Source organism: Hibiscus syriacus, unplaced genomic scaffold (assembly GCF_006381635.1).
Source record: "Hibiscus syriacus cultivar Baekdansim isolate YM2019G1 unplaced genomic scaffold, ASM638163v2 tig00110450_pilon, whole genome shotgun sequence".
Taxonomy (NCBI): Eukaryota; Viridiplantae; Streptophyta; class Magnoliopsida; order Malvales; family Malvaceae; genus Hibiscus; species Hibiscus syriacus.
This window is the reverse complement of record NW_024062743.1, coordinates 9,263,847-9,335,935: the sequence shown is the minus strand read 5'-3', so window position 1 is coordinate 9,335,935 and position 72,089 is coordinate 9,263,847. Positions and strand designations below refer to the sequence as shown.

Below are 72,089 nucleotides of genomic sequence, written 5' to 3'. Positions count from 1 at the left end.
ATTTTATTTTATTTTGGCTAAGAAAATTGCATTTAATTTTTATTTTTATTTTTCAGGAACCAAATGTTTTTAACTCAAGCTTAAACGATGAAGATTCACGAAATTTATATTCGAACAATGCCCAGTTCGAAACCAAGAAGCAGTAGCAATCGCACAGTAAAGTGAAAAAATTATTTCATCCAGTGTGCACCGTTTCATTAAACGGTGCACGTTAGTAAATCCCTTTGGAGGCCGACGCATTTTAGCAAAACCCAAATCACCTTCTGCCCCCCTTTTTTCAGCATGTCTGCCGCCGCTCACCAAACATTTTTCCCTTCTCTCTTCTTTGACTTGGGCCCCCATCTCTTCCTTATATTCACTTTTTGAATTTAAAACCCTTTTTCATTTCTTTTCATTAAAACACCTACATGTTTTTTATTTTAAAAACCCAAAACACACCAAAACAAAATTAAAACCAAACACATTCATCTTACCCAAACTATTACCCCCCGAAAACCCATTCATTATTTTTTTCCTCTCTGACGTGATCACTATAGCCGGCCTTACTGCAACATTCCACTCACGTCGATGTGATTTACCTGTCTGTTGCTGCTCACGATGGTTCGTGCAAGGAACCAATAAAACACTGCACCACTAACCCACCAACCGTCCTCGGTGGGCGTCGCTGGGTCAATGCTCCTACTTCCATTAAAGTGCCCAGCGATTCTAAACCGCAACTATCGTAACCTACTCCTCGCCTGGTGTGAACCCAAGGTCACGCACCCAACTCTCCATCGACACCGTATCACACGGCGTTCGCTCCACTGCCTCTCTTCGTACTATACTGAGCATTGTTCGTCATCCATCTCCGTCGCACTCTCCATGAACATATTTCCATTCCATTCCAACTATGGCCACTTCTTTCTCTCATCCACGACAGTCGACCTTCCCATTGCGTTCCATGCGTTCGGCAACATCAAACAATACTCCAGAGGTAAATTTTGATCATATTTTCATTCATTTAGTACTATTGTACTATCTCATTTATGGTTTTATAGAAGATTTAGATGTCAGTTTTCCATCGATGACACCACCTGACCATGCTTTTAGTTCACGACCAACTTTTTTTATCTCAACGCCTCCTGTCATGGCCGTTACCGTGGTTGACAATAAATTCAAGGAGTTTTTTTTTCTTCTTTCGTACTTTAATTTTTATGTTTAGGGACAAAATGCTTAAAATGAGGGGGAGTAGAGTCTAGGTTGAATTTCCTTTTACCTATCTCAATGTTTTGATGCTAGTATGTATTAATTGGATTTGTGGAAAGTTTCATTGAATTTTTTGTCTTGTTGAATATTTTTGTTATGCCAAGCTTGTTTGGGAACACATAATTGTTTAGGTTAAGATATTCTTGATAGAGGATAGCATGAATTGAGATACAGTTGGATTTATTGTGATATTCCATGATTTTGTTGGTTGCAATGTGCTTAGCTCAATGCATGAAAACAATTTGGTGAGATTTGGCCTTTACAAGCATATCATCTTGCTCTCATTTTGTTGGATTGAGTGTGTCAAATTTGACATTGGTATTCTAGAACCTGCATTTTAAATATTATCGAGATTACACATGAACATGATGCTTAAAAATGATTTGGACACTTTAGGATTAACCACTCCGTTTTACCCACTAAATTGCCTACCCATGCATTTTCCCCCTACTTAACCACTCTTGAGCCTATTCCCATTCTTTGTTTTCAACACATTCATAAACCCGAGCCTTTTTATTTTATCCCTGTTTTCTACCCTTTTTCAGGACAAGTGAACAATTTATCCGATGTATGCTCCATGAACAGAAGAATGTTTTGTATGGTGTGATGTGCAAAAGAGAGAAAAAATAAAAGAAATGTTCTTCTTTCATTTTAAAAAAATAAAATAAAAGAAAAAACAAAAAACAACTATTCTAAAAGAAAAAGAAAAGAAAAAAGAAAGAGACATGAGAAAGAATGGAAAAATAAAACAACAACACAAGTACGGAAAAATCAAATTCAATTCGAAATGATAGGTGTTGTTTGATGGTATTGTGTCTTTTGTCTTTCTGTACTTAGTCAATTAATGGAATATTACTTATTATTTCTAGTTCTTTATCTTGAATTTTAGCCTTATTCCCACCTTTACCTAAGCCCTGTTACAACCAATAAAAGACCCTTTGATTTATGCATCTTGTTCTAATTAATAGTAGAGATTTGATTTACTTACAGGCCTATGGTAATATCGTGACGTTTTTGACATTGAACGTTTCTATACCCCAAACACATTGAGTGCTTTGAGTAAATCCTGGTAAGGTTTTGAGTTATGAGCATTGAGATTGATGAATGAATGGATGTTACAATTGCATTTAACTTGTTCCAATTGAGGATATTCAATTGATTGCTGTCTTAACTTGGATAATTATTGTGGCCTCTGTGAGACTTGAAAAAGAAAGGTAAATGTAATTTTTGGCTGATTTGATTATATCATACTTGAGAACAAGTAGGAGATAAGTGAGGGAGAATTTGATGAGTATTCTAAATTGTTATTATTTGCTTGTTAAATCTTCTATCTTATGGATTTATTACTGTTGATTTGGTTGTGTTATGTTTATTTTCCTACAGGATCTTATTTTGCAGGATTAACAGTAAAAAGGTCGCATTTTTCATTTTTTTTATTATTTGGTCATGATTGGAGACATGAGAATGACTCTGGGCATGACACGGTCTCACGTAGCAGTTTCTAGAAGGTTCAGTCAGCAGCAGTTTTCTAGAAGATCTAGTCAGCGCCTTCTGGAAGGTGGACGGGCAAAAATATCTTAGGAGATTTATTCTTAAATTTTAAAGTTTGAATTTAGAAAACATTTGGAATTATCTTTAGGATTATTTTTATTTTAATTTCTATGCTTATCTCTAAGGTTTTAGAGGCTATAAATACTCTCTTGGGGCAAGCCTAAACACACAACTCAGATTTCAATCTTCGTCTTACTTATAGTTTTATAAAATTCTTTCTTTTCTTCTATTTACAAGTTTTCATTTTAATTTTATTTTATGTTTTATTTTTTAAAATGCTAAGTATGATTTCTATCATACTTAGCTAAGTTTTCCATAGCCAAAGGCTAAAGCGATGACTCAATTCTGAATCGTGAAAATTGAAAGGCACCTCATACCCTTTTATTTTAAATTCTCAATTTTTTGGAAACTATATTGGAGGATAGTCTTCCTTAAAATCAAAACGCTTTCACTTCAAAAATAGATTTTGGCTTCGATGATGTTATGGTATACTTTTGGGATTATAGAATCGATTGATTCAAAATCCCTTGAACACAGTTAGTGAATAGTAAGCTAAGGGAAATTGGGATCGAGTTTGACTTTCATAGAGAAAGCATAATTCGAGTCGGATTTTTCCAAGTGCTTTTAAACTGTTTTGAGTTAACAACGATAGTCGAAGTTAATCTGAAAAAGGATTGTGATTCCTAAAATAGATTTGGGAAAGTCAATCACCAAAAAGGAAAATGAGCTACAAGGATTGAACCTTGCAAACTTAAACCGACATTTAACTGGAGGAAAAGTCTTATTCAATGATCGACTGGAATTTGAGGAACGCGAAAGCCTAAGGCTAATTTCATCATATTGATTTTTAATTTTACTTTCTTCAATTCTTTATCTTCCTTTGAATCATTTTTGCTTATTCACTTTCTTAATAAATCCCTTTTTACTTTACATGTATTTTTTTCCCGCCTAGATCAAAGATCAAGAACAATCGTTTCAGTATCTTCCTTAGTCCCTGTGGATAGACCCTTACTCTCTCTATACTATTATATTTATTTTTAATGGGATTAAGGATAAATTTATTTGACAGTGAAAATGATATGTGTCGAAGGTAACTCACTCTTGACTCAACTATACCATTTGTAAGTAATTTAAATGAAATGTAGTAGGTTGCATGAGCTTGAAGCATTTCCATGGTAGATTTAATATTTTAGAGTTATAACTATGTTTAAAGCCCTATTTATGTTGTTTTATATCTATATAAAACATTGAAAATGTTTTAGGACCTCACTAATGTCTTTGGGATAGAAGAATAAGAGATTTCGTACTTATTTTATGCTTTATGCAGGTTGATTTTTTATACTAGGGGGATAGTATCAAAATTTGTTCTTCTTCGAGGGGATAGTATCGAAGCTTGTATAAAATATCAAAACTTTTGTAGGAGTATCGATGCTCTTGGGCTATAATCAATACTTTCAGTCTGTTTTGACAAAAAGGACCAATTTTTAAGGAAATTAAACTCGAGGTACCCCAACACTTCATTATATCATCAAATAAAACTTCAAGCAAGAACAATAATTAATATCATAATAGTATAAATAGAAATAGCTAGGTTTACAAAAAAACTAGCCTTGTTTAACACTTGAGAAATAATTAGGGCACCCGAGTTCCTTTTAGAAAAAATACGATAGTCAGTGGATCCAAGTCAGTTCCACGACATTTCAGCATCCGAATGGACGCCAGATACCCCAAGACTCGATTAAGTATGTCGGTGGGCGTACGTTTCGATGCAGAATTTCGGATCTCACCCAAGAGTACCTGATGGTGCTCCGGCAGTGCTAGAGGGGTGCATGAACTTCGAGATGCAGAACCCCTCAGCCGCACCATGATGTCATCCGCATATTAGCAGTCCACTAGTTGTACACTTAGACATGTGCCACATGTCATTTCATTAGTGAATACATATAGTATAGTACAGTTTTTAGTGAGGCACTAAGCTTTTGTTCGGAATGTGTTTCCGTGTGCAGGTTCTAGGAAGCAGATTGTGGGGAGCTATCATCATCAAATATTCCAGTGTAGCAGATTCAAATTTCCAGAGACCTTTCAGAGTACGTATTGAGTCATCATTAGAGGGCACGTACTGTTATGCACCTTGTTATATATTCAGTCATAACTATTTTGAAACTCAATATTTTGTATTATTTTATGGATGTATTTTGGGAACTCCCCTTTATTTGTTAACCCAATTTTTTATTATGTTTTTATATTAGATTATGAATGTCTAAATTTAAAATATTTATAGGCAGTTTTAAAAGAAAATTTTGAGTCACTATTTCGATAGTCCCGTGTAACATTTTAATATATGGATCTTTTGGTCTAACTAGATTAGGGTGTTATATTTAGTGGTTTCAGAACATCCAAGTTTAGTCGGTTTTAGGATCTGTGGGTTAGAGTCAGTCAGTGTTTGTATATGTACATGCCTTTAAAGAGTCCAGAGTACTTAAATAATTGGAATATCAATAATAACCCATTTCCTTTTTAATTTCAGAAATTGACTCTATGGAAGATGATCCAACCCATAGTCATGATGACAGAGATGAGAGTCATGCCTCAATAGTCTCAGATACAAGAGATGGGTTCGTTCTAGACACCTCTTATCAGGAGGCTCTGGTAGATGCAGGGGTATAGGAGGAGGCCTTTTTCAGGGACCTCACATTTGTACTTAAGCAGATAGTCAGGTCTCTTCATACTTCTACAGCTGCACCACCTTCCCCACTAGCACCCCCAGCTCAGCCAGTAGCATTTCCCTAGGAGTCCCCTGTAGAGCGGCTCCGTAGATATAAAACCACTGAGTTATTCGGTTCATAGGATGATGATCTTATCGCAGTGTACTAGTGGCTTAGAGAGATACTATGTACCATTCGACAGCTGTATCTCACCCCATCGGGTAACTTGGAGTGCGTTAAATCCTTGCTTAAGGGTGACACAATATAGAAGTGAGAGATAATAGAGTTGGGGATGGAGCCAGAAAAGCCTACTTGGGAGTTGTTCCTCACCCAGTTCAGATAGAAGTACATCAGACAGATCCACACTAATGATTTGATAGAGCAATTCCTACATCTGAATCAGGATGACCGCTCAGTGATGGAGTATGAACTTGATTTTCTCAAGCTCAGTAAGTATATGGTAGAGCTGATTTCAACTGAGAAGCATCGTTATTATCGTTTTAAAGAGGGCCTTCGTGGTGACATTTTGACTAATCTTGCAGTAGATCCTCCCAGAGTTTTTGCTCAGATGTCTCATCAGGCGAAGTCAGTTGAGAGAGCATTAGATAGACAGACTAGTGGGGGACTACAAGATAGTCATGAGAACCACTGAGTCAGTGAGGTCATTTCAGACTTCAACTAAGAGAGCCAAAGATAATCAGGGTTCTTCAAGTCCCCCAATAGTGCAGTCCCGAAAGATCAAGCAGAGTTCAAGTCGTGGAAGAAGGTTCGACACAAGGAGAAGGCCATTAAACTTAGCTTCTAGGAGTGTTACTAATGAGCTGACTAGAGGGTTTACCTTTTCTCCATGTCCTAGGTGCAAGAAGAGACACCAGGGGATATGCCAGTTGGGGTATGAAGGTTGCTACAGTTTTGGCTCTATGGGTCATTTCGCTAGAAACTTCCCATGAGCTCACGCGTAGTATCAACAGTGATGCATCAATCAACACCATCAATGAAAAGAGGTCAGGGGCCAACTAGAGGAGGTAGCGTTGCATCTGGGAAGTAGAGTCGTGGGATAACTAGACATGAGAGTAGGGCTGAGCTGAGAGTGGCCTCCTGATAATATACAGTGCGTTCCAGGGAGGATTATGATACGACATATGATATATCAAGTACCTTTACGGTCTTTTCTTTAGTAGTTATCACATTGATAGACCCTGGTTCTACCCATTTTTACATCTTCTCCGACTTAGTTCAAGAAATAGAAATCCCAGAAGAGAACCTAGAGATAGGTGTTCGAGTTTCTATCCCACTGGGTTTAGACATCCCGGTGGACAAAATTTTCAGACGTTGCCTAGTGAGGATTCAGGATCAAACCTTTCCAACAGACTTGATGGAGTTACCCATCAGGGAGTTTGACTTAATACTAGTGAGAGATCCTATCAGACGAGGATTATATTAGTTATGGAAGCCCAAATGATGATTGATAGTGGGTGTGAGGCCTTTTTGGCTCACGTAGTCGACACCTAAATATCAATACCCACACTAGATGATATCCGAGTAATGTGAGATTTCCCCGATGTGTTCCCAGAAGAGTTATCGGGTTTGCAACCCAAGCGTGAATTGGAGTTCAACATTGAAGTAATACCATGTTCAGCCCCAGTATCCATTGCTCCCTATCGCATGACACCAACTGAACTAAAGGAGTTAAAAGCTCAGATTCAAGAGTTACTAGAGAATGTTTTCATCCGATTGAGCATCTCTCCTTGGGGAGTACCAGTCTTATTTGTTAAGAAGAAAGATGGGTCGATGAGGTTGTGCATTGACTACCGGTAGTTAAATAAGTTAACCATCTAGAATCGTTACCCACTCTCCAGGATAGAAGACCTCTTTGACCTGCTTAGAGGAGTGCGCGTCTTCACAAAGATTGATTTGCAATCAGGCTACTATCAGTTTAAAGTCAAGGATTAGGATGTAGCGAAGATAACTTTCTGAATAAGGTATGGTCATTTTGAGTTCCTAGTTGTTCCGTTTGGACTCTCCAATTCCCCAGCGTCATTCATGGACCTAATAAATCGCTTTTTCACCATTACTTAGACCAGTTTGTGGTGGTGTTTATAGACAATATCATAGTGTACTCCAGATCGAAGGATGAGCATGATCAGTATCTCCGTATTGTTCTCTAGACCCTCAGATATAGACAGTTGTATGAAACTTTTAGGAAGTACGAGTTTTGGCTATTGAAGGTGGCATTCTTGGGTCATGTCATTTCATCCAATGATATCAGATTCAACCCTTAGAAAATTCTGGCTATAGTTGAGTGGGAGCCCCCTAAGAATGTGTCAGATGTGCGTAGTTTCCTCGAGTTAGTCAGGTACTATCGTTGGTTTGTTTAGGGTTTCTCGATGATAGAAACCCCATTAACCAAATTTCTTCAGAAGAGAGTTCCTTTGTTTGGGATGAAAGACGATGAGAGAGGTTCGAGCAGTTAAAGATCATCTTGACCCAACGTTGACCCAACTAAAGTCTGGTAAGGACTTCACAGTTTTTAGTGATGCTTCTTTGAATGGACTTGGATGCGTCTTGATGCAAGAGGTTAAAGTTGTAGCTTACACGTCCAATCAGCTTAAGCCTCGTGAGCATAATTACCCTACCCATGACCTTGAGCTAGCAGCAGTAGTGTTCACTTTGAAGATTTGGAGACACTATCTTTTTAGTAAGAAGTGTCATATCTTCACCTATTACAATAAAGTATCTTTTCACTCAGAAGGCGTTGAACCTCGAACATCACAGATAGGTTGAGTTATTTAAAGACTATGACTGCGTGATAGAATATCATCAGGGAAAGACGAATGTGGTGACAGACGCCTTTAGCATAAAATCATTGACTGAGTTGCAAGCCCTTCTAGTACGTTTAAGTTTATTCAATGATGATGGTTTGCTAGCTGAGTTACGAGTCGAGCCAGAGTTGGTAGGTGAAGTCAAGAGGTTACAAAGTTCAGATGATCAGTTATGAATTCAAATCAAGCAGGTTAGCCATGGTGAGGCCTCAGGTTTATAGCTTCGAGATGGAGATGTGTTATACTTCAGGTGTTGGTTGTGCTACCCCCAGACTCTCAATTACGTAGTAAAATTCTCCACGAAGCACATTGCAATCCACTCTCTGTACACTTAGGGAGTAACAAGATGTACCAGGAGCTTCGTAGATTGTTCTATAGGTCGAGCATGAAAAAAGAAGTATTGGAGTTTGTCGCTAAATGTCTTGTGTGTCAGCAGGTTAAGAAGAAAAACTAGTTTCCCTTAGGTTTGATTCAAACCATTCAGATTCCTTAATAGAAATGGAACAGGTGACCATGGACTTTATGACTAGGTTACCAATGACCAGACAGAGACATGATGTATTTTGGGTCATAGTAGACCACCTAACCAAATCAGTTCACTTCCTCCCAGTTAGGATGGACTATACCTTAGAGAGGTTAGCTCAGTTGTATATATGTGATATAGTGAGGTTTCATAGTGTACCGACTTCTATCATTTCAGAAAAGGATCCTCGTTTCACTTCTCACTTCTGGTAAGCTCTTCATAAGCCCCTAGGTGCTCGACTACACTTCAACATAACTTTTCATCCTCATACAGATGACCAGTCAGAACAAGTTATCCAGATTCTCGATGACATACTCAGGTGTACTATCATTGATCTAGAGGGTAGTTGGGAGGACCATTTTCCATTAGAGGAGTTTGTCTACAACAACAGTTTCCAGTCGAGTATTTATATTGCTCCGTATGAGGCCCTATATAGGCGTAAGTGTAAGACTACGATTTGTTAGACTGAGCTCAGTAAGGGTAATATTGTAGGTCCAAACTTAATCAAAAAGACTGAGGAGAAGGATCAATTGATTCAGAACCAACTCAAGGAGGCTTCAGACAGACAGAGATCTTATGTATATTTGAAGAATAAGGACATCAAGTTTACAGTTGGAGACAAGGTATTCCTCAAGCTTTTCCCTTGGAAGAAGGTGCTCCACTTTGGGAACAAGGTCAAGTTGATTCCTTATTTCATTGGACCTCACGAGGTGCTTGAGAGAACTGGACCAGTGGTTTACAGACTAGTTTTACCACAAGAGTTAGAGCGCATTCACATTATATTCCATGTATCTATGCTTAAGAGATACTACTATGATTATTGGTATATCATACCTTTAGAAGAGATTGAGGTTATCTTAGACATGACCTATTCAGAGGAACCAGACAGAATTTTGGCGAGCGAAGTGAATGAGGTAAGGAACAAGATGATTCCTTTGGTGAAAGTGCTATGGAGGAACCATGGCATTGAAAAAGCGACGTGGGAAACAGAGAAGGACATGAAGCTTCAGTATCCTCACATATTCTACTTAGGTAAATTTTAAGGATAAAATTTTATTTAGGATAGAGAGTTGTAACTCCTCGAATCCCAGGTTAGAAGTTTTGGACTAACCCGAGGTCCGTCTTAGTAATTTCTAACATGTAAAAGGTTTTGACCCAAATTAAAGTGGATTGGGCTTGAGGTAAGCCCAATAAGGAGTTAAAAAGAGCATTTTTAATCTACAACCATAATTAGATAGACCAAGGTAACAATTATACCTTTTAAAATTTCAAAAGGCTAAAATCTTTTATTACTTGGTGAGATCATGTCTGAAACTCTCTTTTTTCTCAACTCTTCCTTATCTCTTCTTCCTCTCCAAATATTCATCTTCTTTCTTTTTATCCTCTAAGTTAAGCATGTTAAAGGTTATAACTTTGGAACCTGGCAACCCTAGTTTAGCAATACCAAGGTAAGAAGTGAATTCAACATCTTTAGAGCTTTCTTTTGAACCCTCAACTTCACCATTTCACCGAGGGAGTCAAGAAAGGGTTTTTGTGGGGTTTAATAGTTTTCAAGCCTGTTTTCAGTAATCTATAGGTTTAAGAAGTGTTTTTATTACCTTTTTAACCATTTTTCTCATCTAATAATCTATCATTTGATGTTTATCTAGTGAGAGATATTGGAGAAAGCTTCAAAGCTAAAGGGAATAAGAAACTTACCCTTGGTTGAGCACTGAGTGTTTTCAATAGTTTAGTATCAAAGGAAATTCACTCTTGACTCAACTATATTGTTTGTAAGTCATTTAGATGAAATGTAGTAGGCTGCATGAGCTTGAAGCATTTCTATGGTAGATTTCATGTTTAAGAATTATAAACATGTTTAAAACCTTGTTTATGCTTTTTTGTATCTACATAAAACATTGATAATGCTTGGGAACCTCACTATTGTCTTTGCAATAGAAGAATAGGAGTTTTCATACCTATTTTATGCTCTTTGCATGTTGAGTTTCTATAATAGGGGATAGTATCGAAACTTGTTATTCTTATTGGGCAAACTCGTGAGTTTTTGGCCAAGAGTATCGATACTCTTGAAAGTGTATCGATACTTTGGGTCATAGTTTAAAAACTCCCAGAAAGTATCGAAACTAGGTAGTCCAGAATGCTTAAAAGTATCAATACTTGTATAAAGTATCGAAACGTTTTCAAGAGTATCGATACTCTTAGGTTAACATCGATTCTTTCAGTCTTTTTGGACAAAAAACCAGTTTTTAAGGGAATTAGACTTGAGGTACCCTAACACTTCAATATATCCTCAAATAAGACTTCAAGTGAGAAAAATAATTAATATCAGAATAGTAGAACAAAAATAAGTATGTTTACATAAAACTAGGCTTGTATGACGCTCAGGAAACAATCAGGACATCTGAGTTCCTTTTAGCAGAAATACGACAGTCAGTGGATCCAAGTCAGTACCACGACACTTCAGCAGCCGATTGGGTGCCAGATGACCCAAGACTCGACGGAGTAAGTTAGTGGGTGTACATTTCATTGCAAAATTTCAACCAAGAGTACCCGATGGTGCTTCAACAGTGCTAGAGGGGTGTGTGAGCTCCGACATGTAAAATCTCTTAGTCGCACCATGATGTAAGCCATTGATTAACAGTCTAATAGTTGTACACTCAGACCTGTGCCACTCTCAATTTCATTAGTGAATGCATATAGTATATTACAGTTTTAGTGAGGCATAGAGCTCGTAAGATCAGAGTTCGAAATGTGTTTTCGTGCGCAGGTGCTTAAGAAGCATATCGTGGGGAGCTATCATCATAAGATATTCCAGTACAGCATATTCATATTTCCAGAGACCTTTCAGAGTATGTCTTAAGTTATCTTTAGAGGGCATGTATTGTTATAGACATTGTTATGTATTCAATCGTAACAATTTTGAAACTCAGTATTTTGTATTATTTTGCATATGTATTTTGAGAGCTTCCCATTATTTGTAAACCCAATTTATTATTATTCTTTTATATCACTTTATGAATGTCTAAATTTTAGAGATTTACAAGCAGTTTTAAAAGAAATTTTTGGGTCACCATATTGGTAGTCCCGTGTAACATTGTAATCCATGGATATTTAGGTCTAACTGGATTAGGCGTTAGACGGAGTTTAAGGGAATCAAGTGACCCAAGCTTATTTCAGTGAATTTAAGTTATTAGAGTGTTCTTAACTTTAATCTAAGCCCCTAAAGAGGTTAATAACTCATTTTCTTGCTTTAAATTAGAGAGGGAAGTGGAGGAAACTCTAAAATTTAGATGAAGGATAAATTGACCATTGGTTGATTTCGGGAGAAATTTCAACAACTAGAACACAAGATAACACATTCATAACTTCTTCAAATCAATTGTAGGTCACTAGAAATGTATTATAGCTTAAGAGTTGAGATTGAAGCGTGTTAAGTAAATTTCCATGGTAGATTTTATGAAATGGTGTTTTAGTATGTTTCAAAGCCTTATTATGACCCCCTTTTTATCACATAAGACTTAAATGCAAATAGGGAACCTTAAGATTACAATTTAGGGGAGTTTGAGTGGACAATTCATGCTACGTAGGGTAATTTTTTAGGGTGAGTATCGATACTGTAATAACATATTTTTGAAGGGAGTATCAATACTCATTATAAGAGTATCAATACTCATGGTTTGATTTCGAGACCAGCCAGCTGGGTATCGAAACCATTTTTCGGTGTTCATTGTTGGTATCGATACTCAATGGAGTATCAATACCCAAGGTAGAGTATCAATACTCCCCATAATAGTATCGATACTACTCTTATTTTATCCTTTAATAGAATCTAGCAGTGAGTATCAATACCCTGAAAAGGGGTATCGATGCCCTGAAAAGAAACATCGATACTGAGATGCTTGGTACCGATACCTAAGTACATTTTTTGGTATGAAAGTTTAGGGCATTTAAAAGATATGAGGTTTCCCAAAGCTCTATAATTCCTCTCAAATAAGACTACAAGTGAGAACAAGAATAATGTTAATTACAATTAAAAAGGAGATAAATCAATGCTATATAAAATTATCCTTGATTGAATACATGGGAAAGGATCAGGACACCCAGGTTACTTTAGTAAGTGATAATAGTATCAAAGATTAGAATCAGTATGGATTCCTTAGGTAGTGCGTAAGATACTTTAAAATGACTAACTAGGGCCAAGACCTAACACTCACAAAGGGTGGGTTAGTCGAGGGTGTTGTGTCTGATATAGAGTTTTGGGCCTCATCCTCCATAGACTAGAGGGCTGCTTGAGCTCCGATATGTAGATCCCTCAGTCGCATAATGATGTCTACCATAGAGTAGAGAGTGGGTATACGAGTATAGTCACTGATGCATTATACTTAATAGATTGAGCATTTATTGAACACTTTTAATATGATTTAGTTGTTAGTGTGGCATTGGACTAGTGAGCTCAATGTTTGGAATTTGTTTCTTTACACATATTAATAAGAGGAGCATTTGAGGAGCCTTGAGTATCCGAGATCCAGACCGAGTTCAGAGTAGAGTACATATCGAGTATTTATTTAGAAGGCATGTCTATTTATATACCCTATTTGTATTTTTGAGTCGTAAGTTATTTGAAAAGTTGGTATGTATATTTTGATATATTTATTTTGGGAATTCCCCGATGTAAAAAATTTATTTTTACTTTATGGATTCTCTATTTGAAATGGTCATTTCATAAAGAATTTAAGAAATGAAAAAAAATTGGTTAGCCACTCCGGTAATTCCATGTGACATTCTAATCGGTCGAATGTGTGTCGTACTAGTTTAGGGTGTTACACAACCCGACCCGAATTGAGTCTAAAACTAAAATGAACCAAAACTGAAATGACTCAAATCGAACCCAATCTGGATGATCCGTTTACCACCTCTATCTAAAACTTAGTTGATTTTCCCTTTTTTGACTTAGGAAATGGAAAGTGTAGTTCCTCTTTAATTAGTTCAATAAAAGCTCTATTTTTGTTATGAAGATAAAATATCCATTATTACAATGAAAGTTTATAAGTATAATCATAAACTAAACATATAATTAGAATATTTTATATAATTGACACAAAAAGTAACCACTTAAGATCATACTAAGAACCATAAAAGAAAAATGTTAAAACCCCAATAAAAAACTCAAATAAAAGATAGATACTAACAAATTGATTGCACTAACAAACAAATCAAAAAAATGGATCAAACTATTAAAAGACCACAGAAAAATAATAAGTCAGAGTTGAACGACATAAGAAAACTATCTACGAACGTAAACCACGTATCCAAATCCAATTTGAGAGACCAAAAGAGAGAATATCATCATGCTAATAAATAAGTATCATCATAAAAATCATGACAATGTCAAATCCAATCCTAAAAAAGATAAACAAAAACAACAATTAAACGACTTATAACAAAGATAAAAAAAACGTGTCAAAAGGTAGAGAAGAATATGTCATAAATGCAGAAGAAAATGTATCATAAAGATATAGGTATTAAAAAAAGATAAAAAAAAGATATAATGTAGTAAATTAAAAAAAATCATCAACAGTGATGATTAACATTAAAATCAACTTGTCATCGTCTATCAGTTAAAGATAAAGAAAGATTTAACAAATAAGCGATATTTATGGTTTTTTCTTCTACTAATAATTAGTTAGATAGTTATATACTTCTTTATTTTTTTTGTTAAATTACATGATCGGTCACTTTCGTTTAAGTTTTGTACATTTGTTTCACTGAATTCAAAAAAATATAACATTTGATTACTTTCGTTTTTATTTACTTAAGATGTGATCAATGAGAGTTAATTGCCGTTAGACTTTTAACAGATGATTGATGTGACATAATTAATACATAAAATTAAAAAGGTAAACTACACAAGCAGTCACTAATATTTGAGTCAGTTTTCGTTTAGCAAATTGGTTGAGACCATCTTATAGTATATGTCCAAGAATGATTCAAACTGATACGGAACTCCACTTGCACAAAAGGAAGCAGTCAAAGTATTTTCATTGATGCAACAAAAAGTTAGCATCAAGTTTAAGCCTAGTGCAGGTTCTGGAAGCTCAGGAGGCACCTCCTCAAAGCCAAGTTAACTTCCCATGCCTCATTTGGAAGTCCATACAAGCATAAGTTCTCGTTCTCTGCAAATGTAAGTTCAAAATTTTGAAAGACATAAGTTTGCTAGAATGAATTTCAACAAACATACAGCAAATTAACAAATTTTAAGTCATTTAGAAGCATTTCTAGTTAACATATAAAATATAAGCATGTCGGAACTGAGATGTTAAACAGAACCAACAGCCATAAACATCAAATTGCACTGGTAATTTTTCAAGTAGGATCAGAACCAAAGTGACATGTAAACCAAAAGCAGAAGTAATCTTAGTGTTACCAGGCTACAAATGCCAACATTCACAGGAAATAGAACAAAATTTCAGCAACAATAAGAAATGAAGTTCCACTTCCATGGAAAGAAATTTAAAAAATTCAGCTATTTCGGACACTTACTTGTGGCAGGTTGCGTAGTACGGCAAATAGCCAAAAGCATGTCAACATCATGAAAGGGCAAAAGCTACAAGGAAAACAAGTTAGGCAAACATTTGAAACATGTTTTTGGGCAACTTTCATATCCGCATAACTTTAAATAAGCTGAGATAAACACTTGAATGAAAACAGACACTCTATCCAAAAAGAAATGCAGGTTCGTTAGTTGATTCAGTAACACCTGATACTAACAGTACTTGCAAGAAAAATAGTTCATTCATGTAATTTTTGCAAATTCTATCAACCTTGCAGGCAAAGCAAGTGTACTGTAGCAAATAAACCAAGAATGAATATCATAAAAAAGGGAAATGGGGCTGATATGATAAATGATCTCAAGTACCTAAGGTCCTAAACCTGATGCTAACTTTTGTCTTTTTGTTGCATATATTTGTATGTATTAATGAAAATGCTTCGACTACTTCCTTTCGTGCCGGTGGAATTTTGTATTGGTTTGAACCATTCTCGGACATTTACTGTAAAATGATCTTGACCAATTTGTTACTTTTAAAATTTCAATAGAGAAAACGAAAATTACTCAATTATTAGTGACCATTTGTTTAGCTTACCCTGTTTAATTTTATATATTCATTGTGTCACGTCAACAATCTATTAAAAGTCTAACGACAATTAACTTCCAGTGATCATATCTTAATTAAATATGGTTTAAGGATCACTTTTGCCCCTGTAGTAGACCTAATTTATCATTTTCGCCCCTATCATATTTTCACATCAATTTAACCCTCAAAGTTGTTTAATTGTATTATTCTATACCCTTCTTCTAACTTAAAATCCTAAACTATAGACCTTAAATTAGGTGTTTAGGGTTTAAGATTTGTGATTTAGAGGTAATAGGGTTATAGTTTAGGGTTTATAATTTAAGATTTTAAGTTAGAGGTAGGGTATAGAATGATGCAATTGAGCAACTTCAAAAGTTAAATTAATACGGAAATATGACAGAGGTGAAAATGATAAATTGGTCTACTACGAGAGCAAAAGTTATCCTTTTGTCATTAAATAAAAACGAAAATGACCAAATGTTATGTTTTTTGAATTGAGTGAAAAAAAACTGTACAAAATTTAAATGAAAGTAATCAATCATGTAATTTACCCTTTTATGTGAAATGTAAGATTTATTTATAATATTTCTTAATTATCGACAATGCATACACACCCTCAAAAATAACTACTTAAATCCAATACTTATAGGGAGAATAACACCCCTTGAATTAAAGCCACTTGATGATTCACTTCCTCTTTATTTCTTTTGTTTTTCTTAAAGAGCCAACCATTATAATCTATGCTAATTACAATTTATATATTTTTGTTTGTTACTAAAATCTAGATAATTGGCTTGTGAGCGTATACTCACCAATGGTGAACGTGTTCGCCGAAACATGAGCATGGATGATTACTGTGGATTTTGTGGCAGGTCTGGAGAAACATGTGATCATCTTTTTCGAAAGTGTCCCCAAGCATTTGTAACTTGGTCCAGTGTTGTTAAAAGAGACAAGCTTGCGGATTTTCTGTCGAGGGATATCAAGGACTGGATTCGGATTAATTTAATGACGCCGGGGTTCTATGCGCGGGAGGAAAAGGATTGGGACCTTCTTTTGGTGCTATCCTTTGGACTATATGGCGTAACCGTAGTAGAAGAATTTTTTATACTCATCACTTTGAGGAGTGTTTTGGTGAAGAGCAGGAGGTTACAACGAGAAGCTCTCCAAGTTTTTGATAATGCTATGGCCGCTCATCAGAATACCAGCCGGGTAAGCAACGCTAACGTTCGATGGAGTCCACCTATCCGAAATTGGTGTAAGTAGAACACGGATGGTGCCCGGGATAGTACTACGGGCTTTGCTTCTTGTGGGGTTTTTCCGTTCTTGGAAAGGAGAATGGTTGATTGGTTTTTCAAAGCAAATTGGCATTTGTTCGGTAATTGAAGCGGAGCTCTGGGGTGTGTATGAAGGCTAGTCTCATGCTTGGAACATTGGCGAGAGAAATATAATACTGGAGGTTGATTGTGTGGAGGTTATACGGCTCATTGAAAAGGTATCTCAAGTTTGTCTCTTTCACTTTCCATGATCGTGTTTTGAATCTGTTAAAGAAGGCATGGAAGGTTCGACTACAACACGTTTGTAGAGGTGCGAATAAAGCTGCTGATCAACTTTCTAAATTAGCTGGCTTAAGAGGGCTTGCTAATCGTGTTTTTTCGATTCCACCTGAGGAGCTTCTTGCAATTCTACAGATGGAAGCTCACTGCTCTAATATGGAGGCCACCGTTTAAAGCTTGTCTCTTGTCTTTTAACCCAAAAAAATCTATTAAATAAAATTTATTAAACAAAAGATTATTTGAAATTTCGTTTTGATTACTAAAAGTATAATTTGAATATCACAATTTCTAAACAATCAAGTAACCGAAGAATGATGTGGTTGTGATCAAAACGTATTTAAAAAATTACCAGAAAATTGATAATTATTATATTAATATTTTTTTGAGATATATATTAATAATTAAGAAAATAAAAACAGTGAAACATTTTTTACGTAAATTAGTAATGATCACATTTCTGGAAAATAAATATTTTTTTATAAAAATATTATTATTCAGTTTTTAATACATTGATGGTGAAATTGGAGCATATCATTATCACTTATAGTTGATGAAGACAACCTAACGGCTCTAAATTTAAGTTATGTAAAGCTGATAAAATATCGGATTCATAATTATTTCCATAAGACAAAGTTCTATAGATTGTTTCGATAATATCCGAATTGCTTTTCACTTTATTACTGAAAACATATTCAAAACTATCACAAGTAATAAATGCGATCAATTCGAATAAAAAATTATGAGTTGATAAATCTTATTTTATAACTCAAATTTTATTTAATTTTTTAATCAAATTAAATTTATAAAATTTAATTATGAATATGTATAATATTATGATATTATTTTATTCTAATTTCAAAGATTTTCTATGTATATATATATATATATATACATAAAATTTTAAAACCAATCTACTAATTACTAAAAATTGTTATTCAAGTTATTTTTGGAGTTATTCAAATTGCTAAAAATTGATTCTTATAACTCAATTCAAATTTGATTTTTTTTCGAATAAAGTTTATAAAACTATGACTTAAAATTAGTTCGAGTCCAATCAAATCGGAAAAAAAATCATTTTTTTGAGTCAAATTTTACTCACCAACCCCAGACAAAAAAAAAGTACCATCTTTGTTTCCCGAAGACGAGCAAAGTAAGCAGAGTCCAACAAAAATACTAAAAAAATTATTGAAAATTGTTTTGGGTCCTAACCCTAACCCCGTTTAGGATGGTGAATTCATTTCAAGTAAAGCTCATCTGAACTTGTTAATACGGCTCAACGGGAGCACGGAAGCTTGCTCCAGCATAGATGGCTTCCGCACCAAGCTCCTCCTCAATACGCAAAAGCTGGAATGGAATGCAAACAACAATCAGTAATAAAAGGTTGTTCATTACCAATGACGACATAAACCTATATTTAAAGGTTGGGATGTTAACCTGATTGTACTTGCCTAAACGCTCAGACCTGCATGGAGCCCCCGTCTTAATTTGGCCCTGGTTTTTTTAAATAAAAATGTCAAGACATTTGTAACAATCAAGGTTTATAACTCAAGATTTCAGTGAGTGATTATTACCGTAGCCAAACCACAGAAAGATCAGCAATAAAAGTATCCTCAGTCTCGCCACTGCAGGAAAATAATTAAAACATTCCTGTGAATAACTCGAATCTAGATTTTGATAATCAGATCAATAATTTTTGAATTTAAAGGTTCACATTCCAACCTGCGGTGGCTGGCCATCACACCCCATCCAGCTTTCTTGGACATTTTGACAGCTTCAATACTTTTGGTAACGGATCCAATTTGATTGACCTGTTCCCCAGTCATACCAAGAAAGAACCTCGATTAATATCAAAGGAATGGTCCCAAAAAACAACAAAAGAAATGACCTAAAAAGCAGAATCCATGGTACCTTGAGAAGAAGGGCATTGCAGGTTTTCTCAGCAATAGCCTTCGCAACCCTCTGCAGATGTTAAACGGAATGTAAATGTCATGTTCCTTCAAAGAAATACTTAAAGAGATGCATACATTATATATAGCTTGAAAAAGAGAAAATGCCAATTCTAACCTTTGGGTTGGTGACCAAGAGATCATCTCCCACAATCTGGACCTTTTCTCCAATTTCCTTGGTTAGTTTGGAGTAGTGCTCCCAATCATCTTGGTCAAATGGATCTTCAATCGACACTATGGGATACTCGGATACAAATGACTTGTATAAGTCTTTCAGAGCATCTCCTGGGATCTTTTGTTTGCCATCATTGTTCTGCGTGCACCAAACAACAGGTACAAATGAAGAGAAAACAAAGTTAGCATGGTACATAGAATGACGCAGTAACCACAGATAATGATTGGGAGCATTTTGTGAGTTGTGATATAGGCCACCTCTTCTTTGAAGTTCAGGTCGTAGGTTTTATCTGTTCCATAAAATTCAGATGCAGCAACATCCATTCCAATAACAACCTAGAATAATTGACATTCAAACTTAATTAGTCATTTCCTCGCATTAGTAAATGAAAAAAAAGGGGTTATGAAAGTTACGAAGAAGGGGCACCAAGTTTGTCTGTGTAACCAGCTTTAGCAATGGCAGTCCTTAAAGGATGATGCTCCTACAGGGAGAATCATGAACTCCTGCAGACACAGATGAAGGATAACATCAATATCAAATGATGAACTAAATAAATCAAAAAAGGAATCTCAAGACCCATACCGGCATAGCAAGTTTGTTTCCTGCATGTGAACCACCATTGATGACATTGAAAGCAGGGACCGGAAGAACTAATTTCTTGTTGCCAGCAAGGTTAGCAATGTGCTGCATCAAAAAGTGGGTTCAGGTAACATAAATCACCCATGAAAGATTAAGTGTTTCAATACCACAATAGAAATCATTCTAGCGTTCACAAAGCAGTATTCAAATACTTGTATTACTCTACAGAAGAAAAAAAGGTTCAATCGGCCAGAATGTACCTTGTAAAGGGGAATGTTCTTGACTTCAGCTCCAGCTTTGCAAACAGCAAGAGACACAGCAAGAATGGCATTTGCACCGAGCTGAAGGGAAAAAAACACATCACACAACACCATTATATAAAGATGATAATAAGCTTCAAAACAAAAATTCATTTGAAAGACATTAAAGAACCAAACGTCTATGCTACCTTTTGTTTACACCAACCCCACTCATTCTGTGTCCCGTCTAGTTGTTGAACCATGAAATTTTCATTGGCAGCCTGCTCAGTTGAGTCCTATAGAAATCATTTGGAAAAAAAATAACACAATTCAGTACAAAGTATAGCACGAATAATTGCCTCATGTTTACAACAGCTAACTCCCAATTTGTTTAACTAATGCATGCTTTAATTACATGTTTATGAAAGAAAATCGTACATTCTAAACTTTTATGGGAGTGGTTATGGGAGTGGGATTCAGATAGTCGCAAAAAGCAGCAACCAAACAGAGTCACTGATTGAAAGCTCATTAAAACAAACAAAAGGTTCATGAACCTCAAAGAGCATGAAATCAAAGGTGAAAACAAGTCAGGGACAAACCTTTCCAATCAATGCAGGGCCGATGATTGTGTTAACATTAGCATACAAAGAACACATTGTTAATAAAATTAATTAACGCCAGTAAAAACAAGAGAATAATAGTATACGAGTATAACTGACCTTTGATACACCTTTACCAAGGTAATCGGAGCCTCCATCCCTCAACTCAAGAGCCTCGTAAATTCCTAAAACAAAAAAAAAATAACTAACATCATTAAAAAACGTACAAATTTAATTGTTTAGATATTATTAGCGGACAAATTAAACGTACAAGTGGATGCACCGCTAGAAACTGCGGCCCTAGCCTTTATACCGTTCAATGTTTCCACGTCAACCTATCACATTTAGTCAAATAATTCCATTAAAATCGAGATAATTGAATAACTACCGGAATCGCGTTTATTCTACGAAATCGGAGGGAAAATAATAGAAGAAAAAAAAGCAGCTACTCGACCGATTTAACTCATTGAATCATAATATTCAGACCTATAAAGAGTTAATCGGGAACTGGGTGGAGGAGATGTCATATACACAGATCGATAACATAACAAAGCATAGAAAAGGGGAATGGAAAGTGAAGGAAGGAGATCAGATGAGAAGTCGAACCTCGACCGTTGGATTTCCACGGCTGTCGAAGATCTGCCTAGCTTTGACGGATACGATAGTAGCAGCCATGCGTTCTTTGAGATCTGAAAAAAAGGGAGTAAGAGAAAGGAAGCCTTTTGAGAATGTCACAGATGTTTCAAAGCGAGGCCAAGCAATTCGAAGTGAAGTGTTTATAAAGAGGAGATTAAATTAATGAGAACCGTTGATCATGAGGAAAGTACAAGAGCCGTTGGATTGGAGTTTACTTTGTCTCTGGAGAGGGGGAGAAAAACAATGCGAGAAGCACGAGTTTTGAATTTTAACGTTATGTTTCTATGGATGCCCATTGTTTTCGGTTGTCAGTAGATGGTTCATTTTTTTTTAAAGAACAAAGTAGATGGTTTAGTACCATTACGAAAAGGGTATCCTTGATTAGGGGTGTTCATTGTTAGTCTAAAACCAAATTAATTAATCTAACTAAAATTTTAGTTGGTTAGTTTTGGATTCGGTCGATTAATGATTAATTTTTTTTTTAATTTTGAGTTCGATTAATTCATTTTAAAATCGGTTAATTAACCGAATTAATTGAATTAATCAAAATTATTAAATATTTAATATATTATATGTTGAAAAGTCAAAAGTTGGACAAGTAGCCAACTTGGCCACTTTTAAAAATTGTATGAGATTTTCGGTGGAAAATGTGCAAAACAAAATTAATACACCGAAAAAGTAGTTGGAAATTGTTGAATTTTTTGTGTATGGGAAAATTCAAATTTAATATCTACACTTTAGGGTATTTATAAGATTAGTCCTTAAGCTTCAACTATAAATACTCTAACTCATTTAGTTTCAAAATCATCCAAAATCATTCTAGTTTTCTCCCAATACTAGAGAATTTAGAGAGTCCTCTTGAGAGTTGTTTTCTCCATTTTATCAAGAGAGAATTATCATTGTTTTTTCCTTGGTAGATTGAGATAAGTTGTAATTCCTATTTTTCTCATAGTGAAATTCTTCTACCTTTGCTCGTGGTTTTTATCCTATATTATTTAGGGGTTTTTCACGTAAAATTTGTGTCTTCTTTATCTTCATTTTTATTTTCTCAAATTATCAGTTACGATTTTGCTCTATCCAATAGTCATCTTCCACAACAATTGGTATCAAGAGCCATATTAGAGTGTGTAATATCTACTTATTGTCTTTGTGGTTGCCACCAAAAGGTGGATCCTCCAACATAAGAAAGTAAGAAGGTATTACTCATTCTTTGAAGGTTTCAGAGAACTATTCATGATAGTGAAATAGTGGGAGCTATCCATAATAGAAGCTATGGTAACGAAATTTAATATAAAAAAATTCAATGGGAGAAATTTCTCATTGTAGAAATTGAAGATGAAGATCATCCTGAGGAAAGACGGTTGTCTAGCAGCTATCAGTGAAAGGCCGATATATTTCAAAGATGACAAAAAATGGATCAAAATGGACGGAAATGCTATGGAAAACTTTCATCTAGCATTAGCAGATGAAGTATCGTCAAGCATCGAGGAGAAAAAGACAACTAGAATGATATGGGATAAAAAAATCCAGGAAATGCAAATTCTTGTGGTATGCTGATGGTGTAAAGGGGTATCGCTTGTGGGATCCCATTGCCCGCAAAGTGATCATCTGCAGGGATGTTATCTTTGTAGAAGATAAACTAAAAAGAAAAGAAGAAGATGGTAGCGCTGAAAAGCTAGAGACTACACAGATAAATGTGGAAAAGGAGTTTGAACAAGGAGATTCTTCTGAAGCAGAATCAACACTTTATGAATAAGAACCAGAGAGTTCTAAAGCTCCAACAACTCGTCAATCAGATCGTGTGAGAAGACGTCCTAATTGGCAATCAGATTATGTTATAGAATGAAATATTACATACTATCTTTTAACAGATGACGATGAGCCATCAACATACCAGAAGGCAATAAATAGCTCAGATACTTCACTGTGGATGTTGGTGATGCAAGAAGAAATTGAAGCCCTTCATAAAAATAATACATGGGACTTTGTGCCACTACCACAAGGAAGGAAGCCAATTGGTAACAAATGGGTCTTCAAAATCAAGCGAAATGGTGACGATCAAGTTGAGAGGTATCGTGCAAGACTGGTGGTCAAAGGATATGCTCAAAAAGAATGTATTGATTTCAATGAAATATTTTCTCCTGTGGTTCGACTAACAACAGTTCGAGCAGTCTTGGCAATGTGTGCTACATTGAACTTACATCTAGAGCAGCTAGATGTGAAAACAACTTTTCTTCATGGAAATCTTGAAGAAGAAATTTACATTCTCCAGCCTGAAGGTTTTGAAGAAAAAGAAAAGAAGAACTTGGTTTGCAGGTTGAACAAATCTCTGTACGATCTAAATCAGGCGCCGAGGTGTTGGTATAAGAGATTTGATTCCTTCATTATGTGTCTTGGATACAATAGACTTAATGTAGACTCTTGTGCTTATTTCAAAAGGTTTGGTGATAATGATTTTGTTATATTGATGTTGTATGTGGATGACATATTGGTTGCAAGACCCAACAAATATCATATTGAAGAATTGAATGAACAATTGGCTAGGGAATTTGAAATGAAGGACTTGGGATCAGCAAACAAGATTTTAGGGATGCAAATTCACCGAGACAGAAGTAATTGGAAGATTTGGCTTTCATAAATGAATTACTTGAAGAAGATCTTGTCACGATTCAACCTGCAAGATTGTAAGCCAATTTCTACCTCTCTTCCTATTAACTTCAAATTATCCTCCAGTATGAGTCCTAGCAGTGAAGAAGAGATGATGAAGATGTCTCGAGTACCGTATGCATATGCAATGGGAAGTTTAATGTTCGTTATGATATGCACAAGACCAGACATTGCACAAGCAATGGGAGTGGTTAGTCGATACATGGTGAACCCAGACAAAGAGCATTGGAATATAGTAAAGAGGATCCTAAGATACATCAAAGGGACCTCAAATGTTGCTTTATGTTATGGAGGATCAAACTTACTAATCAATGGGTATGTAGATTCTGACTATGCGAGGATTTGGATAAAAAAAATCTATTACAGGATATGTGTTCAAAGTTATTAGTGGAGTTGTAAGCTGGGTTTCAAAATCGCAGTCAGTTGTGACTACATCCACAACAAAAGCAGAATATGTAGTAGCTACATAAGCCAGTAAAGAAGCAATTTGGTCGAAGATGCTATTGGAGGAGCTTGGGCACAATCAAGAATATGTCTCTCTTTTTTGTGACAGTCAAAGCGTCTTGCTTCTAGCAAGGAATCCATCATTTCATTCAAGTACAAAGCACATACGAGTCCAGTACCATTTCATTCGTGAAAAGGTGGAAAAAGGGACGGTAAATATGCAGAAAATCCATACCAAAGACAACATAGCAGATTTCACGACGAATGCGATCAATGTTAATAAATTTACCTGGTGTCGATCCTCTTGTGGCCTGTCAGAAACTGTTGGGATTTTCGGAAGCTCGAATCGATAACTGGAATTGCTAGTAAAGAGGGTCGGGATCAGTTTCTGTGTTTAGGGAGTAAGGAGATTAAAAGATAGAGAATTGCATAACGATTTAGAGTGGTTCGACTTCTCAACCAAGTATACATCCACTACATTAGCTCCTCACCAAGGATTTTCCAACAAATTCACTAATTTGTTCTTTCTTTTGAGGACAAAGAGTAACCTTACAAACTCCCTAGTTTTTCCGGGCTAAACTAGAACCTTTCCCTAGCTTTTACACGGGATAAGCTAGAACCTTTCCCCTTTACAAAAGGATAAAATAAGTAAACAAGAAAACCTCTCTAAGGTAGCTGTTTACAATATTGAGCTCACAAGAACAAAATATTTACAAGAGAAAGATGAAATAAGATTGAAAAACTCTTCTCTTGTGTTTGATTGCTTGGATAGTTGTTCTCTCTTTTCTTTAAGTGTCCTTAGCTTGTATTTATAGCTTGTAATGTGGTTGATGTTATATATAGCCGTTGAGGATGTTTTGGAGCCATTTGGGGATGATTTTTTTACTCAAAAAGGTTGTCCATAACATGGTACATCGGTGCACTATCATGGTGCATCGATACCCCTTCATTAAATTCAAATAAACTAGTTGTTACTAGCCATTGCAGCCTTCGTGCATGGATGCACAGCAGGATGCATCGATGCACATCCTTGATGCATCGATGCATAGAAGGATGCATCGATGCACTAATTGCATTCGGTGTTTGAGTACATGGATGCACTGCATGGTGCATCGATGCACTAGTGCAGGTGCATGGATGCATTGTAGGGATACATGCACTTTGACACCCTTTAGCATTTTGGCTCAAATCCGAATTTAATGGACTTTGAATTATTTTTGAAACCTTTTAAAACTTTTAATAAATTCAATTAAGTCCAAAAACATTTTGTAAATTCAATTCAAGTCCAAAAACCATTTTGCCTTAAATTGTTATATCAAAACATAGTTTAACAATCTCCCCCTTTTTGATATAACAAAACATTTGAAAAATTGTTTTTGGCAAAACTCCCCCTTAATAAATTGTTTAATGAAAAAGATATCAATTGTTAACAATTGTTGGAAAATATATGAAAATGTTAAGCTCCCCCTTTTTCATTTAGAAATTGAATTTTTCAAACCAAACTTCTCCCCTTTTTTGTTATATCAAAAATAATTCAATCTTTTCTACAAATAATAACAAATGTGTTAGTAGAACATGAAATTCAATATATCCAAGACTAAAATACTTTATGAAATACCAATTGTTGAAATTTGATATCAATACCATTTGTTAAAATTAAGTGCATATGCATAAAGTTTTCCAAAAAATGTTATGCATTTTGAAAATTTTGATATCAATTGTTAGAGAGATATCATTTTCATTTAAACCACATGCATAAACATTCAAATTTAGGTCAAAATTTTATTATGATGAACTAAAAATTCTGAAAAATTATTAAAACTTTAAAATTGTTCATTATACCAATTGTTTTCAATATACATGAGATTAAAACAAAACATAATCATTTATTATCACAACTCATGCGTACTTGAAATCAAATGAGCAACCAAATAACCAAAATTAAAACATTAAGCTTAGAGATTACCCATTCCTTTTTCATGTATGGCTAGAGCATCTTGAATATCATCACTTTCATCACCATTGCTCTCACACACCTACAAGAGACATTTAAGTATATTTTGGTATCCAAATTTCTTTGGATCCTTGAACGTTAGTTTTATGCCCATTGTTCTTTTCGAAACCCATACTTGCCTAATTTTAAAACGTTTTCCTTTCTTCAAAGGACAAGTATGTTCCTTATGACCATGATAATGACAATGTGAGCATATTGTCATTATTAAACTAAATGAATTATTTAAAATGATTTCTTTTTCTTTTGTTAAGCGTTCAAGCTTAACTTTTAAATCAAAATTTTCTTTTTCAAAACTTTCAATTTTTATTTTTGAAAGCTCTAAATCCTTTTTCAAAATTTCATTTTGGCTTTCAAAATCTATTTTTGTTTTCAAAAGAAAATCATTTTCGATTTTAAATTTTGAAATCATTTTCTTATATTTGGAGTTCATGGTCTCAAACTCCGAATATAACCTATTAAAAGCATCTTGTAACTCATCAAACGTATATGAATTAAATTCAATTGAGTTAGAAGATACCTCGGGCTCTTCACGAGCCATTAGAGACACCACCTTTGTTGGTTCTTCTTTCTTGCTTCCATGGATTTCCTCGAGCTTATTCCAAAGCTCCTTGGCACTTGAACATGAAGAAACTCCTTCATAGATTTCAAGACCAAATGCACACAACACCATATGCATGGCATTGGCATTAAGTTGAGCTTTCTTCCGTTCTTTGTCACTCCGCTTCTTCTCCTTCTTCTTTGGAGAAGAATAGTCGTTCTCGATTATCTCTCATGCATCAAGATCATTGGATTCGATGAATACCTTCATTAATTTCTTCCAATGATGATAGTTGACTCCATTGAAGTATGGAGGCTTGTTCGTTGGTAGGGAGACTTCCACGTGGAACGAGCCAGAGGTGGAAGCCATCTTCTCAGTTGTGTCAAGAATTGATAGAGCTTATTTGAGGATCGTCTCAAGGTGGTTAAACCTTCTTAATGAGTAAGGCTCTTATGTCAATTGTTGGGATTTTCGGAAGCTCGAATCGATAACTGGAATTGCTTGAAAAGAGGGTCGGGATCAGTTTTTGTGTTTAGGGAGTAAGGAGATTAAAAGATAGATAATTGCACAGCGATTTAGAGTTGTTCAACTTCTCAACCAAGTCTACATCCACTACCTTAGCTCCTCATCAAGGATTTTCCAACAAATACACTAATTTGTTGTTTCTTTTAAGGACAAAGAGTAACCTTACAAACTCCCTAGTTTTTTCGGGCTAAACTAGAACCTTTCCCTAGCTTTTACACGGGATAAGCTAGAACCTTTCCCCTTTACAAAAGGATAAAATAAGTAAACAAGAAAACCTCTATAAGGTAGGTGTTTACAAGATTGAGCTCACAAGAACAAAATATTTACAAGAGAAAGATGAAATAAGATTAAAAAACTCTTCTCTTGTGTTTGATTACTTGGATAGATGTTCTCTCTTTTCTTCAAGTGTCCTTAGCTTGTATTTATAGCTTGGAATGTGTTTGATGTTGTATATAGTCGTTGGGAATGTTTTGGAGCCATTTGGAGATGATTGTTCTACTCAAAAAGGCTGCCCATAACATGGTGCATCGGTGCACTATCATGGTGCATCGATACCCCTTCATTAAATTCAAATAAACTAGCCGTTACTAGCCGTTGCAGCCTTCGTGCATGGATGCACAGCAGGATGCATCGATGCACAGCCTTGATGCATCGATGCACAGAAGGATGCATCGATGCACTAATTACATTCGGTGTTTGAGTGTATGGATGCACTGCATGGTGCATCGATGCACTAGTGCAGGTACATGGATGTATTGCAGGGATGCATTGATGCATTGTAGGGATGCATGGATGCACTACAGGGGTGCATGGATGCCCTTTGACACTCTTTAGCATTTTGGCTCAAATCCGAATTTAATGGACTTTGAATTATTTTTGAAACCTTTTAAAACTTTGAATAAATTAAATTAAGTTCAAAAACATTTTTGTAAATTCAATTCAAGTCCAAAAACATTTTGCCTTAAATTGTTATATCAAAACATAGTTCAACAATCTCCCCCTTTTTGATATAACAAAACATTTAAAAAATCGTTTTTGGCAAAACTCCCCCTTAATAAATTGTTTAATGAAAAAGATATCAATTGTTAACAATTGTTGGAAAATATATGAAAATGTTAAGCTCCCCCTTTTTCATTTAGAAATTGAATTTTTCAAACCAAACTTCTCCCCCTTTTTGTTATATCAAAAATAATTCTATCTTTGAAGTTCAAAATAACTTTGGAGAGTAAGTGGTAAATTTGACATTTAAAATCATTTGAAAAATCAAATATCCCCCTCAATAAATGCATTCCAATCAAAATTTAGCTTTAAGAACTTGACACTTAAAAAGAAATTGAATTTCTACAAATAATAACAAATGTGTTAGTAGCACATGAAATTCAATATATCCAAGACTAAAATACTTTATGCAATACCAATTGTTGAAATTTGATATCAATACCATTTGTTAAAATTAAGTGCATATGCATAAAGTTTTCCAAAAAATGTTATGCATTTTGAAAATTTTGATATCAATTGTTAGAGAGATATCATTTTCATTTAAACCACATGCATAAACATTCAAATTTAGGTCAAAATTTTATTATGATGAACTAAAAATTCTGAAAAATTATTAAAACTTTAAAATTATTCATCATACCAATTGTTTTCAATATACATGAGATTTAAACAAAACATAATCATTTATTATCACAACTCATGCATGCTTAAAATCAAATGAACAACCAAATAACCAAAATTAAAACATTAAGCTTAGAGGTTACCCATTCCTTTTTCATGTGTGGCTAGAGCATCTTGAATATCATCACTTTCATCACCATTGCTCTCACACACCTACAAGGGACATTTAAGTATATTTTGGTATCCAAATTGCTTTGGATCCTTGAACGTTAGTTTCAATGCCCATTGTTCCTTTCGGAACCCACACTTGCCTAATTTTAAAACGTTTTCCTTTCTTCAAAGGACAAGTATATTCCTTGTGACCATGATAATGACAATGAGAGCATATTGTCATTATTGCATTATTGAACTAAATGAATTATTTAAAATGATTTCTTTTTCTTTTATTAAGCATTCAAGTTTAACTTTTAAATCAAAATTTTCTTTTTCAAAACTTTCAATTTTTATTTTTGAAAGCTCTAAATCCTTTTTCAAAATTTCATTTTGGCTTTCAAAATCTATTTTTGTTTTCAAAAGAAAATCATTTTCGATTTTAAATTTTGAAATTATTTTCTTATATTTGGAGTTCATGGTCTCAAACTCCGAATATAACCTATTAAAAGCATCTTGTAACTCATCAAACGTATATGAATTAAATTCAATTGAGTTAGAAGATACATCGGGCTCTTCACGAGCCATTAGAGACACCACCTTTGTTGGTTCTTCTTTCTTGCTTCCATGGATTTCCTCGAGCTTATTCCAAAGCTCCTTAGCACTTGAACATGAAGAAACTCATTCGTAGATTTCAAGACCAAATGCACACAACACCATATGCATGGTATTGGCATTAAGTTGAGCTTTCTTCCGTTCTTTGTCACTCCGCTTCTTCTCCTTCTTCTTTGGAGAAGAGTAGCCGTTCTCGATTATCTCTCATGCATAAAGATCATTGGATTGGATGAATACCTTCATTAATTTCTTCCAATGACTATAGTTGACTCCATTGAAGTAGAGAGGCTTGTCCGTTGGTAGGGAGTCTTCCATGTGGAACGAGCCGGAGGTGGAAGCCATCTTCTCAGTTGTGTCAGGAATTGGTAGAGCTTCTTTGAGGATCGTCTCAAGGTGGTTAAACCTTCTTAACGATTTAGGCTCTGATGCCAATTGTTGGGATTTTTGGAAGCTCGAATGGATAACCGGAATTGCTTGCAAAGAGGGTTGGGATCAGTTTTTGTGTTTAGGGAGTAAGGAGATTAAAAGATAGAGAATTGCACAGCGATTTAGAGTGGTTCGACTTCTCAACCAAGTCTACATCCACTACCTTAGCTCCTCACCAAGGATTTTCCAACAAATTCACTAATTTGTTCTTTCTTTTGAGGACAAAAAGTAACCTTACAAACTCCTTAGTTTTTTCGGGCTAAACTAGAACCTTTCCCTAGCTTTTACACGGGATAAGCTAAAACATTTCCCCTTTACAAAAGGATAAAATAAGTAAACAAGAAAACCTCTCTAAGGTAGGTGTTTACAAGATTGAGCTCACAAGAACAAAATATTTACAAGAGAAATATGAAATAAGATTGAAAAACTCTTCTCTTGTGTTTGATTGCTTGGATAGTTGTTCTCTCTTTTCTTCAAGTGTCCTTAGCTTGTATTTATAGCTTGGAATGTGTTTGATGTTGTATATAGTCGTTGGAGATGTTTTGGAGCCGTTTGTGGATGATTTTTCTACTCAAAAAGGCTGCCCATAACATGGTGCATCAGTGCACTATCATGGTGCATCGATACCCTTTCATTAAATTCAAATAAACTAGCCGTTGCAGCCTTCGTGCATGGATGCACAGCAGAATGCATCGATGCACAGCCTTGATGCATCGATGCACAGAAGGATGCATCGATGCACTAATTGCATTCGGTGTTTCAGTGCATGGATGCACTGCATGGTACATCGATGCACTAGTGCATGTGCATGGATGCACTGCAGGGGTGCATGGATGCACTTTGACACTCTTTAGCATTTTTGCTCAAATCCGAATTTAATGGACTTTGAATTATTTTTGAAACCTTTTAAAACTTTGAATAAATTCAATTAAGTCCAAAAACATTTTGTAAATTCAATTCAAGTCCAAAAACCATTTTGCCTTAAATTGTTATATCAAAACATAGTTCAACAGAAACGTAAGCAACATAAAGGTAGAAGGTAGAAAGAATGGTGTGAAGATATGATTGTTCCAATCAAATCTTCAAGTGGGAGATTGTTGAAAAGTCAAAAGTTTGGCCAAGTGGCTAACTTGGCCACTTTCAACAATTGTATGAGATTTTTGGTGGAAAAGAACTGAAAGTGCAAAACAATTAATGCACAGAAAAGTAGCTGGAAATTATTGATTTTTTTGTGTATGAGAAAATTCAAATTTAGTCCTTGCACTTTAGGGTATTTACAATATTAGTTCTTAAGCTTCAACTATAAATACCCTAACCCATTTAGCTTCAAAATCATCCCAAATCATTCTAGCTTTCTCCCAATGTTAGAGTGTTTAGAGAATTTTCTTGAGAGTTGTTTTCTCCTTTTTATCAAGAGAGAATTATCATTGTTTTTTCCTTGGTAGATCGAGAGAAGTTGTAATTCCTATTTTCTCATAGTAAAATTCTTCTACTTTTGCCCGTGGTTTTTACCCTATATTATTTAGGGGTTTTTTCACGTAAAATTTATGTCTTCTTTATCTTCATTTTTATTTTCTCAAATTATCAGTTACGATTTTGCTCTATCCGATAGCTGTCTTCCGTAATATTATATATATTATTTAGCTTTGGGGGTGTTTAAACTTGGTTTTAACTAACCGAATTAACCAAATAAACCAAAAATATTTAATATATATTATTTCTATATTATTCATAAATTTCAGTTATTTGGGTTAACCAATTAATTAACCAAACTTAATTCGGTTCAGATAATTTAAAAAAAAATCAGTTCGGTTAACGATTAAAGGAAAAAAATCAGTTAATAAAATTTGGATAAGTCGGTTCGGTTGGTTAACTGAATTACCCATTTGAATACCCCTATCCATGATTCGAAAAATAAATTTTGAATCTAATTTAACTATCGCTATGAGCATAAATTGAGTTTTTTAATAATTTGAAATAATTATAATATAGTATAAGTTCATGATTTTTTTTATTATTAACAATGTGCACATTAATTATTAACAATGTGCACATATTCTATAAAAACAATTATTCAAATCTAAGACTTCAAGAGAAAATAAAATTCTCTTTAATTATTGAGGTTAATTAATAGATTTAAGACTAAATTGAGTTAAAATTATAAATAATAATTTTAATTGGGCCGACGGATGTAATAATATATTTATGTTTGCCTTATTATTTATGATAGGTTTAAATTTTATCTCATTAATTACGAAATTTATATCGATCTCCATCTAATTAAATTAAATGTGAAATTGGACAAATCATCTAAAATTTGTTCCACTGAGATTCCTAATTATAAAGCAAGTAAATTTAGAGAATTTAAACCGTTTATGACTCAACATTTAATTATCTACTTACAAAATGTTTTCAAATAAACCTATTCTTATGAAAGTTTTCTTTGTATGCCTTTGTGGTACAATTTTTTTATTTTTTTATTTTCCTATTACTTTAGCAGAGTGTTTGGCTTTTCGGTTTGTGTGTCACAATGGATAATGTATTAGAGTAATCTTAATACAATTGATTGGGCTTAATTGGGCTTATATTTGGGCCCAATTAGCCATAAAAATGATTTTAAATTGTAGAAAAACAAAGAATGATTAATTGTGCAATTTCTCTATTTTGCAAAGATGAGGGTTTTATATCTCATCTTATGTAGGCATGTAAACGAGCTGAACGCACACGAACGGAGGTATGTTTATGTTCGTTCATTTAATAAATAAAAGAATATAAACGAACACGAACATAAACGAACAAATTTTTTTTTGTTCATGTTTGTTCATTAAGGAATATAGCTTGTTCATGTTCGTTCATTTAAAACATAAACGAACACGAACGAACGAACATAAACGAACACAATAAACGAAGATAAACGAACAACACAAACACAAAAAAACACTTATTCAAACACAACAAACAAATGTAAAAAAAAAGTAAACAACAAGAATAACAACTTAAAATTCATTAATATAACTTGAACTTTAGAGTTAATTTGTTCGAATACGAAAAAACATACATAAATCATAAATAAGCTATATGAACATAATAAAGTCTTAAAGTTAATTTGTTCAACAAAACAATCTTCTTGAAATCCAAACAACTTCAATAATCTTCGTAACATATTCTACTTGCCCTCTGTTCGAATATAAATGAACGAACATATAATCAAACGTTCACGAACGTAAATGAACGAACGAGCCCTTTGTTCATGTTCGTTCATTTAATTAAACGAACGCAAAATTTTGTTCATGTTCGTTCATTTAATAAATAAACGAACTTCCCCGCCGCGCGGTTTATGAACGGTTCGTTGAACGTTCAGTTCATTTACAGGCCTAATCTTATTTCTCTTCTCTTCATTTCTTCTTCTACATTTATTCTTCTTTTATCTTCTCTAAGTAGCCATAGCTCCAAGGTAAGGTCTTGAACCTTTTTCTTGTTTCGTTTTCGTTCTTAATCCCCATTGCAACATAGTTTTAAAGAATCAAAGTCTTGGTTTAATCCTAGCTAAAGAAAAATGGGGGATTTTCATCCAAATCACCAAGGGAAGGAGTGGCTAAGCAATGAGCTCAATTTTGGGATTCTAACATTAAGGTAGTGTATTTCTAATCTTTTGGTATAATAAAATTAAAAGTTGAATGCTTATGGTATAATATTTAAATATTTAGTGACAAAAATATTATTTTAACATAATTTAATAACCATTTGTGTAATTTAACCAAGCGTAATCCCAACAAATCCCTCAAAAGGCCAAATTGCTCTCTCCACTTCAACATTTCCATCAACAATGGCATCTCAAGAATCCTTTCATCACCCGCCGCCATTTCGTTCCCCAACGCCACCACCGGACTTACCTCTAAATCCCTCTCCTCAAACCTCTCCATTTCTCCCCTTTCACTCAACCTCCACCGCCGCCCTTCCAAACCCATTTCCTTTTCAACCAAGACAACCCCAATCTACGCCGCTATCTCCGTCGGAGAGAAGCTTCCCGACGCCACCCTCTCCTACCTCGACTCCGATGATGAACTCCAAACTACCACCATCTCCTCCCTTACCGCCGGCAGAAAAGCCGTCCTCTTCGCCGTCCCCGGTGCTTTCACCCCCACGTGCTCCCAGAAACACCTCCCTGGGTTCGTGGAGAAATCAGGGGAACTGAAGGCCAAAGGGTTCGACACCATCGCCTGTATCTCTGTCAACGACGCTTTTGTGATGAAGGCTTGGAAGGAGAATCTGGGTATCAACGATGAGGTTCTTTTGTTGTCGGATGGGAATGGGAAATTCACCAAGAAAATTGGGTGCGAAATGGATTTGAGCGATAAGCCCGTTGGACTTGGAGTTCGATCAAGAAGGTACGCGCTCTTGGCTGAAGATGGAATCGTTAAACTTCTTAACTTGGAAGAAGGAGGTGCTTTTACTTTCAGTGGAGCTGAAGACATTCTCAAAGTGCTTTGATTTTCAAGACAACGGCAACTCTTTTGTTGGGTAGTTTTCTTTCTTTCTTGTTAACTTTAGTAATAAAAATTTGATCAGGCTCTGAGAATTTTCTTATGCAATGGAGAGTTATGAATGATGTTTTCTTTGAATATCTGTGCTATCTGAATTTAGATCATGAAAGAAAAAGTTATTTTGGCAAAGATTGATTGGTAAAACACACAAGGATCAATGGGGAAGAATCGACTGTGAAAATTAAGCTTTCCCATTGTTTTATTATTGTCTCAAACAAATCCCAACCACGACAGAATGGGAAAAGAAGTGCAAAAAATGTGCAAACAATTCATTCCAAAACCTTCCCTATATAAACCCGGAACCAGCCTTCATTAGCTACCTATATTCTCTGTATGATGGTGCATACCATTACAACATCTGTTCTGTATTTTTCCTTAATTTCTTCCATATTCACAAGGACAACTATTTTTGAGTTATCAACTCCATTTCTAACACTCAAAGAATATCCCTTTATTCTTTAATTGCAAGAAAATGTTGCTAATCACCACATATTCAGTAGCTGAAGTAGAGTACGGCCTGCTGATGGCGTTAGTAGCCAAAAGAATTACACCGACAACAGCTACTATCGTACTACCTTAGGAAGTTGTAGTATGAGTTGGGGATGATGGTGCCAACATATCCGAATCCCATGATGAAGAAGGCGATTGCTTGTGCATAAAGGTATATGAAGTAATGGTTTTTACCAAACAAGACATCATAGCAGCCGCAGAAGAATAGGTAAGCTCCGACGAGAAGCTCTAAGACATGGAGTCTGCCAACATTCAAGTGTTAAACGAGAAAACATTGAATGAAAACGTTGTGATAGCAGACTGCCCTTACCTTTCTCCGAACCTGAAACGAGGTTTTTGGGGTGCTTTTACGGCTGCCTTAGCCTTGAGAGCATCTCCGAGTTTCTCAGTAACAATCCATTCATTTACTCTACCAGCCTCCAACAGACCAATGAAGGTAGCCTTTGTTCGATGCAATGACATGACATTTTCGAAGAGGATCCAGAAAACCAGTAAGTGAAGAGACCTGAAAGAACCAACTGTTAGCTATGAATAAGCATTTTCCATTGATTACAAGTATTGAAGTTCGACAAGAACCCTTTTGAACGATGAACTCGAAGTTCAATTTCAGGTTACCAAAGAGTGATGAAATCGACCAAAGTAGAAGATTGGAGTTACAAAAAATACCTTGGAGTTCCAACAGCATTGAGAAGGGTAATTATAGAAGGAATATAAACAGCTCCCCACTTTGGAACTTCAACTTCAGGGACAAGTACAGTTGCGGGTAGAACAACGCAGTAAAAACAGAATGTAACAATGTGGGCAACGAGTTTTCTAACCACAAAGAAGCTGTAAATTACATGTACTTTCTTCCATGTCGAAACTTTCTGCAATCAATATTTTACAAAAAATCAAACACCGATTCAACAAATTTCTAGTGTTTATTACTTGTTTTCTGAATTGGTTTACGTTGAGCTAACCTTGTTTTTGATGATCTCTAGGACCATTTTCCTGAATAGGTTAGCTGGACCGCAAGACCATCGGTGCTGTTGATATCGGTAAGCTTTCAAGGTACTCGGCAATTCATTTTTTACCTATATCAGAAAAATTGTTAGCACACAACACAAATACATGAATATGCCATGGATTACCGGATGACAATACCTTTAGGCTTCCGAGGTAGAGGAATTTCCAGCCTTTGAGACTAGCTCGGACGGCCAAATCCATATCCTCGACCGTAGTTCGATCTTTCCACCCTCCGGCTTCATTCAAAGCAGCAATTCTCCACACTCCAGCAGTTCCTAAGCAAGTTTATTTATAAAAAAAAAAAATCTTTAATCCCATTTCATCTATAATAAATTCTAATCACAGGGTGTTTTTTTTCAATTACCATTAAAGCCAAAGAATGCATAAGTGGAAGACCCCACTTCTTGCTCCACAGTGAAATGGTAATCCAATGACATTTCTTGCATTCTTGTCATCAAGCACTCATCAGCATTCACTGTAAATTATTTATAGAATTGTGGGTTAGTCCACCATGGATAATGACTGGTTGAAGGTTCACCACTTTACAAGACGAGACAAAGATACCATAAATACAAGTCTCTTGTTTTTTTTTTTTTGGGCTCATTTTCGGATCCATTTTTATTGATTTTAAACTTCTCTTTATTGAGATAAAACTTGTCAGATTAACCCACCAGACGCTCCCCCATGTTCGCATGTCACAAGCACAAACTATCCAGACTGTTCTTATCATAAAAATATCGATTAAAAAAGGGAAAACAAATAAACATACCCCAAAACGACAATATTTACCATAAAAATATATCAGAAATTTGATAATAACTAGGATTCTACAGTAGGATTGAGGTCCTGGAAGTTAAAATAATACCCCAAAAAGACAATTCTAGGTGCTTTTGCTTTGCTTCCAAACAAGCAAGGTTGTCAATATCAATATACATAATACCCTTTTTGTTTTGGTACCTATACAGACTAATATTGTTATGTATTAATGTCTTATTTTGAGTTTATTAGTATTATTTTATATTTACTTTTTATTCATAATTTTATTTTTTAATTTTCAATAATATAGTTAATTGCACAAAATGTCCTCAACCTATGATCTTATTTTAAAATTAATCTTAAATTTTAAAATATTCTAATATCATTCTTTAGATTATCATCCTAAGCAAATTCTTAAATTCTAAAATGTTTTATATCATTCTTTAGATTATCAGTATCACTTCATTTTGTTCATTCCATTAATGTGTCGTTAACTCTTACAAGATCACATATTCAATTCATGGATCTTTCAAAAATATATTAATTCTTTTACGAGATCAAGTGTTCAATTCTTATGATCTACAAAAGCTATTGAATGTAATGAAGAAAGAATCAAAATACAACAACATTAATAGTTTTAAAATTGATATAAAACATTTTAAAATTAATATATAATATAAGTTATAATTTAAAAACTGATATAGAATAAAATTAATATATTTAGTAAGATTTTAACTTTTAAATCTTATAAAAAATTATGGTGTAGCGAAATAGTTCTCTCTTCATTTGTGAGTAGATTCCAAAATAATAGATACGGAACCAGGAGATCTTAGACCGAAAACTCAAACGCAAGAAAACAACAACAAAAAGGCGACAACTTTCTCTACTTTTTCAGCTTATTACTACACAACCACGTACGTGTCCGAACGCCAGCGAAGACTGGACCATCCATAGATCCACGTGCTTAGGGACCTACAATCCCCTACCCTATTACGCCCACCGACACTTCTTCCAATTTATTTATTTAACAAAGAAGAAAAAAACTCATTTAAGAATAAAAGTTTTAAATTCAAATAATTATATTTTTACTCATATTTATAGGGTGTATACGTTATTAATTGTTAAAACAAATCTTAGATATGTATTGTATTATAATTATTTGAGATCATTAAAGATATTAGTCATTAAGAAGAGTTTTAAACAAATATAATCATTGGAATTACCGAATTTCCAACGGGCCTGAACCAGAGCTAATACGGGGTTGTGGAGGAGGAAAGGAATGGTCCGCCATAGGAAATGGGGTTCGGGCTGAAAATCGGCATCGAGAATCACAACGTAGTCACACTGTTTGACGTAACTGTGTTTCATCCCTTCTTTGAGAGCCCCCGCTTTGTACCCATTCCTGTTGTCCCTGACCTCGTACTTTATGTTTATGCCTTTGCTCCCCCATCTTTGGCACTCCAACTCCACCAAATCCTTCATTTCCATGCAACAAACCCAATTCAGTAAGAATACAACCATAATTTAACATTTTTTTTGTTGGTCTGAAAGTGGTACAATACCTTGATTGTTGGGTCAGTTGAATCATCAAGGACTTGAATGATGATCCGATCAGACGGCCAAGAGAGGCCACATGCAGCTCCGATTGACAGTTGATAAACCTTAAAAAAAGAAACATGAATTATTACCAAATCTTCAATACATATATGTGTATGTACGGAACAAAATGAGAAGGGGGGTTTGACCTCTCTTTCATTGTACATAGGGATTTGAACCAGAACCATGGGGTAAGCTGAGTTCCCCAACTCAACATCGTCTTTAATGGGTTCCCATTTGTACCTTCTCTCTGGTTTTCGACCAAAGAGTTTGACCAGCACAATGACTATCCCCATGTAAACCCTCTCGATGAAAAGCATCAAAGACATTATCAAACAGACGATGACCGCAAGCCTCAACAACGGCACTATCAATGGCGCCTTGATTTGGCTCCAAATCAATCCCATTTGCATCAACAAATCATCTCTCGTCCCTTGGAATGTGTCCGGTACAATAGTTGTTGAAGAAAGCCGATCCATTTCGATAACTTTTTCTAGAGCAAAAACTCGAATTGAAAAAACAAAACAATTTTGGAAGATGATTAGACACAGATTTTGAAAACAGCCCACAAGATCTACTTAGACATGAAGTACATTCCTTGGAACAAAGAAAGATTTTTTTTTTTTTTTGCTTTGAGAATTTACTTCTGGTTCAAGCAAAACAATGGAGGAAGAGGTACATTACTCAAAAGAAAATAAGGAAGCAAAGGGAGGACAATTTCAATAAACAAGTTGAAAGAAAAAAAGCTTGATAAAAATGAGAGAGAGAACAATGTCTTATATAAGCTCTGTTGTCTTCTAGTTGTTGTTGATTTATGAATTTACAGCAATGGTTTACTTTATCAACTTCTAATGGTTAAAAATAAAAGTTTAAAATTTAAATATATTTTTTAAAAATAATGAATATACAATTTTTTTATGATAGTACATTAAATTAAATTTAATTAATTTTTAACCTACGAGGTATAGTGCATCCGCCATTGATACAGGGGCTGATATGGTATAAAAGAAGCAAAAGAAATCGAAGAGGATGTATTGTGTCGGTGAATGATGATGTCTTTTACCGACGACATTGGGTTATATGCTTTGTTATTCTCTTTTTATCTATTTTGTCACCTAATGTGTAGTCATTATTAAGCTTCATCTACTTTCAACTTATGTTTTCAACCTTCCAATTTTTTTGTTGGTAATCTAAATCTTCGGTTAATGTTTTCCTTTTTCCTTTTTCCATGACTTGTATATTTAGTTATCAAAATCATCTTATGTTATAATATGAGTATATACTTTAGTTTGTTGACGAATAAAATAAATTACGACGATTATAGACGATTCATCTATTTTGATTTGAGTGAAAGAAGATAAAAAAATAATAAGCACAAAGAGATCTTAACATATTATGTTACGTAGATAAATGCATGTATAATTAAATGCAATTTATTCTATTTAACTGAGAAAAATACTATTTCTCTAAATAATTTTTTAAATATGATTCTGATAATTAATTTTGAAATAAATATTATTCACCTACAATTACCAAAAGGCGAAGCAAAGTGATCCAGACATAGCAAATGCATATTGATGGGAATGCACTTTAATTTGTCTTAGTCAAATGTGACAGACAGACAAGTCAGATGCTTCTCGTTTGCGATGCCCTTTAAATTTTTCTATTTTCATTATTATTATTTTTTGGTAGGTAAGTGTAGGGGGGCGTATTTAACCAAAAATTATCCTGATATATTTTATTTATTTTTCAGATATTATTTTAATTTTTTTATCGATTTAACATTTTTTTTTACAGAAATACAAAATGATGATTTGCGTTTTACGTTTATATGGCATCATTCGTAAAAAATTTTAAAATGATATATAACAAGTAATTAATTTCTGTTAGAGTGAGTTTTAGGTAGAAACACACTTTCTTTCATGTTTTTTTTGTGTATAAAAATCTTTAAATCTGTTTTTTCAAATTATTTTATAACTCAATAAATTTTGATATACAATTATGTCTATCAATTATCATTTTGCACTTTCTAATACATTTTTAACCATTTCAAAATCCTATACGTATAGTCTAGTTTAGGAAAACTTTGAGGGTAAGTAATTTAAAATATGAATAATTTTATAAAAAGTTTTATAATTAATATTTCTTTTTCAAAACGATGATGATAATAATAAAATATATTTTATAATTTAAAAACTTATTGAATTTTGTATTTCTTTAATTTAAAAAATTATAATTTAAAAGATTATAATTTAAAATGATGATGATGATGATGTTAATAGTAATAATAATAAATATTTTATAATTAGTATTTCTTTTTATTGAATTTTATTACAAGTTTAGAGAATAATACAAAAGACAAAAAAATCTTTAGATTTTCATGTATGTATTTATGCTTTTTTTAGAAATATTTTATCATAATTTTTCTTAATTAATTTGAATAATAGCAGAATAAATGATTAATTTGGATTATAACACAAAATATACTCCATTAATTGGTCGATGACAATGATAATAACGAAAAATATTTTATCATAATTTATAATTGATTTTTAATATAATAATTGAAAATACATGAGTTATAATTATACCAAATATTTTAATATGTTTTATTTTCATCATTGATTTTTTAAAAATTTATTTTTTATTATTATATTTTTAATTCATTTTATTTTGATAATTGAGTCATTAATTTGTATTATGTTACTGGCATCGCACATTAATAAAAATTTAATGAGTTCATGCTAGTGAACCTTTAAATGTGTGTCATCCCTTTAAACATCGTATCCCCTTAAACCAGTAGTGGTTTATAAGAATTTACTAATTATACATTCAATGAGCGTATCATAAACATATTAAAATATATATTTATAAGAATTGTATATTCGATATATATATTATCTCAACTTATCTAAGAATAACTTTGAAGCTCAATTAAATTTTAAAACATATTCAACACAAAATATTGGTTAAATAATGACAAAATCAAGAGACGAGACAAAGTTTATTGACACTATTTTTCATTATTATTATTATTATTGAAGAAAAAAATGAATTTTATTATCTTATTTCAAGGATTTAATGAAAAATTTTATTAAGAAAAGAAAAAATAATTATTTAAAAGAAATGATAAGTGTGAAAGACACATGATTTTCTTTATGTTCATGACTTAATTTTTCAGAAGACAGTAAATGAAAATAATTGGCTAATTAAATTTTATTTTTTTCCAACAAACAAAACACATTTATTTTCTTAATATTCCGTGGAGTTTTTACACAAAAATCACCAAAACATAAATTAATTATCTGTCAAATACCGTTTTAATTTTTTTTACGAATTTAGCATCCATTGCGTTATCCCAAGTGGTGACACATCAACGTAAGACGAGGATGCTTTCTACCGAGAATGCTATATCGATAAAATTTTATAAAATAATATTTGACAGATAATTAAAACATGTGAGTGTGATTTTTGGGTAAAAATACCGTGATTTTATTAATTTGAGTAATGATTTTACATTGGATAATAAATTTGTCTATTTGGTTTCAGAAATATAAAAGGGATATGCCATGCTTGTGTACAAGGGAAGGTACAATTGTTGGAACTTGGAAGATTAATTAGTGGAGCAGAAAAGCTTAATTAATTAATAGAGCTCAATTATTATATGATTTTCACTTTATTGCAATGTATCTACTTAGTGTTATGTTAGGTTGTCTCACGTTATTGTTTTTTTAAAGAAAATTATACCGTTTCTCGTTGAATTTTATTTTATCTTCTATTTAATTCATCGTACTTTTAATTTTTTGTTATGCTCACTAAATTTTACATATTGAATCATTTTGTTCACTCTGCCGTTACCTCTTTAACAGAAAACGCAATCTCAGAATCCACCATCATAGTCTCATTTATGTTATAGCATTCTGTTAATGTTATTGAACCTTGTTTAACTGAACTGATATTACGTTAATGAAAAATTTTATTTATTATATTAGATTTGATTTATGGATATAGAGTTTGATGTTATTGATGTCAAGTTTGTTGGATTATTGGAACAGGTTGAAGAAAATAGATTTGGGGTAATCGAATAAAATATTTAAATTGTTTAAATTTTGTGTTCTTTAGTGGCGTTTATAACAAAAAACGCCACTATATACCATATATTTAACGGCGTTTGTATCCATAAAACGCCGCTATATACATAAGCATTTTACGGCGGTTATGGAAAAAAACACTGTTAAAGAACATAGCTATTGCGGCGTTTGTGTGCAAGATGCCGCTAAATCTTAACACCTATTGCGGCGTTTGTAGGAAAAACGTCGCTAAATATCAAAGCACAAACGCCGCTATATATAGTTACATATTGCTACGTTTTTTAACCCCAAATGCCGTGAACTTTAGTGGTGCTATTTTTAACGGCGCTTTTTACTACTTTTGTGATAACGCCAAAGGTGTTTTTAGCGGCGCTTAAAAACGCCGCTATAGGTAAAAAAAAAAGCCATAGATGGTGACCATTAGATCCCAAATTTTATGGGTCGCTTCACCTCGACAACTTGAGTCCGAATCCGACCTCCATTTTGTCTCCGAAGTCTATGAATCAGAGATTGAAAGTGGAAAGACGAAACGTTTCAGTCAATATTCATGGATTTTGGGACATTTTCTGATGAAACAATCGTCAGATTCAGACTCAGGGGTCGAGACAAACCGACCCATGAATTTTGGGACCGAACAACCACCTTCAACGACAGTTGACGGTGGTCGGAATAAAAAATGATGTGGTGGCCGGCGGCAGCAATGGGGAAGAAGAAGACTCGAAATGACATAGTTTTGGTGGATATTTGAGTTTTTCAAAACGACGTCATTTTTATGCGTGTGCCACATCATCACACCGTTAGAGAGTTAACAACAGAGTGAGCAAAACAATTCAATCTGTAAAGTTGAGTGAGCAAAATAAAAAAATTGAAAGTACGGTGAGCAAAATAAGAGACAGTAAAATTTAGTGAGGAACGGTGTAATTTACCTTTTTTAATTTCATGTAACCATGGCATATCATGCTTTGACTAGATCTAAATTATTAATTGATAATAAAATATATTATTTTAGTTAAACCATTAATATAATAGAAGTTATTGGGTTGGACCGGATGCAGCTTGATCTGGATTTAAGTAATTAATTAGAAACATTTGGATAATAGCTTAATCTTGTTCAGCCATAATTACATTCCAGTTGCAACTCGTAAAATTTAATTTTTTTTTGTTTAGTTTTGGTTTTTTTTAATTAATTTATAGTGATTACGAGATAATATTTTAAAAAACATTAGTTATACATCCTACAGATATAATAACAGTATGAACTTGAATCTTCTAAGAGAACAACATTTTTCCTACCATTGACACTACTTAATAGATTCATATATTTTAATTTATTACATAACATTTCTACTATCACGGGCATTTCATCTTACATTTATTGATCAAACAATTACATAAATAATAGATATAGAACAACCTCCATATTCAAACAAATACATTTTTACTTGTGCAACTTGTTTGCATACTTAGATCATTCATATTGAATCAAAATGGGATGTAAAGTCTCAATCCTACCGCATCTTTTGCCATTCCAAAAATGATATCAAACACAATTCTCTTATAATAATAATAATTTATAAGTAAAAAAAAAAAAGACTGGGTCGATGTCTCTCTCTTTTTGCTTTTTACGTCATTCATATTCTAATTATTATTATTCTGATGTAATATAATTACGTTTTTTGGTAAACTTGTTTCGTTTATTTGTCTGTTCATAATTTCTAATCTCCTTGAGTTAATATTTTAAAACATTTGTTACATTTATTCATATTAATGACTAGAGATTTCAGAGCATAAATACATTTGATAGAAAAATTTGTTCACTAAAAACATCGAGGGGATTAGAGATGTAGAATGTGGTCATAAAACATCAAGAAGTTTGAATTAATTGTACGACACTTAGTGAGATGAATTAATTTCAACTCAATCATAAAATCATTATGTCATTTGACAATGTTGTAAGACTAACCTAAAGTAACATATTTAAGTGCAAAGAAGCTTTTGTCTTAATTAGATGTGCTTATAGATAGATTGTGATTTGATCAAGTGGTCTTAATGGTTAAATGGAGTGTTGTTCTCCTTAGAAATTTTGAGTTCGAGCAGCTGCGTGTGCAGAGTGTTTTGTGGATAGTTAAGAAAGTTTCTGAGCATATATTACCTTGTAATCACATACTATTAAAAAATAGATTGTGATTTAATATTTTTCAAATTTCTTATCAAAACCCATTACCCTATTAATTACATTATTAAAAAAATAATTAATAAAATTTATAATTAAATATAAATAAAATAATATATTTTAATTATTAATCATACTACAAATCAGATCGATCTCTAAAATTTTTTATTCGATATGATTGTAAAGATTAGACCAAGGTAGGTCATAATAACACATCAAATAATAATAATAATAATAATAATAATAATAATAATAAAACAAGGAAAGAAAGGATGAAGGTCACAAGCTTGAGTTTTTGGTATACATAATTGGATCAACAATAATAGAAAATGACTAAAGAAAATATATGAATAATAAGGTTGAAAATCATGTATACCTTTCTTTTAACGCTTATATAACTAATTATATATGAATCCAACAATTGATATATTTATAGTTCGATGATATGAAGTAGCAACTACTTGTTTGGTCAAGTCAAAAGTGGAAACTAATGGAGAGGTGGTAAGTCGTTCTTTGTTCAAAACAACATCAAAACTTGAATTATATAATTTAGCATACATTCAACGGGAAAAGTTGTAAATATGCATTTAGATTATGACATAGGAACTAAACTAATTAATTAATTAATTTAAGTGAAATTGCTTCGACTTCATCATATATTACGGTATTCTAGCAAGCGCACTTAACTCACTTGTTTGAAAAACAAAATCAAAAGTTTAATATTTAAAAAAGGATTCCAATATAGATTTATTCAAGGAATAGGTCAGTAGGTCTAGCCCCATTTAGATTGTTTTTTCAATTTAGATGGATAGGATTTCATTAAAATTATATCTATTTATAAAAAAATAATTATATGTATATGTAAGCTTAACAATATTAATATGAAATGTGTTATTTTTAAAATGATAAAACTATTTATATAAATTAAGACATGTGGAGACTTAGTTGCGAGTCAGGATTGATATACATGAGAAGAAGGAATGGAGGTAAAAGAAGATGAACAATGTAGGTGAGAAACCGAAAATAAGAGAAAAAGTTACCTCGTTAGACTTGTCTGATGGAATTTTATGTTTATCCTTTGAAGATCGATGTAATGCTTAGAGTCATCATGATGTTAGTAGGCTGAAATAATATATATATATATATGATACAATTACACTGTTTAAAACTCTTTTACACTTTTTTAAAATTATTGGATGAGAGAAATTTAAAGTTGATATTAACGGTAGAAAATGAATATATATTCGCTGAAAACAATATGGAGAATAATAAGAATTATATTGTTATTACACTCTAGCACAATATGTGTAAGTAATTATGATAGAATCTAGTAACTATATAGACATATAATTATCATGATAAAAACTATATTTTGGGTAAAATACATAAATGGTCCTCTGGTTATAGGAAGATGCTTTGTTGAGTCCCTTGACTATTAAAAGTTAAAAAATGGTCATCAACTATTCATATATTTCAAACTCATACATTTCTGTTGAAAAATAGGTGGTCGTATGAGATGGATGTTAATCTATTAACTTGGATATAATAAAATTTGATCCCAAAACTATTTGAACTGTATTTTGTGGATCGACTTTCTGTTTATATTACAATATGATTTTGTCACATCTTAACCAGTAGGTTAACATCCAACTCAGGCGACCACCTATTTTCAACTAAAAAGGATGATTTTGAAATATATGAATAGTTGGATGACCATTTTGTAACTTTTAATAGTTAGAGGACTCAACAAAACAACGTTGTATATTTGAAGGACTATTTTGTTACTTTTAATAGTTGGAGAATTCAACAAAACAACATCCTATAATCAATTTATGTACTTTACCCTTTTGTTTTTATATAATTATATTGTGATTTTTAAATTTTTCTTTAATACTATTAGATGAAATGATTGTTAGATTTTTATAAAAAGGTTAAGATCCACTTACACTATGTAAAACTAATAAGTTTTGCACTAGTTTATAGCCACTAGATTTACATAAATAAATAGCTTAGATTTAATTAAAATATGTGACCCATAAATAAATATTTCTTTAACTCACAATAAAATAACATTTTTTCCCTTTTTAGGGTTAGGATTTAGGGTTTAAGATTTAAGCTTTAGGTTTTGAGGTTTAGGGTTTATATATTGGGTTTGGGTTTAGGATAGGGTTTGAGATTTTGAGATTTAGGGTTTAAGATTTAGGATTGAGGTAAAAAAGAGATATTGTTTTAATGCGGGTTAAAAATATTTATTTATGGGTTATAAATTTTAATTAGATCAGATTCATTCATTCATTTAAATCTAATTACTATAAATTAGTGTAAAACTCATTAGTTTTACATAGTGTAAGCAAATTCTATCCTCTACAAAAATATATATTTAAAGTAAAGTGTTAAATGCATTACATCAATAAAAAAAATCTAAAAAATTTAAATTCAAGCAAAATCAGTAAATAGTGTAACTTAAAGAAACTATAAAGAATTAAAAAGATAACCAGTTTTTTGCTCCGGAGTTTTAGGCTTTTGCTAGGGTTTTGGGTGCACATGGACGGGGTTTCTGCCCCAGCCTTAGCTAAGGCTGGTGGGAGGCCATCACAGGACGCTCGTCGACTGGATCCTCCGGTTAGTATGGAAGTGGTGGGGCTGGTTCAATAGGACAGGGTCGGTGTTGTTGAAGCGCAAGTGGGTGTAGCGTTGGTTTCTCCTACAATTTGTGATGGACATGTGCTCAACGTACGGTAGGGGATATCTGCCTATGGTAGAACCTATCTCGGCTGACCAAGGGAATGGCACTAATTCAATGCCGGTGGTGAAATCTTATGCCGACACGCTCAAAGGGCTGACGGAATCACCTGCGAGGATTGAGCCAGTGTTTGGTGATGATGATGTTCAACTGTTGGAGGGCGATGTAGAGGTTGATAGGAGCGGACCTTACCCCATGATTCAATTTTCTGAGCGTGTTCATGAAACGATTGATCGTAACATGGGTCAAACTGTAATAGTAAGGATGCTAGGGAAATCTGTTGGGTATCGAGCACTTTGGAATAAAATCCATACTTTATGGAAACCCCAAGGAAAGATCCAAATGATTGATTTGGAAAACGAGTATTATCTCATTAAATTGGAACTTGAAAGTGATTATATCACAGCTCTGATTGAGGGTCCTTGGGTAATCTTCGGACAATATCTTACGGTTCAGCCTTGGAGTCGCGATTTTAATACATCCGTGAACTATCTAGCCCAAGCTACGTTGTGGATTATGTTGACGGGATTACCATATCCATACTATACTAAATCCTTATTTCGGATGATTGCAGCGGAAATTGGAAAGGTTATTAAGGTGGACTATAACGCTAATGCTGGAGGGAGAGGAAGGTTTGCGAGATTAGCTGTTGTGGTGGACCTACTTAAACCACTCCTGCCTTGTTTGGGTATCGATGGTCGTATCCAAAAGTTGGAATATGAAGGCTTACCGCAAATATGTTTCAAATGTGGTGTCTATGGTCACGCTCAAGAGGTTTGCGGTGTGAATCAAGATGTTACGAAGGAGCAATCGAGAGAGGTACAAGACAAGTTGAATAGTGGCCCATGTCCTAGTTCAATGGAGGAGGAGCTCTATGGTCCGTGGATGGTAGCAATGAATAGTAAAAGACGCCCGCAGAAATCTGGTGATGGAGCGGAGGCTGGGGGTAAAGAGAAAGGAATTCAAACGCATGCTAGATATGAGATGCTGGTGGGAAAAAATAATGAAGCAGAAATTGAAAATGTTAATCCTAACTCTCAACATATGGTTCACGCCACCAATGAAAGGGCCGAGACTCATATGAAAAATACAATGTGTGTGGCAAATGGCGGGGTACAACGTAAAGGTAAGGGTGTTTTGACAGAATCAACAAGGGTGAACCTCAAGGAGAATGGGAACACACCAAAATTGGATAAGCTGACGGGAATACGACCACTGAAGAAGGAACAACTGAAGGCCGATGGGGTGAAGCTAACTAAGTCGACTGTGCCACCCATGCCTGATGGAAATTTAGAGGGTGTAACGCCGGTAGCCCGTATACGTCTCGAAACACGAGTTAAAAATATCATATCAACTTTACAAACATTCACCGAAAATAAATGCTTAAACTTTTATTTCATTTTAAAACATCCCTTTAACAATTTTTAATATGTTTCATTTAGCATGCATATTCGTAAAATAATAATTTATCATTCAAAACAAAGCTAATCTTATGCAGCAATTAGACAGTTCCGTGCTGTTTCATAGCTATATACAACTACCTAAATACTAATTGATTTAAAACCATTTAAAACTTAACATGTATAATATTCATTCAAAATACGATTATAACTAAAATTAGCCAAAATTAAAATAGTCATAAATTACTATTACAAACACTTTTAAAATAAATATGAAAAAACAACCCAACATATATAATGTACACGCCCCTAATAAGTCAAAGATATGATGTCTTACTGATACTATCGATCGGTTTGATTTCTAGAAGATGGTCGCAAGCTCCTCACTTCACGCTCTTTTCTTTATTCGAACATACTCATGAAAATCATCACGCACTAAGTAAAACTTAGCGAGGCAGTAACATATCTAAAGTGATATAAAACATAAATTTTGTAAAGTATTATAGCATAAAACTGTAATTTAAATAAAAACATTAAAACTTTCAAATCGAGTTATTCAAATTGATTTCCTCTTGAAAATCTAAAACTCATCATCTCATGATTTTATCAATATCATGTAAATCAACATCAAATATCATAAACAACTCATATTCTTTTCCTTCAAATATATTTCAATAGCCAAGCACTCGTCTCTGGAAGTTCCTGAGTTCACTTTGGGAAGACGTGCGTAACGGAATAGTATGGAGTATTGGTGACGGATCAATGGTTAACTTCTGAAGGACAATTGGTTGGGAGACTTAGGTCCGTTGTGAAAGTTATTGCTGGTACTTAGTAATGTCGTTCCTGTTGAATCCAAAGTTGCTGAATGGGTGGGATTGAACGGAGATTGGAATTGGACGGCTTTAAGCAGGATACTCCCGCCTAATGTATTAAAGTTTATCACAGCAGTTCCTCCACCTTTCCTGATGGGAGGGGCGGACAAAGCAGGATGGAGATGGGAGAACAAACGTCGTTTCACGACCAAAAGTGCATACCAACAACGATTAACTATCTCAGCTGGCCAAGGCGAGGAGTCTTGGGAGTTCTTAACTAAGTACAGAGGTCTCCCTAGGATCAGGATGTTATTATGGTTGATTTGTAAAGGACGATTACTCTCGAATGAAGAACGACCTAGACGGCATCTCACTTCGGATAGCAGTTGTGCTCTGTGTGGAGCTGCTTTGGAGTCGATCTCACATATTTTAAGAGACTGCTCAGAGGCGAAATCCACGTGGTTATCAGTTCTTAAACCAGAGAGGTCCATATAATTTATGAGTATGGACCTATTCGACTGGATTAAAACTAATTTAAGCAAGCCTAGTTACTTATCATTTAGAACCTGTGGGCGAGGCGCAATGGCTTAGTTTTTTATGAGAACAATATTGAGGGGAGAATTTAGCTCAACGTAGTGATCGTTTGGTGCAAAATATGGTGCACAATATGGAGAGGTTGCAGCAAAAGATGGCCCAATGTTCCTCGGCTGATCAACAAAATGATAAGTGGAAGGTACCGACTATGGGGTGGTGTAAGTTGAATTCGGATGGTGCGAGAGATATGAGAGAAGGCACATCATCATGTGGTGGGGTGATTCGGAATGAGGAAGGAAAATGGGTTGTGGGTTACGGTAAGTCCGTTGGGCACTGTTCAGTGCTAGATGCAGAGTTATGGGGGATTTTAGAGGGCTTAAAGGTGGCCTGGGATTTGCAACTACCAGCTGTTATTGTTGAAACAGACTGTAGGGAAGCAATTAACGTGTTGAAGGAGGAAGGAAGTGGGTGGGGAAGCTCATCGTTGGTTCCACACATTGTGGATTTAATCAAAAGAAATTGGAGGATAGTTTTCCAACATGTACCGTGACAAGGCAATACTATTGCGGATGGAATGGCGAAGATTGCTAGACCGGCAGAATTCGGAATTCGGTTTTACCAGCATCCACCGGAGGCCGTTGCAATGGACTACGACAGGGAAGTTACCGTCTGCAGATAATAGAGTGACTAGCTAATGTAGCTTTCTGTTTTATCTCTTTCCATGCAAAAAAAAAGTATAAAGAATGTATAGAATATGCCAAATTTCTGGTGGCATATTAACTTAATGGCAAGGATTGTTCTTAGAATTTGGGGCTAGATGCCCTTGCAAGAGGATTGCAAACGTGAGGGTGATATTGATTTACAGTTTCGTATTTCATATTTAATATTTTCCACGTGCAAACCTTTTTAAAAAGAATACAGTGGCCCCAAAACATGTTTATATATATTTTTTATACTTGATAAAAAATTTAAAAATATATATTTCAAAAAAAGAATTTGTGATTGCAATTAAGTCATATTGTACATTGTTAAGTTTATTAAAAAAATTATAACCATTAGTATTCAATCTATTAATTAATTAATATAATCGAGTGATGTAAAGACAATGATGATTCTCTCATCCTAACTTACTTCATTCGTAAAGTTAAAATTTAAATATCTGACCTTACTTAAAAATTTAGTGTTTCATCTTATTAGACAAACTAATTATTGATTGTTAATTTTATTAAATTTGTTATTCCTCCTTGTCGTACAATTTTAAAGTCAAATTCACCTTTGTTTTTATTTTTTAGAGTATTATAACATATTGAATCCTTTATTTGGCTTTAAAAAGTTATTTTGAAATTTTAAATTAATAAAATATTTGGGGAAAGAAAGTATAACTACTTAATAATTTTCTTGTCCTAACTTGAAACCTACTTTAAATTAAGTATTAGTTAATTTTAATTGGCTTGTTTACCTTATGAAAGAAAGGGAGAAGTGGCACCTGAAGATTCCAAAGGTCAGCAAAAGCCATACGATTTAATCATCAAACACTACTTTGCATATTTTTCATTAGGGATAATGTAATAAAATATTCCTAACATTTGACAATATTATTAAATTTACTCGTATTATTTTTTTTGAAATATTTTATCACTGAAAATTTTATTTTAGGTTAAAAATAACCCACGTTAGATGAAAATCGTTAGTTAACTGACGATCAACGTCTAATACTAACGAAGTACGTACGCGTGGAGGGAGATGTTGACCTGACAGTCCAGGTTATGGTACATGATAGAGTTATTTGCAAGTTTAACAAGGAACCTCGCAGGGTGGTCACCGACCACCGTTGACTGTCGTCATCGTCTAGAAATTGTCTCGATATCCTCATCATAGATCTGGCCTCCGATCATCGGGATTCTAAACATGGGGTCATAGATCTACAAAAAGATCATTCAAGAACTGTGAGCTTCAATCCCTCTAATGTAGCCATCGACAGTCCGATGGGACCGATTCCAAGTTATTTTGCTTGCCTTGAGGTTCCCACCACTTTCATTGTTGGGATTTGAAAATCAACGTCGAATCGTTAGAGATCGAGAGCTTTACCCTCATCGAAGTTCTCCCAGTTCTTTTTATTTGATTTCTTCGGGTTGTTGATTGTCGTTTTTTGCTCTTACCAAAATATTAGGGTTTGAGGAACTTGATTTCATTCACTACAGCAAAAATGGTTTTTTAGCGACGAATGTAGCGGCGTTTTTACTGCAAACGCCGGTAATTGTTTACATATAGCGGCATTTTTGAACAAACGCCGCAAAATACTATACTTTAGTGGCGTTTGTATAAAAACGCCGCTAAAGAATCATAATATAGTGGCGTTTTTATACAAACGCCGCTATAAACTAGTATTTTAGTGGCGTTTTTATACAAACGTCGCTATAGACTCGTACTTTAGTGGCATTTTTACACAAACGCCGCTATAGACACGTACTTTTGTGGCGTTTTAATACCAAACGCCGCTATAGATTCGTACTTTAGTGGCGTGTTTACACAAACGCCGCTATAGACACGTACTCTTGTGGCGTTTTAATACCAAACGCCGCTATAGACTCGTACTTTAGTGGCGTTTTAATACCAAACGTCGCAATTGTCATATAACCTAGTGGCGTTTACGTAAAAAAATGTTGCTACTGAACACTACTTTAACATATCGAAACAAAACCCTAATTTTATAGATTCAGTCTGGGCTAGGGGTGTTCAAATCCAATCCAATCCAAAAAAATAACCAAAAACCGATCCAAAAAATTGATAACCGAAAAAAACCGAAACCGATTTAGTGTGTTTGGTTTTTTTTTTAAACAAACCGATCGGTTCGGTTCGGTTGGATTTCGGTTTGAAAATCCGAAACCGATCCAAACCGAACCGAACCGATAATTAACTATCTCCAACGACACCGTTTCACGTTCCTGGGCAAAAACTAAAACCTAGCCCCATTTCCCAATTTACTCCGCCTCTTCTCATCCTCCTCGAGCACACCCCAACCTCACTCACAAGTCACAACTCACAACCCCTTTCTCCAACGACACCCCTACCTGCTTACTGTTCTTATCTCGAAGGAAAATCTTGCAAGGTACTATTTCTTTGCTTCTTACCCTAAAGCTTGCTCTGATTTTTGGAGTTTTATTTGTTTATTTGTTTTGAGATAAGCATGAAAAAACAAATGAAAGCAATTTTTAATCGTTTTTATGCAAAAACCTGCACTATCATCTTCATAATTGAACGAATGGCAGCAGGAAATTTCCAGATCCATGTTAGTATTTCATTCACTCATGGGATTTTGCTCTAAATTTATAAAATTTGTTTTTCTTCATGCTCCTGCAATCTTTTCCCCATCAGTTTGTGAGCGTACCTTTTAAGTATGATTACATGAGCAGATTGGATTTCCCCATCAGTTTGTGTTCTTTGATTAATTTTTTACAGTAGTTTGGATATTGGGATACTGTTGAGAACGTTGATTCAGGGTGGCATTTAGTTACAAATCCGTTGATTCAAGATATTGGGTTTCCCCAAGCCTTTTGCTTCGAAACAAACTTCAGATTATAGGAAACTTGAAAGAACTAAACAAAAGGTACAATAGATCCGGAGGCATTTAGTTACAAATCTGTTTATAGGATATTTCCCTTTCTAAATCAGCTAACATTCTTCATCGAATGTCTAACAAAACAAACAAAGATTAACAGACAATACACCAAACCCGAAAAACATTGACACCCATATATAGATATTCGAAGTCACCCTAAACAGTTAAACAAAGCTAAAGGCTTTTATTTATGATCAGTGTATGGAATCTATGTTCTTACTGAGCTCCTCGAGCTTCTTCATCCTCAAATTTTCGCTCACTCACAAGCTCCATAAACTTTGTTTAAAGTTATGCATTAAAGGATAGTTTTCGGTTTTTAACTTGCCGGTTTATAATCTGTTCTTCTTACATCGCGGTTGGGTGGTTTAATGTGCTCAAAGGTGTAGGTATAGTTGACCTGATGAATCAGCCTTTGCAATCTTTATGTTCGGATTTTAGTTGATTGGACTGTTTCCGATCTGTCTTATGTAGTTAGGTTTGCTACTGTGTTGGTTTTACCCTTTAAAGTTATGCATTAAAGGAGAGTTTTTGGATTGTAACTTACCTGTTTATAATTCGTTCTTACACCGTGGCCTGGTGGTTTAAGATTCGCAAAGGTGTTGAGGATTTTGCTACTGGTTCCTACTAATCACTGCATTTGCTTAGAAATTCTGGTTGCTACTGGTTCCTACTTGATTGCACATGTATCAGTGTGTTCTATCTCATTAGTTAGCATTTGCCTTAAATATATTATCATCACACTATTTCTGATTGGTTGACATTTATACTTATACCATTAGTACATAGAATTACATTTAATCAACCCATTTTTTTATTTTTCAGTTCAGTTCTGTTGACTTGGTACAGTCAAGGAATTACATTTAATCAACCCTTGCAACATGGAAGAGGTAGTCATTCATTCCCTTAAGAACACAAGTTAATGGTGCTTGCTAATTGATGTTTGCTGAAATTACTATGCATGTCACTTGTTTATTCGATCGATCTTAGTTTAGGATGTGAAATGCTGAAACTATTTGACCCCCTTAGGCAGTGTTGTTGCTTTGAATTATTTTGAAAAATTAGAATCCAAAAACCGCACAAATCCAAACCGAATCAAACCGCACTTAATTGGATCGGATCGGATTTTTTTTAGAAACATCCAAACCGATCCAAACCGCAAACATTTATACTTTCGGATTGGATGAATTTTTAACCAAAAACCGATCCAAACCGACCGCGAACACCCCTAGTCTGGGCATCGAAATATATCTCCCCTCCATTTTATCTCTTCGCATCCACTCTCATCCTTTGATCCTTCGACCTCCATTGTTCGATCCATCTTTCTCTTACATTCAACCCAGATATCTCCATTCTTTTCATTCCCCTCTTTCATTTCTGCCTTTTCGTTCTATCTTTTTCAATTTTTTTTTTATTTCAGTAATTCCTTTTAGGATTTTTTGTGTGATTGATCATGTCGAAGGATCCTTATCTGTTTATGTTTAAAATTTATATCGAATCTGCATTGTTCAGTCGAAAGAATCGTGTTTTTCTTCTGCTCTTAGGGTTGTTTTGGTGATTTCTCGATTAAATTAGCTTCTTCTAATGCTTGTTCTTGGTTCAAACTTCAAACATAAATGTTTTTCCGATTTTCTTTGTACGGGGCAACCTACTCCTTTTATTTGTTGCATGTGTCACATTAAAGTTTTGACCATTTCATTTTTGGACATAGGAACTCGATGGCATAGTTATATGTGTTGTTGCAAGTTCTAATGTTATCAGCGATGACGATTTGCAAGCCTTTTTGCATACATTCTGTCAAACTACAGAGTACACAAAGGACATTATTATATCTGTATTTCATGATCCTAAGCTGGAGCCCAACCTTCTAGTCATAACAGTTGTTATCTTGGGGTAAGAATTCTAACTTCTAAAAGTAAGATGGCAACCAATACATTATTAAATTTTTTCTTTATGATGACATTTTTTACATTCTTATGTAGAATATATTTTAGTTTTCATGGTTCCTGACTTCCTATTTTTGTTGTTTGTTGCAACATCTTTTTTCAGTTCTCAATCACTCACATGTAGGCTATGAATGCAAGTTCTGCTGGTTGTTTCATTTTCTTCTTAGTCTCATCTAAATTATTGTAATTGCAGTAATCTTGAAGAACAAACTTCAACAAAAAGCGGCTTCTTCAATAGACTGGCACAATGTTTCCCATTTGTTTTTAATCTATTGAGGAGAGATCATTCACTGTCAAATGATACTTTCAAATAAGATGTCAAGACGATGAATATGACAAATTCCAATGAAGTGGGAAACAAAGTAGCTTTAGAAGGCATATTTGGAGGTTATGATGATGACACTAGTGAAATTGAGGATGTATCGAACAACAAATCCATGTATATCTACACTTTGAGGTTCAATTGTAACTCATTTGTACTTTAATGTCTTTTAAGGTTCTCTCTCCATAAAAAAACTTTAATTTATTTTGTTGTTAAGTATTTTTCTTTATGTTTTTTGTCTTAATTAAAATGTATGGTTGTTGTTAATTAGATAAAGCTAGATATAAATTTAGGTGATGTATAGCATAAATGAAATATGCAAAATCAATTAATATTAGCTAAATAAAGGTAATTAGCGGCGTTTATATCCAAAAACGCCGCTATAGGTCTGACTTTTTGCCGTTATAGGTCTGACCTTTTGCAGCGTTTGTGTCCAAAAACGCCGCTATAGGTCTGACCTTTTGCGGTGTTTGTTCTAAAAACGCCAGTATAGGTATTCTCTTTTGCGGCGTTTGTATCAAAAAACGCCGCTATAGATCTGACCTTTTGCGGCGTTTTTTCTAGAAACGCCGCTATATATCATAACTTTTTGCGGCGTTTGTTCCAAAAACGCCGCTATAGATATCGACCTTTTGCGGCGTTTTTTGTTCTCAAACGCCGCTAACTTTAGCAGAGGCCACAGAATCCATAACCTGCAGAATACCTCTAGATAGTAGAGGCCAAGATCAACAGATTCATAGCAGCACCACACAACAAAGAGTCCACAGCAGCTCCTTCTCCAACCAAGTCGCCAGTTCTCCCAAACACGGCGATTCTTCCTAATTGATGGTAGGGCAACTGGGATTAATGTAATAAAAACTACAACCAGTAACCACTAACAGCGCGAGTCAACAACTAAAGTAAGAAAACTACCATCTACAACCCTCAAACGAGCATTTCAACATTTTCAACGGCAGTGGCCCTCAATCAGACCACTAAAAACCTATTAAACTCAACCAATACCGAAACCAAAAATACCACAGAGACCAAAACATTGAACATAGCATACACGCATCCTTAAATACTAGACGATCGACAAAAGGCAATAGTATACTAAAAACACAACATGATCGCACGCTTGGAGCTCAAGAATTTAGAGATAGCGTTTAACCGAAGCAGAATCCAACTGCTATCATTCCTTACAGACAGCCACACAGAAGATTATGCAGCAAAAACTCATACATGGGCTAAACTTAGCAATCTACCTGGACAAGGTATCTGCTTGAATATAAACCAAATCCAATAGAGCAAACACACACGAGCCAAAAGTAATTTCAAGCAACAGGAGGTATCCTAATCCAAACCAAGTCACACAGCAGCATAATTGGACATAACAAAAGATCAAAAAGCGTAATAACCATGTAAAATACTCTAAGCAAACCCCGAAGTAGTGCAATAAAGAAAAATAAACATTGAACTATCAACCCACAGACTGTCAATTAGAAGCATTCAGCGGCAATCTTCTTCTCTGCTTGCTACAATGAATAAATGTGTTACGACAATAAAGGAAGTCAATGGACGAATGAACCAACTATGGCCATTTACATTTACACCAGAAAGCCAGTAGCGATCGACTAGAAGCCACCACTTGCCAATCAGGTAACCATTTATGAATCATCAGATTGTGTTGATTCCAGACTTGATAAAGCACAACCAGCAACAAACGAAATTCATTCATCGATAACACAGACATGAGGGAGTGCATCCATTCTTCACTTGAACCCCACTGAGAAAAAATCACAGTAACACGGAATCCGAGGCTTGCAGGACGAGTCTGGTTGCAAGGTAATCACGTAAAGCATGAATGTAAGTTTCAATCGATTCTCCATACAACTGACATGTCTAAAATTATAACTAAAACTCGTTAAGATTAATATAGTAGCGAAACAAAATTGTGATATGTTGTGAACCGAAGTTTTGTTTCAAGATTTTAATTTTGTCGATCAAAAGAATTTATTCGATTTATTGTTTATAACAAAAAAAATTAGAAGTAAATTCCTAATTAAATTATGTCATTTAATAGAATTTAAGGGTAAAATAAATTGAATTATTTTTTTGTTGGAATTCTTATGAATTATAGTTTTGTGTTTTAAACGAAACAATGGATAATCTAACCGATTCACCTAAATCAATGATATGGAATATTGATTTGCTCAAACTTCGAATAAAATTGGTTGTCGTGATTAACGGCGAAAAGCCTGTTAAATTTTATGGATAGAATTTCAAAATATGACAACAATAGATGTTATATTTGACTATGATAAAATATAGGTATAATGCTCCTCCTATTATCAGAGAATATAAGATAAATGTTATTATCACATTTAATGTTGTTAAAGTTTGGAAGCATTCTAACTTCCTATGCTGGAATTACATTTTGAATGCATTATCAGATACATTATATGAAGTGTATAGTATCCATAAGACGACTAAAGAATTATGCATTAAGCCATCAATACAAAGTAAAATAATTGAACAAGAAATTATGAACATCATACTATGATGTTATGGTTTGTCACAAGACATGTGAGGAGTTGTTTTATCAGTTAATTACCTATTAAATAAGGTACTCTACAAGAAAAGGGACAATACACCATATGAATTTTGAAAGATAAAAAAACCTTCAAACAACTACTTGAAATTGTGGGGGTGTCTTGCAAAGGTAATGATCACATTACTGAAGCAAATGAAAATATGTCCTGAATTGGTTATGTAGAACATACCAATGTCTACCAGTTTCATCTGTAATTTGTGACAATCAAACAATGATTGATAGAGTATAGGACATAATTTTTAATAATAAGTCGAGACACAAGAGTAATCGACACAATATCATTATAGAACTGATCTCAATTGGAGTTATCTCTATTGATTTTATAAGACCAAAAGATAATATTACAGATCCGCTAACCAAAATGTTGAATCAAGATTAAGTTGATAAAAAATCGAAATCAATGTGACTAATTCTTATAAATTGTTAAGGCTCTATCTAAAGAAAAATCCAATTTAGTTGATTGGAAACCCCTAACTTGAGTGAAGAAGATGGATTCTTCACCTTCATAGATGGATTGAAGCCGCGGGGAAATAAGGAGATGAAGAGAATGGGAATTAAGGAGTTGTCTAAAACCTTGAAAGTCACTGAGTCCATCATAGAATTTGGAGTCAAGATAACATCTAAGCCAAAGAAAATTATGGGTCATGATAAGGGAATCAACGTTGAAGGGTCATCAAGTAATGGGGAGTGAGGCTCTCCTAGTGGCGATGGAAGTCCATTGAAAGTTGAAGTGGACGGTAGTAAAGATGATGAGTCTAGTAAAGATAAGTCTGAACTTGATACAAGTGAAAATCTAGGTTTAATGATACAACCTGCTTGTACAGACCTTGTGAGGTCACTGTGGGGATTCTTATCCCAAGGGTATTTTATAAACCCACGTGAATCATAATTTGGGGAAAACAAAGGTTTCCAAACAATTCATTCATCTTCTTTCTTCTTCTCCAACGTGAAGCACCCAAGCCAAGGTAAGTTGGATTTCTTTTGGTTAATCCTTAAAATTCAAGTATGGTTTTGGTTAAGGAAGACTTAGGAAATATGATGGAGATGAAAAGGGTTATAGAAACTCAAAGATTTGTAAGTTATGAAGGATTAAAGATAAGAAGTGGATAAGTGAAATTTTGAATAAGGGTTTAAATGAATTTGGAGGTTAAATTTGACTTGTCATCTATGAGAATAAGAAGTTATAAGTGTTAGAATTAAGTTTGGATAACATGAAAAATTTGGTATGATTCTTAGCTTTAAGAATTTGGATGAAATATGGGAGATTATAAAGTGTTGGAATGATTGAAATTAGTTAAAGTTGTTATAGATAAGTTTAGTAGCATAATAAGGGTTGTATACATGAAAATTTGGGTGAAGTGTAGATGATTGTGAAACCAGTTTATTCTGGACAGGTGCATCGATACACTATGAATGGGTACCGATACACTAAGACCAATTTTGAAGGTGCATCGATGCAAGGGAATTTCAAACCTAATTTGTATACCGATACACCCATAGTGTATCGGTACACTCCTAAAGGAAAAAGTGAATTTTTGGTTTATTAAATTAGCTTAAGTTATTATCATTGAATTATAAGGTTTAGACTTCTTATAATCGCCTTGGAAATTATGTTTATGTAGATATCGAGCCTAAACGAGTTCCGAAACAAGTGACAAGTAAGATTAATCGAGGGAAAGGCAAAGAGATCTAGGCAAGTGCATATGCATAACATGATTATAGAAATGTATTCAGTTCTAGACTTGTGATAAGTCTAGATTTAATACTTTGATATATGATTCATTTCATATTATGAAACACGATATGAGTTCATATCATATGCATTATGTGACATGAATATGCAGGAAAAAGTTATATGAACTATGTGATAAATGTAAGAATTTACATGTCTACGCGATATAAACTATGTGAATTGTGAAAGCCCATGTTATGTATATGAGAACTATAGGTATAGTTGGCATGCCAAGAGTAGAGGGTCTACGCGGTCTTTCGAGATAATTCTACGTGGTCCTTCGAGACATATATTTATTCTTTGGAACATGTATGAGGTCTTTTGATAAACCTACTTGATCCTTGGTATATGTATATGATTCTTAAGGAATTTCTATGTGGTCCTTATGGACAAATCGTATATGGCACTACGGTGCATTTCTACACGGTCCTTCGGGACAAATTCTACGTGGCACTTCGGTGCAATTTATACGAGCTGTGGTGACATCATAGTGCACAACCTCACAGTACTCACATACCTCAGGTTCTCAGTATTGTATCATGGGCTATTGAACTTATTGATGTGAATTCATGATGGATACTTTAATGAGATCATGGGTAAGATACATGGTTATATGACTTGCATGGATTGAATATATGATTTCATGATATTGCATTTCATTATGACATTTTCATTATATTTTATTATCATTATTATTATGCCTCACTAAGTCGATGACTTAGCGTGTGAGTGTTTCACACGTAGGATCAGAGAAGATAGACAAGCAAGGTTAGACAACAGAACAACATATCTTCACTTAAAGATCAGATCAGAAGTAAATTACACAATATGTATTATTATGTGATAAATAGGTTGCCATGTAAACAAAGTCGGTAAATTACGTATTTATGCTATGATCGAGTTTTGTAATGTTTTAAATGTATTTATGTAAATGGTAATTGTATAGTGATGAACAGTTAAATTTTTATGAGTTTTATATAATTTGAGATGAAGTTACTGTAGCAGTGCATTGGTACACTATATCAGTGCATCGATACACAATTTATATTCGATGGTTTTGTGCATCGGTACACTGTATCACTATTCAGGGTACTGTTTGTACAATATAAATATTATTCATAAAGTATAATACTATTCATAAAAACGTTTTTTCCTTAAATTTGTTATAATGAAACATAATTCAACAGTATATTATTGCATTTTCTTAATATAAGTCCAAATGTTTTGATATTTTGTAAGAATATTGTTTTGAAAAAGTCAATGTGGCATCTCGGACTCGTATCCGGGTCGGGTACATGTTGGGGTGTTACATTTAGTGTGCGAGTGAGAGAGAAAAGAAATGATGGGTTCATTTATAATATAATGGTGCTTCCCCTACTTTAAAATTGGGAATATTAGGGTTAATTTTTTATGGTTAAAATATGCTCCAAATCTCTCTACTCTTTATACATGTAAAATTTAGTCTATTTTAAAAAATTCAAATCCAATTATTAACATTATTTTTTTATTAAATTCAGGTCCATAGCAATATCAAATTTATAACCTGATTGCTAAGTATTATTTATTAAAAATGTCATATTAATGATGTTAAAAAACTGAATTTAAAATTTTAAATGAAAAATAGAAGAACTAAATTCCTGAAATAAAGTACAAAGTACAAAGACTTAAGCATACTAAAACTCCTTTTTTTTCTATTACTTCAATAACTATATGCGTTTCTGGTTTTTCTTTATTACTTTGCTGTAATTGTTGGTATTAAAGCATAGATTTGGCCTTTTGACCCAAAAATCACCCTAATATTAAAAAAACCATGTCACATACCCTTTAAGCAAATATGCCCGATCTAATACCCTTTGGAGGAGAGAGAGAGGCTAAAGCATGTTTGGTGAAACACGTCTATGCTTGCATGGCCCTAAGGCCCATTTGGTGGGAAGCGCCTACGTCGAAGTCAGTGCCCACGTGAAAGGCACATTTAGTGGAGCGCACGGTAGTCCGAAGGCACGTCCCCTAGGGTGCGCTTTACCCTTCCCACCACCATCTACTTCCAATTACCATCCCCTCCACATATCATACAAATCACATCAAAATTTCTTCTTCCTATATTCCATTTTCCAATATTTTAAGGGTTGTTCCACTTTCCAATATTTGAAGGTTATTGTATTTTTTATTCAATAAATTGATTATTTTTTATTATTTTTTTATTTCATTATTTAATTGTAAACTTATTCAAGTTTATATTTATTATTTATAGTTAAAAAACTTGAATGTAGGATGTTGCGATTGGATGTCGATCATATTTCGAGTCATTTTGTCGATACGGTAAAAATACAAAACTTTATTCTTTTTAGATTTTTGAATATTAGGAAATCGATCAAATATTATTTAAATTGTTAGAATTTATTTATTAGATTTTATTTAAATAATTTTTGAAATATTAGTTCAAAAATTAATGGTTAAAATTTATTTATTAGGAAATTGATCGAATATTAGAAGTTTTTATTCGTAACAACAAGATGAAAACACTTAGGCATATCTGCCAGTATATATCTATGGTTGGATTTGGTTAATTAGAAAAAATTGAAGGATGTTGTAAACTTGAACCCACCCTTATTTCTATACTAATCGAGAGGTGGAAGCCAGAGACACACACGTTCCATTTGACATGTAGGGAGTGCATCATCACCCTGGAGGATATTTCAATGTAGTTAGGGCTCCTGGTATATAAAACTGTCATTTATGGTGTGGTGGATGATTATTGGAGGAATATTTGCATGGAGTATCTTGGAAATAGCCCAACAAATTTCAACCTTGGCCGAATAACGTTAGGGTAGTTAAAAGGCAATTTTAATGAGTTGCGTGGAATTTGTTCCGATGACGAGGCAAAAGAATTTGCCTGGGCGTACATATTACAAATAATTGAAGTTATATTAATGTTCGACAAGTCTCAGAACCAAGTTCATTGTATGTGGTTGCGGAATCTCATCGATTTTCAAGTAGTCGACATATTGAGTTGGGGCTCTGCAGTGTTGGTATTTTTGTTTAGAGAACTGTGTCAGGCCACGAAATATAATAAAACTATTATTGGTGACTATCTCATGTTTATTTAATCGTGGGCATGGTATTGCATGCCTTTTTTGTGTCATATCGTGAATCATCCATTTGTCTTTTCGTTACTATCAAGGTAATTTCAATACTATTTTTTTAAAATAATGTTTTATTATTACTATAGAATGTTATGTGATATATATATATATATATATATTGTATTAAATAGGTTGTTAAAAAATAGAAAAAAATCATCATGATATCCCACAAGAATTACAAGATATTCGATTACTCATTAACCAGAAAGCTGGTGAGAGATACATCTTTTACTTTTAATTTAAATATCTTTATATAATTTGGATCACATTTTAATTTTGATAAGAAATATATATTTTTGTTTCAGTTCAAATGGATGCCTTATTTGAACGATGAAATGAGGCCTTGCATCCCACCCGACTTGAGTGGACAATTGGATGTATAGGTGGTGACTATACCTCTTATTTGTTATGCTATTATTGAGTGACATCCAACTGACCGTGTGTTTCGTCAGTTTGGTTGCACATAATATATTCCTGAAACACTAATGAAACTCGACAATATGCTTGACATCGATAGACGGGGCAAAAAAGAGTTTAATTGGTTGGTGAAACATTGTGATTGGATAGCGATGTGGGAGAACCAACATCAACGCTTGCCCCATCAGTAGTATATGTTATAAATTAGTATCATGGTTTCAGATGGCTATATTGAATGGTTCAACGTGAACAAGAAGTCATTCTTACTTTCAGAGGGAGCACAAGGGGAAATTCATCGTCACTGAGAAAAACATCCAACATCAGAACATCATCGTCCCCCCCACTCATAGAAGAAAAGTAGGCGCATCTGGTCATCCTTACTTATGCCACAAGAACCATTACAGCAGCAGTCATCAACACCTGCTTACATATCGAGCATGCCGGTTTAGATGACACCATCCTACTTTCAAATCCTATCGCCCTACTTTTATACTCCACCACAACCGGTTAAAATGCCATCACCTCACTTTCAGTCGCCGTCGCAGTCAGTTCAGGTGCCATATCCACCGGTTCAAATGCTATACTCATCGGTTTAGATGCTTCCACCGTATGGCTACGTATAGAGCACGCATGGTTTTGTGACACCCCCTGGCGGATATTATACGACCGTGCTTATAGATCTAATATTTACTTCATATGCTAATTATCTTAAAGGTGGTCCTCTACCACAGACACCTCAACCATATTATGGATCGCAGGCATCGATGTCTGGTTTTTCATAGTTTTCTCAGTTCTCAACGAGTGGTGGGATGGTTAGTCGTACTCCTCCAAGCTCCTTATTCTACAGAGGTCCTGCATCATCATCCATGCCTTATCGAGAAAATATAGCTAAGAGTGACGATGACGATGATGATGAAGACGAAGACAACAATGATGATGAGAGTGAAGAGAATGAGCAACCTCCTAGAAGAAACCCTCCTCGAAATAGACAACACCACCCTGCGGAACACATTTAAGGAGGCATCGTTAGATAATGTTATTGATATTTCCATTTATTGTTTTTTAGGTTTCCATTAAATGACATTAATTATGTTTTTACCTCTTATTTGGTTTCTTTATTATGTTTTTATATTATCTATCTTTTTTATTAAGTAAGTAAGTTCTTTTATTATGTACAATGATTAGTTTTTTATTATGTCCAATGTTTACGTTAAGGACAAACAAAACACTTATCTGGTGTGCGGTCATCTACCACAAACATCCCTACCTCCAACTATTTCATTTAATGTTTATGATAAGGAAAAACAAAACCCAATAATTATGGAAGGCTCGTCCTACAAAAAGCGCTTCCAGAGGGTCTATAAATATGTACGAGATGAAAGTTATGTTAGTTTCACTTCAAGCAAAAACAATTCTAAAAATATTGACTTATTTTTTCTAAGATTGAGTTTTTTCCCTAAGATGGCTAATGTTCTTTCAATTATTTTCTATGATTGCAAATCTTTAAGTATGTCTTTCAGTCAAAAAAATCTACTTGAAGAGTTAAAGTTTAAAATAGAAAGAAAGGTTCAACTCAGAAGCAAAAGAAGAAAATCTTTGTTATATTTTAGATTGCCTACTTTAATTAACATGTTTCCTCTAAGCAAAAATGTCGACCTAGCTGTTATGATTGAGACATACTACTCTCATTATATATCTCAAGTAGATTTGTTTGTAGAGTTTGATGATGTTCAGGATGATGTTTCCAGTTCGAATATCTGACGAACTAAGAAAAACAAGTTTTGCGACATAGAGATAGACGATGAAGACTCAGAAGCATGGTTCCAACACAATTGTGATTGAAACATTATAAAAAAAATGTTGTATGTCTATGATTTTATTTACTGTTTAATGTGTATGTCTATGACTTTATTTCCTGTTTAAAGTGTATGTCTATGTTTTTCTTTTCATGTTTAATTTTAATGCAATGTTTATGTTTCATTGTTTTTATAATAAAAAACTATTAAAATAGTATATTAAATTTAATTAGTCCTATTAGAAAAAAATCTATTACAATATTGCTTTAACAATTCCAGAAATAATAAAAGCAACCTTTAAACATGTCATCACATGAGGAATATGTTTGTAGAATCGTTTTGATGTATGAAACTATAAAAATCTTAGCAATGGTATAGATAGTAATGCTTCTAAAATGAGTAAGTTCTTTCTCATTCATCTTTATATGCATTGGGTCTAGGTTGTATAACACTTGATATCCTTCTTGCACCCTATCTTTTATGTTAAGAAATCATATACCTAACGCATAAGTTGCTTCAATGACACCTATGGTAGAGGCTTGTTTCAAGATATGACAACCAACTTCAACATTAGTACAATACTTAGCAAAACAATCAATTATACATTCCCTAAACAATGTATATGGATTTTTCGAAAGATAAGCCTTTCATAAAAGGAGCCATTCATAATGATCCAAAGATTTCAAGGTATATCAATGAAGTCAAACATTTACAAATATGAATTTGTAATTTGGAGCCAAGCAAAAGTCCTAGCTGGTTAAACGAAGGTTGAGAAAGTCTTCAATAGAATTAGAAGCAACGCAACGTAAAATCTCAGCTAATATATCATTTGGGAGATAAGCTAATAAATAGTTAGTTGCTATTAAAAGTGATGGATAATATAATGAAAATGAGATATAGAAAATGAAACAGTGATGACCACTTGCTATCCTTCATATATATTGTAACACCCTCAGACCCGTACCCGACCCGAATACGAGTCTGAGGTGTCACATTGACTTTTCAAACTTTGACTCTTGACTAAAATTCAAAGAAAATTTAAAACTTTCATTAAAATAAAAGTGGTTTATTTACATAAATTGACCAAAATAACCAAAATCAATCAGAGCATATTTAACTCAATCAATTAGTACATGCCAGCTATATTCAAAATAACCAAACACATTTAAATCATATATTTTCTGATCTGAAATTTTGTAAGGGAGATACTGACCTGTCTTGCTCTTCTTCGCTTCTCTTCTCACTTCTGTAACCTACGTGTGAAACAATCACACGCTAAGTCTATGACTTAGTGAGGTAATAAACATATAATGTAAACTATAACTTGTAATAATGTCGTAACAATCACTGTTATCATATCATATCACTCATATCCTTATTCATGTAACAAATACCTAGAACACCTATACAATATATCATTACATGTAAAAACATAGACACATATACTCATCACTCATCATTAGCCTTATTTTACCATCCATATTATTATCATTTATATCCCTTAACCACATCCTCTTATACCTATCTTTTTAATCAACATATGACTCATTCATTCATACAATCCAAATATAATTCATATCACAAAAGCATATATATCACATGTAATATGTTTATTGTTATCTCTTTATTAGCCCATGTACACATGTGAGAACTATAGATATGTGAGTCTATAGAGGTTGTGCACAAATGTTGTCACCACAACTCGTATAAATGCACCGAAGTACTACGTAGAAATGCACCGTAGTGCCATATAATGTCCATAAGGACCACATAGAAATTCCTTAAGAATCATATAAATATATCAAGGACCAAGTATGTGTCTCAAATACCTCATAAATGTTCCAAAGAATACGTATATGTCCCGAAGGACCGCGTAGACCCTCGACTCTTGGCATGCCAACAATACGCCTAGCTCTAATGACACATAACATGGGCATTATTATTTATGTCATTTCATATTCACACATTCATAACACTTATCTCTTATTGCATGTCTGATCTCTTATAATCATGTAATCACATAGCTCATGTCATTTCTTGTGAAATCATACATATCATGTAAGATATATCAGACATGTTCACACAAATCACTTCCATATAATTCACATGATTTATTATCTCGTAGATCATATCACATTGTCATACAATTTCACAAATCATTGTCATATATGGATATCACATTTGTACTTAATCACATAGATAATGTTATATAGCACTAAAATCCCACAGTTCTTATTTCGTAACTTATATATTGTTCTTATATATTTTTATAGACATATAAACACCTAGATCATAACTCCCTAATTTATTGTACATAATCATATCATCATTTATATTCATAACACCTAACTCATATTTTGTTCTCTTATTCTTACATAGATCCTATAACATATATTGTAGCATACTAACATATATCACTTATATAAATTCATTTCTATACAAATTTCTTATATTCTCTTAATTCAAGTTTACATTACTCTTATAACCATTTCCTATGACTTCATAGATCTTTACCATGTAATTTCTATATCATAGCTCATCTAAGCACATTAATCTTTCTCATACAGCTTATCTCTCATATGATTATCATTATTTATGTATAGATCTCCTAATTGATATTCTATTTTCATATTGTCCTATAAATCAATACTAGTTAGTTTATCTCACTTTTAATTTAATACTATAAATAAATTATAATAGTTTCCATAAACTTGACAATTGTAATTTATGTTTTACTATTATATCTTCATCTAAATATATATTTACATGTTCATGATCACTTAACTTATTTTCTTTCTATGATTATCACATACAACATTTACTATTATACATGATTCGTGACCTTATAACTTATTTCACATATTCATACAGCTCATAAGGTTCACATATAGTTACATATTTCGTTTCCATATAACCCATATCATATAAATTCACACCTCATAACATATAATATGAACAAAGCATATACACATAATACAAACTTAATCATGCTTCTATTCATGCAAACATATAAAATATTGGAAACAAACTTATCACAAGTCTAATTTCCATATAATAATATGCACAATCTAATAATATGCACTCACATTGGCCTCACTAAGTTTCAATCCACTTTTATGATTTCCTCTCTTTCGATCGAATCTTAACTTGATAATCGTTCTGGAACTTGTTAATGTTCGATATCTACATAATCATACATTGATACATATCAATATCTAATTGATATACTCTAATCTATCATTTCTTAGACCAAAAGAAATGTCTATTTCAATTTCCCCTTAAAGTGCATCGATGCATTATATAGTGTATCGATGCATCCCTTAACATGTGCATCGATGCACTCCTTATGCATCGATGCATTAATTGCATTCAATGTTTCCATTTTTAAGGGGTGCATCGATGCACTTCCTGTGCATCGATACACACTAAAAAATTTCTGGAAATTTACCCTTGATGCATCGGTACAGGTTGAATGTCTACCGATGCACACTAGCCCAAAATTCCATTTCGTGCACGAATATTTACTCAAATCAACTCAAATGCTTCATATTTCATCCCCTTTCATGTTCTTAACTCATATACACATGCTTAAACCAATTTATATCCATATCAACCATCTTTAACTTCAAAATTATATTCCTCATATGTAACTCAAGAATTATACCAGTTTTGCAACATGTTTTAATTCCAATTCTATGGCTTCTAACTTCTTAATTAGACCCTTGACAAGTCAAATTTAACTTCCAATTTAACTTATCAACTTTCATTCAAGATTTCCTTTAAAAACTTCTAATTTTTAATCTCTCTTGACTCTTTTATCTTATGGCTTTAAGATAAATTAAGCTTTCCTTAAGCTTAATTATCATATAATGATCAAAACCCAATCTTAAATTTGACTAGATGTCAACCAACAAGAGATCTTACCTTTGCTTATGGCTTCACGTGAAGAAGAAGAACAAAGGAGAACAAGAGAACTCTGGAGAAATCTCTCCTCTTCCACGTGGTTCCCTTATCTTATAAAGGGAAATAAAAAATCTTACTTGTCAATTGACCATTTTACCCTTTAATTTATTCCATAATTACTAAATAACCTTCATCATATATTTCCAATAAATCATTGAACTATTCAATTATCATACTTTAATCACCAATTTCTGAAATTTTTCAATCTAGTCACTAACCCGATATTGAGGATGTTACATATATAGTTCCCCGACTTTTAAGAAAATTCGTCCTCGAAATTTCACTGAACATATTAATAAGAACATATCTTCTATTGTTCTCATGCTGCCTCCTTTACTTAATCTTTTCTTCCTTTATTTCTTCAACTATCTTTTTCCTTTATACATTTATCTACTGTCACTTATCATTTAAACAACAACTAATAACTTCAATCCATTTCTGTCTTTTCTCTCCTTCGATTCTACATTTCCTTTTACCTTTAAAAAATCTATATAATGTCACTCATTACATAGACAATAACATCCATTTTCATCACTCAACATCATAAATTCTTCTCTAACTACCTTATAATAATAACCAAATTCGTTTTCCAACATCAATTGTCCGAGAACACAACATTAGATCTTCTTTAAATATAATTAACATACATTTTAAAGAATCTTTTTCACATCACCTTGCACACTTTTCTTACTTTTATATCAAAATTATCATCTACACTTCCATATAACATTTATTGTATCTGATCCTTTAACTCAATCCCTTTCATTTCTTTATTTCATTATTCCTTTATTTATTCCTTATACACAAATCATATCTTTCCTTTCATATTCACATACTCTTGTCTTATCATCTATACTCATCTCTATGTACCAATCTTCATTGCATCCTTATAACTTTGATAACCCACTTCTTATACAGAACGTCATTCTTTATCATTTCTTATACTTGTATTTTCCTTTCTTAAAGTTCCATGCAAATACTTATCTCCTTTTCTACATCATAGCTATCTGATCAGAATACATAACTATACTCAGATTCACATCATAATCAATTAACTCAACTTTATCTTTCCTCCAATCTTATAACTCTATCACCTTTACTCTTATAGCTAATCAATAACATCTATTTAATCGAGGGCACAAGCCCTAGTCAACCAATCATATACATTCTTTCCAATCGAAATTATCTCAAAATTAGTTTACTTATCTTATCAATTTCACCTCTATTCTCACACATCCTGTAATTTTCGTTGTTCAAACTCAACATTATGACTTCCTTTATCTTATAAACTGATCATCGATATACACTTTCTCAAACTCTTCTTATCAATCTTCAGCTTTACTCAAATATACAAATCCTTATTTCCTTTACTATACCACCTTACTATGATTCAAATATACAACTGTATCCAGATCCATTTCATATTTGGTTATCATATCCTGAAAATATCTTATAATCTTATACTTCCAGTACATTCCCATCACATATTCTTGTTAGCCAACACTAACTTTTTCCTTCTAGAATGCAAAACAATATCTACATCACTTGATCCATTTAAAAGACTTCTTATTCTTCACTTTGTATAATTTCTAGCAAAACTCTGAAGTCATTCCTCCAATTTGATCTTTTAAATTGGAATACAACCAATTTCAACCAAGTTTGTAGTTGAAAATCATAATCTCAATCTCTCTT

The 72,089-nt window shown here is 33.7% G+C and overlaps 2 protein-coding genes and 1 pseudogene across 2 annotated transcripts; 1 reads left to right on the top strand and 2 right to left on the bottom strand.

Annotated features, from left to right (window-relative positions):
• Positions 1–18,639: 18,639 nt before the first annotated feature.
• On the bottom strand, positions 18,640–21,941 carry LOC120125943 (annotated as a pseudogene).
• Positions 21,942–34,261: 12,320 nt separating this feature from the next.
• On the top strand, positions 34,262–35,217 carry LOC120126212 (peroxiredoxin-2E, chloroplastic-like). Its single transcript, XM_039144467.1, has 2 exons — positions 34,262–34,338; positions 34,494–35,217. Exons 1-2 carry the CDS (start codon positions 34,262–34,264, stop codon positions 35,194–35,196), a joined length of 780 nt encoding a protein of 259 aa, XP_039000398.1. The 3' UTR covers positions 35,197–35,217.
• A 270-nt stretch (positions 35,218–35,487) lies between these two features.
• Positions 35,488–39,678, bottom strand: LOC120126155 (glucomannan 4-beta-mannosyltransferase 9). The gene is made up of 9 exons (XM_039144428.1): positions 39,266–39,678; positions 39,083–39,181; positions 38,744–38,996; positions 37,129–37,239; positions 36,903–37,039; positions 36,719–36,832; positions 36,426–36,625; positions 36,070–36,264; positions 35,488–36,001 (listed from the first exon to the last, which is right to left on the bottom strand). Exons 1-9 carry the CDS (start codon positions 39,593–39,595, stop codon positions 35,821–35,823), a joined length of 1,620 nt encoding a protein of 539 aa, XP_039000359.1. The 5' UTR covers positions 39,596–39,678; the 3' UTR covers positions 35,488–35,820.
• Between the last annotated feature and the right edge of the window lie 32,411 nt (positions 39,679–72,089).

Bases quoted from the DNA above. Each gene is read 5' to 3' on its own strand.
- LOC120126155 (XM_039144428.1), bottom strand. From the start codon at position 39,595: ATGGATCGGCTTTCTTCAACAACTATTGTACCGGACACATTCCAAGGG. The intron at 37,040-37,128 runs GTAATTGAAAAA...AAACTTGCTTAG, and splicing joins TGCATTCTTTGGCTTTAATG to GAACTGCTGGAGTGTGGAGA. The intron at 36,002-36,069 runs GTAAGGGCAGTC...GAATGTTGGCAG, and splicing joins CGTTTCAGGTTCGGAGAAAG to ACTCCATGTCTTAGAGCTTC.
- LOC120126212 (XM_039144467.1), top strand. From the start codon at position 34,262: ATGGGGGATTTTCATCCAAATCACCAAGGGAAGGAGTGGCTAAGCAAT. The intron at 34,339-34,493 runs GTAGTGTATTTC...ATCCCTCAAAAG, and splicing joins TTTGGGATTCTAACATTAAG to GCCAAATTGCTCTCTCCACT.